This window comes from Danio rerio, chromosome 16 (assembly GCF_049306965.1).
Source record: "Danio rerio strain Tuebingen ecotype United States chromosome 16, GRCz12tu, whole genome shotgun sequence".
In the NCBI taxonomy this organism is placed as follows: domain Eukaryota; kingdom Metazoa; phylum Chordata; class Actinopteri; order Cypriniformes; family Danionidae; genus Danio; species Danio rerio.
The window spans coordinates 42,501,848-42,564,330 of NC_133191.1; the positions used below are offsets into that span (position 1 = coordinate 42,501,848).

Here is a 62,483-nt window from a genome sequence, read left to right on the forward strand (position 1 = left end):
GCTATTCTGACAGAAACAACAAAACAAATAATATCATAAAGCCAAAATGAAACAAGATGCAACAGGTTAAAGCTTGACATGTTCAACAATGAAGAAGAAGAAGAGGTTTCAACTTCTGAACTGCAACAGGACAATTCTGGATGGATTGTGAAAACATTTGTATAGTTGTGGAGTAAAATAAGATTGATAAAAAAACTATTAACTAGCATGCATGTCAAAGTTCCGTTTCTTTGGAAAAAAATATTTTTGTAATGATTAGTAACGTTCAACCTAATTTGTTTGTTTAAATTCAGCCCATATAAATTCTTACCTCACTACCTTAAAAAATGTCTTAATTTTTTTTCAGTGTAGACTGTGATGTGTTTATGTAGTTTATACCCTTTTCAGGCAGTTCACCAGAGCTTAATAAATATCATTTGATCACTATCATCATAAAAGTCTACAGTAACTTGTACACTATAACAACTAACAGTGAAAATAACTAAATGAAATAAGCTAGTTTAACTTATAGTTTAAAAAAATTACTTTGACTTGAAAACTAGTTATGGTAACTCATAAACTGATTGTATTAAGCAAAACTTATCAATGAATAAATTATTTATATATTTTTTGTGTTAACTCTAATGCTAGAAGCAATACCAAACCGTTTAAGTAGCTGTATTTGTTTGGGCTTAACTGTTTGAGGCATCAGTGGCAATCGAGTAAAAAACAAGCCCTTCTTCAGTTGGGGAAGAAGAAATTTCAGGATTCCTCTGTCCTAAAACATTCACTGTGATCATTTGTCAGACAGTCTGTGCTGTCATGGCTGCGTTCGTGTTTGACAGTAAGCTTTGTGGTTCACATACAAGGCTTCACTTGTCAGTTTCCTCAGCTGCTGCCCTGAAAAATGCATGGACATTGGTTACACCTTTAGTTAGTGTGGCTTTCTTGTGCATTTCCATGTTGAGTCATTCTCAACTCCATAGCCAGTTGAACAATCCCTGCAATATACAGTACAAAAGGAATTCATCAGCGACTTTGTATAGGCTTAGTCCATCTGGTTTAGTTCCCTTTCTTTGTAGTTTGCAGCTTTTTCCATATTAGCAGTGGAGGACTTGGTGCACTTAAAATCACCATAAAACGGAAGTTAAGATTGTCCTTTTTCCTCTATCATGATGTACAATTGAACTTGAAACAGTCCAGAAATGATTTTTAAAAATCTAGGCCAGTGCATGATTTCATTTTTTTGGGAACTTGTTTGAAGATTGAAGTTGCTAACAAAGTAAGAGTCAAAGTGATTATTGGAGGCAGAGCAGAAAAGAGACAAGCCCTGATAGCCCCGACCCTAAAGGCATTCCATGTGACCAGAAGAAGAAAGTAATTTCAAGAGAGAAGGTTATATTTGATTAAGATTCTGAGAGTAAATACATTTTTACTAATTGATGACGTGCAAAGTTTCATCATTTCACATTGTTTCACATAAAAAAGTAAGAAAAGTATTTCAAGAGTTCCCACTTAGATATGCTTAGCACTTATAGCAGGTTTGGCATGCTGTCTCGGGAGAGAACCCTGAGCTCGGAGATATTTGAGCCCAGGGCTCCCGCCCGGTCTAGAAGCATATCAGGAGAACCGAGATCAGGTAGGTCTCGATCGCTCCCCCTTTAGAAGGGGAGAAAAAGGAGGAGATGGGGTGGAAGGGGGGATTCTTCCAAAATGAAGATAGTGCAATGGGGAGAAAGTGATCCATTTATACTAAGCTAGGATCATTCTGATTGGATTATTACTGATTACGGATGAGTGGCCAGCGGTGCACAATCATATCACGTGCTCCTCTCGAAATTAGTTTATGAAACTTCACTTATACTTCCTTGCATCTTTAAAGTAAACTGATGGCTCGTGTCATGATTAGCACTGCTGCTGCTGTTAGATCAGCACGTAGCAGTCAATAAAGAGGACAAGGCACAGGTCATGTACAGGACATATCAACTAGGCCCAATATACTGGATGTCCCAGACAATAGTTGACAACTCTATATAGATGAAACTGAATTATGTAGTCTACGGTGGAAGCTACAATCAGAAAAAACTTTGATCAGGAATTTTGCATTAATCAATAAATTAGTTATAATAAATAGTTATTTCACTCTTTTACTGTTTACTTGATGTCGTAAAGATGTTCACAAACGTGCACACATGGGCTCAACCTGTGCAGTGCACATGCCCTTTGTAGTCTTGGATAGAAAGTGCCCTTCCAAAATGATCTGAAGTGCCCCCTTCAAAACAGTTCTGTCCAAACAGCTTGCAAAAGTACATTTTCCTCATAGGTACCCTTTAACAACACTAACAACATTCAAAAAAGTTTGTTTGCTGTTTGTTCGAATAATGTAATTAAAATGAGTTGAAACAACAATTCTTGACTGTTTTATGTGCAATCAAACTGTTTTATGTGCAATCAACTTAAATTTGGGGCGAGGCAGTGGCGCAGTAGTGCTGTCGCCTCACAACAAGAAGGTCGCTGGGTCGCTGGTTCAAACCTCGGCTCAGTTGGCGTTTCTGTGTGGAGTTTGCATGTTCTCCCTGCCATCGCGTGGGTTTCCTCTGGGTGCTCCAGTTTCCCCCACAGTCCAAAGACATGTGGTACAGGTGAATTGGGTAGGCTAAATTGGTCGTAGTGTATGAGTGTGTGTGTGTGTGTGGATGTTTCCCAGAGATGGGTTGTGGCTGGAAGGGCATCCGCTGCGTAAAAACTTGCTGGATAAGTTGGCGGTTCATTCAGCTGTGGCGACCCCGGATTAATAAAGGGACTAAGCCGACAAGAAAATGAATGAACTTAAATTTGCAAAAACTAATAATTAAACTGAAATCCTTCAAGCTGTCCCAACACAAATCAATTGTGAGGGAACCCAGCATTTTTTTTTTTTTTTGTGAAAGTTGTGCAACTTGATATCAGTTAATGCAGGAGTTTCCAAACTTTTCAGCCCGGGAAACCCAAAATATCAATGCCAGTGACTTGCAACCCCATTTTTCTTTGAGGTGATTATAAATACATAAACCTTGCACACAACAGAGTACACATACCAATAGGTCCAAGTCTATTCACCATCCTCCATGCTCAGTTGGGGCCTGTATCCCGCAAAGTATGAGTAAAATGTAGCCCTCTCAAAAGTACTCAGGAGTAGTGAGTCGAGAGTATTACGCTGTAAAAAGCTGATGGAATAACATGTCATTTGTGGATGTGTGTGTAAACATAACATTCTGTAGTGCATTTAGTCATTGCCCAGCAGCATAAGTCATTAATATTAGGCTAGATTTAGTTTATGATGTCAGGTGACCAAAATTCAATGTCTAGCCAGTGTCTAAGGACAACGTTATTCTTTCATTCATTCATTTTCTTGTCGGCTTAGTCCCTTTATTAATGAAACTCCAACTTATCCAGCACCGTTTTATGCGGATGCCCTTCCAGCCGCAACCCATCTCTGGGAAAGGATAACGTTATTTTGATGTCCAATAGCATGTCAAATGACGTTGATATTTGGTTGATTTTGGTTGTGTTGGAAATTGACCAAAATCCAATGTCAAGTCAACTTAATAAAGCAATGTGCTATTGACATCAAATACTGACATTTGTTCGTCAGGTACGGCAACCAACATCTGATAGACGTTATAGGTATATAATGCTATAGCTATATAGACGTTATATACAACGTCAAGCTGCACCATCATTAGGCGTTGATATTTGGTTGATTTTAGGTTTGAGGTTTCTGACATCAGCTCGATTTTCATTTCCAAACAAATGTCCCCACAGCGTCAGGGTACAACGTCAATCTGGCGTCATGTTGATGTCTTGAAGTTGTGCCTGCTCGGTGTTTAAGGGCATTTTGTTCATCATACAGTAAACATCCATCTTCTTCTCATCAGTGACATGCATCTAAAAAGTCTCAGGGTCAATGCGTGTAAAGATTTTGGGCATCTTCTTCGACACTGTTAATTCTTCCAAATATTTTGCTGCAATTATAAATCGCCCAAGTCTTGAGGTAGTTCATTATGATGCGATTTACTTTCTATGTGCAGTTTGATTGGACAGGAATCCCAGGACAGATTTTCCTAATCCCCATGGATGAGAAATAATGAAGTAGTGACTGCAGGCTGAAGGAAAGTAATGGTATAAAAGAACAGATACTGCACTAAAAATGTACTCAAGGGCAAGTAAAAGTACACATTTATATAAAACTACTTAGTAGATTACAATTCCTGAGAAAAATCTACTCAGTTACAGTGATTTTAGTATTTGTTTAGTTAGTTATTAGTTGTAATTTGTTACTTTACACCACTGGTGCCAAATAGCTTAGATGTGGTATATATGTGTGTGTACAGGAATGCTCGTAAATGACAAAGAGACCAGCACCGACCCCTGAGGCACTGCAAATCAGACCGGCTCTAGTCCTGTACACTAGTCCATTCTTTTAAATGAAAGACCTCTCCATGTACAATCATTATCGGTTCTGCTGCATTCCAGCACTGGAAAACTGAGCAGTTAAGCTGAATCAGATTCCCTGAGAGCTGGTGAAGGGCTGGTTTTAATGGGGCCCCAGACAGTCAAATGTGGGGTCAGCAGTTGCTGTGACCCCTCGGCTCTCGGAGCAAACCACACTGAGAGTCAGGAAGATGAAGCTTTTATGATGTGTTCAGAGTTCAACTGGTCTCTATAGAGGCTCCACTATGGCCCTCCCGTTTCCCACAAACCTTCCCAAAAGCCTCATCAAGGCATAATGGATGGGGGTTGTGCTCAACATGAACCCCTGGGGGAAAACAAACAGAGATGGCAACGATGACGCACTTTTATGAGAACACAGCCATTCACAGTTATAGACCCGCTCAAGTCTTGATGGAGTTTTGATGTTGAGTTGCTGAGGCGTACAGGTTCGGAAAGATGTAAGAATGAACTTTTGCTTTAAATGTGTGTTTTTCTGGCCAACACTAAGAATAAAAAAAATCTATAAAAATGTCATTGTAATTTTTTCTAATTTGAGATGTTTTCCACATAATTGTGAGAGCTTACAGATAAATCTAAATTTGAGATGCAAATTCCAATTCAGGAATTCTGAAATCGTACCCCTATATATATTTCTGGAGAGCGGCAAATACATCCCAGCAGCTACATTTTTTGCCTTTTTTTTTTTGTCGAATCCACCAGAGGCTGCTGTGTATGCTTTTTCAAATCTCAAGTTTCTCTCGCAAGTACCATTCGCACGTGCTGTTCTCACGTAAATCCACCAGGCTGCTGTTCCCTTAACCCAACCGACAGTGTTTTGAAAAGCAATCCAGAAAAAGAAAAACTCCTTGATTTTTACCACGTTTTCAGATTTTACCACATTCTCACCCTGTTATTTACTTGTTTATTTTATTTTTTTGGTTTCTGTTTTTGTCTTTCCCGCTTTCTGGAACCATTCTTCACCAGACTCGATCTCCGTCGTAATGGTCAACTCCTCAACTTCAAATTTCAAGGCAACAAACTTCAGAAAAATTTTTGAGTTTACACAACTTAAATCAAGTCAAGTGCAGCAGTTGGGTTGAAAGTTGAGTCAACTCAAAAATTGTCCTGAAGTTTGTTGCCATCAAATTACATTTTTTTTTACAGTGTTGCAGATATGTACCCAGGTCTACATTTCTGTGGAAAGTGAAATACGTAATTGGAGGTACATGTGTACCTCACTCCGCTGTGTACACTTTTTGATGATCTCAAATTTTTCTTGAGCGTTCTCTTCTCATGTAAATGCACCAGAGGGCGCTGTTACGATCGACCGGGAAGATGCAGGCAAAATGTGTCACAGAAGCCGCTGAGTGATTTATTTTACACAAAGTGAAGACAAAAATCCAGCAAAAAAGGTGAAAGTGACAAAATAACAATAAAGAAAAATAAACTACACAATATTTACAAAGTATTTTACAGGATTGTTCAGCTAAATCAAAGTTATGACCTAAACAAAATCTGTTAACCAATCTCTCAGACAACACCACCGTCTCCTACAACTGCCCATACAGAGTGAATGTTTGGGGCTATTTTATAGTATTTTATAGTATATTTTATTTATTTCATAGTATAGTATTCTCCTGTATAATTGGTTGTAAGAGTAGAGATGAAGGTAAGACTTGTTATTTTTAATCTTTGAGTAATTGTTAAATGTAGAAAACTTTTAATGTCAACTGTTAGAATTTTTTGTATTGATGTACACCTGATTAGTGATGGTGGTTGATGCACTTTATCTCTGTGGAGTGAGGTCGGAAATGGGAAGAATGTTTATTGTCATTGCTGTGAAGATTATAAGTTATTGTGTGATTAATTGATAATGAAATGAGAGTGATGGTTTAACTAATTGCACATTGTGATTGACTATGGAATAAAAGGGTGGAGTTGGAGAATGTGTCACACACTGAGGAAGGCTTTGTGCCGAAACGTCTGTTCGTCTGTTATTACCCGTAAAATGTAAGAAAAAGTAGGAATAAAAACAGTATGAAGCAATTGAGTGCGAATCATTACCTTCTTTTGAATAATAGTATTGGCCCCGCCCATGGGTTCAACCATTTTACGGGTTGTAGGTTAACATGTAGACAAAAAAAATACATAAAAAGACATTAAACAAAAGTATAAATTAATGCAAGTAAATGAATATACATACAAAACCCAAAATACAACACAACAAATAACCAATGCAAATTAAAACAACAAAACTGTGATATACGGCAAGCCACTGGGCAAACTGGTAACACTGGAAAAGCCGTTCGCATTGAGGTAATGTAGGTTTCAGTAGCGTGAAAAGGAACAGAAGCTGTCAGAAACCGCCCCCATAGCGTTCGTCTAACAGACAAAATGGAGCTAAACGTACCTCTGGGTATATTTAATGGTCTCCAGAAATGGAGACAGGAGTAGGTATCCATAATGAGCCTGTGTTGCAACATTTAAGTCTAAAAGAACATAAATATGTTAGATTTTGGGCTTTTATATATTTTTTTGTCTAATGTAAAGATTCCTGAAAGACCACAGTTAGAGACAAGTCTTCGCATTGATCCTGTGGGCCAGCCTGTACACCAGCAAGTGACCTTCTCACACCTGCAGTTTCTCTGTGATGGACATCCAGCGTTCTTCTAGACTGCAACTCTGCACAGGAAGTTTGGCCAGAAGAGAAATCTTTGTGCCCAACTGAGCCTGGTTTCTCTCAAGGTTTTTTTTTTTTCTTCACTTTTGTCAATTGGTGAAGTTTGTTCCTCCCACTGCCTTGCTTGGTTTTTGGACTTGTAGAGCTACGCATCGATGGATTTGCTCTTCAGTGTTTGGACTCTCACCAGTGAAATTTAACCACACTGAACTGAATTGAAGTTCAACTTTGAAAACTCGACTGACACTGTTTCAATTTACTAGAACTTCTATGTAAGAAGTCTATGCTTTGACACAATCTACATTGCAAAAGCACTATAGAAATAAAGATGAATTAAATTGAAAAACATCCCATGTTTCTTTTGTCGCACTCTGTCAATGTGTGTCTTTAGATTTCAGTTACAATACATATTTTAATCTGTTTTCTCTAAATGAGTTTTCTTGATGAGCCATACATTTTCACTTTAGTGGCTCTTTGTTTTCACAGTCTTTGTATTTCACAACACTTCTTTCACTGAATTCACAGTTTTATTCTTATCCACATTCTGAAGGCTTTTAGAGAGGAATTTGTTCATAATTTGCATTATAAAATTTAATTTTACAAGTGTTTTTTTCTGAATTATGGAGAAATTTAACATAATTAAATATAATAATATCATATCATAAGTAAATATAAATAATAAATATAACATTTTAGAAAACTTGTAATACAAAAAATTTTTTATGATTATTAATGTATTCAATCAGTTAGGAAAATACAGTTATAATGATTAAGTTATGATAGGTTAATTACTTACACTGTAAACCCTAATGTTGTCTTAATCAAGTAAAATTGACTGAACATTACTTAAAATTTAGCATTTTGGTCCTCTCATCTAAAAATTTGAGTTACTTTAACTTATATACAATGAAAATGCATAAACTTAAGATTTCAAGTATTGTAAGCTCAAAATAATTATTAATCCTTTGAAAACAATTGTCATTTTAGTGTAATCTAGACTGTAAAATTCTATTATGTGCAAGGTATTCTTTTAAATCAGAAAACAAGGCTTCATGTATAATTATTTACCATAATGGAAATAAATGGCTACTTATTTTTCTTTAAAACATTTTTTTCAAACTATATAAATATACACACTGAACTGAACAATTTCAGTAAAATCTACCAAACCAGCAAGTTAAATAAACTTAAATATGCAAGTTTTGGGAGACTCCGTTACTCAAATAAATTGAGGCAACATGTTTACTCAATTTCGTTCAGTCAACTTATTAGGATTTTTAGTGTAATAGGTAACTCGTTTTTGTTTAGTTTTTATTTTATTCATTCCCAGATGAAACCCATGCCAACACAGGAAAAACATGCAAACTCCACACAGAAATGCCAACTGGCCTGGGACTCAAACCAGCAACTTTCTTGCTATAAGGCGACTGTGCTAACCACTGAATCACTGTGTTGCCCTGTTTAATTTGCTGGCAGCTAGCTCTCTGCAACTCTCACATGGTCGCCCACTGAGGCTAAGCAGGGCTGTGCCTGGTCAGTACCTGGATGGGAGACCACATGGGAAAGCAAGGTTAATGCTGGAAGTGGTGTTAGTGAGGCCAGCAGGGCTTAATCTGCTGTCTGGGTGGGTCTTAACACCCCAGTATAGTGAAGGAGACTCTATTGCTTAGTGAGCGTCATCTTTCCGATGGGATCTGGTTGTTAAAAGTCCCAGAATGTCCTTTAAAAAAGAGTAGGGGTTTAACTCTGGCATATCCTGGCCAAATATGCCCACTGGCCTCTGTCCATCATGGCCTCCTAATCATCCCCACATCATAATTTGCTTCATCACTCTGTCTCCTCTCCACCAATCAGCTAGTGCGTGGTCTGGCGCAATATGGTGATGCTGCACACTGGTGTTGGATGAGGAGATTCCCCTAATGTGTAAAGTGCTTTGAGTGTCTAGAAAAGAGTTATATAAATATAAGGAATTATTAATATTAATATTTCATTTGTATTATTTATTATTTTTAATTTAAAAGAGAAGGTGGCTCTTCATTTAACACTGCTTCCTTTTACATGAGACTGGTGGAGACACATTGCCCACACAATGCTTACATAGATTGAGTTCAGTTCTTGACAAGCATGCATTACAGTACTGAACATGATGAAATAATGTGTTTTGTCCATCATAAATAATGTGCTAATACTACAAGCTGTATACACTGGCACTCATGAGTTTGATTGGCCCAGTAATAGGTTTTTAATTGGATTTGATTTGTATTCTCTCTTGTACGGCATGAGAGTATTGTGAATTGAAGTTTTTGATTAATCACTTTTTTCTGACTAATCGTGTTTACATGAACACATCTTGGTCTTGTCGAGGTGCAAAAGTGGATTTGTGTGCCACTATCTGCCACGCTACACACGTTATTACCACTCACTTATTATCAGTGATGAGCACACAAAGAAATGAATACAAGAAAATGACTCAGCTGTTTGGAAGGCAATTTCACACAAATGATGCCCGCGAGGAAACTTGCTCAGGGACAGAGGCTCAATTGAGGAGGCACATTTGTTGTTTGCAAGCAAGGACGTTATCAGGAATTTTTTCAGACAATTATTTCCAAATTGGCATTCTCATCTATTGTGTGCGTGTGTGTGCGTGCGTGCATGTGTGTGTGTGTGTGTGTGTATGTGTTTAATGCATTTCAAATAAGAAAACTGTCATTTCAGTGGATATCTTTTTTTCATAGATGTTTATACAGCTGCATTAAGAACTCTCTCTCTCTCTCTCTCTGTATGTGTGTTTATACTGTATATAAAGTTAAAGTCAAAATTATTCACCCTCCTGTATTTATATTTATTCATTTTTTTTTTATATTTCCCAAATGATGTTTAACAGAGCAAGGAATTTTTCACATTATTTCCGATAATATTTTTTCTTCTGGAGAAAGTTATTTCTTTTATTTCGGCTAGAATAAAAGCATTTTTTTAGAATAACCAAATTAAGGTCAATATGATTAGCATGCTTAAGCAATATTTTTATTTGATTGTCTATAGAACAAACATCATTATACACTCACTGGTCACTTTATTATGTAAACCTGTTCAACTGCTTGTTAACACTAATTTCTAATCAGCCAATCACATGGCAGCAACTCAATGCATTTAAGCATACATGGTCAAGACGATCTGAAGAATCATCTTGAGAAAGGTGATTTAAGTGACTTTGAACCTGGCATGGTTGTTGGTGCCAGACAGGCTGGTCTGAGTATTTCAGAAACTACTGATGTACTGGGATTTTCACGCACAACCATCTCTAGTGTTTTCAGAGAATGGTCTGAAAAAGAGAAAATATCCAGTGAGCGGCAGTTCTGTGGGCGCAAATGCTTTGTTGATACCAGAGGTCAGAGGAGAATGGCCAGACTGGTTTAAGCTGATAGAAAGGCAACAGTAACTCAAATAACCTCTCATTACAACCGAGGTATGCAGAAGAGCATCTCTGAAAGCACAACACATCAAACCTTGAGGCGGATGGGCCACGCAAAGGTGCCACTCATTTCAGCTAAGAACAGGAAACTGAGGCTACCATTCTTACAGGCTCACCAAAATTGGACAACAGAAGATTGGAAAAATGTTGCCTGGTCTAATGAGTCTCGATTTCTGCAGATGGTAGGGTCAGAATTTAGTATCAACAACATAAAAGCACAAATCCATCCTGCCTTGTATCCACGGTTCAGGCTGGCGGTGGTGTGATGGTGTGGGGGATATTTTCTTGGCACATTTTGGGCCTTTTAGTGCCAATTGAGCATCGTGTCAAGCCCACAGCATACCTGAGAAATGTTGTTGACAATGTCCATCCCTTTATGACCACAGTGTACCATGTCATAAAGCGCAATCTCTAAGGAATATTTCCAGTAACTTGTTGAATCTATGCCACGAAGGATAAGGCAGCTCTAAAAGCAAAACTCGAGAGTCCAACTCAGTACTAGTAATGCCTAGTTCAGACTGCATGATTTTAGCCCCGATTTTGCCTCGCCGACAGGTTTTGAGAAATCGCCGACAAATGCCTGGAATCACAGGCAAATCGGTGCTCGTGCACGTGAGTAACAATCACACAGTATGAACTTTCAAAGACGCGATCTGAGAGAATCGCCGATGAGTCGCCGATGCCTGTGAGATATTTGGCGTGCTAAATATCTGGAGCTGTCTGCGATTCAAATCATGCCGTGTGAATTGAGTTTTGACTGAAAATAACATCAGCGATGGCCTACAGCCAATGAGAGAGCAGCTTTCACTTGTGTGTGTGCGTGTGTGTATACCTGCTGCAGGCCAGCGGGAGGCTGGGGAAGAAGTTAAAAGCGCTCTTTTTCGGTTTATTTGGACCCACGAAATGGAGGAAAAACTAGTGGAGGTTTGACAGGACTCAGGAGCAACCGTGTCTGTTTGACGTTTCATACAGAAAGTAATTAGTTTATTATCAATGTTGAGGAGAAATGGCTATAATTCCATTTAAACCCAGGTGAGAAAACATGTACATGTTCTACCTCATTAAAGGTTTCTTTCTCATTATGTAGTTAATAACAAAAGATATACTACGTGTTTTTGGCTGTGAGACGTAGTTTGGACGAAATTGTCGGCGATTCTTCCTATAGTAAAGTCATGCAATGTGAATGTCCCTGTCGCCGATCCGTCTTGCAGTGCAAACAAAGCAGCGACAAAACGCTAGCCCAAATAGTCAAGCAGTGTGAAAACATCTGTGACACGACTACTTTGAAAATCATGCAGTCTGAACTCGGCATAAGGTGTGTACAATGACTTGTGTAACTCGCCTGGTTAAGCCTTTAAATGTCACTCTAAACTGAATTATAGTGTAGCAGAGGCCAGTGAGTGAAGTGCTGTGCAGGTAAACTTCCTCTGACCTCTGAAAAAAAGGTTCTCTAGATCTTTAGCCTCCTTGGTAAAGCAACCAGCTCCCATGTGGAAGGTCACCGGTTCCATCCCAGCTCGGTGTGGGTTGGGTGGTGTAGGACTGGCGGGGTAACACTAGTATCTTGAAAAATATACAGTATAATATTATGTACTACCATCATGGCAAAGATAAAACAAATCAGTTATTAGAAATTAGTTATTATAAAATTATTTTATATTATTATATAATTTAATTATATAAGTTGGCTGGTCATTATGCTGTGGCGACCCCAGATTAATAAAGGGGCTGAGCTGAAAAGAAAATGAATGAATGTTTAACAAATGGAGAATAAAATATACAGGGGACTAATAATTCAGGAGTCCCAATAATTCTGACCATATATGGAGAAATTATATTATTTCTTATCAAATTCATATTTATACAGCATCAAAATAATGAAGTTACTTGAACATCTTTGATTGTGACTTTGTAACTATGTTTATAATTGTGGGGGAAAAGTCAATGAAGGTAAAAATAGAAGTTGGATGATTTTATATTGATTTTAGTGTCCCTGTTACATAATTGTGATGTGGATGTACTTTAGCTTACAACTGCAGAGTGATCATGTGATCCAGGGTCTGCTTCGGTTCGTTCCATATTTTCCTTTAGTTTTCAGCTGACCTGCAGGATGCAGACCAGTAGAGTTATTTAGGTAGGAACAAATTAATAGCGTCCCAAAAAGTGAAAAAAATTACACGTTTAACGCCATCTAGTGGTTAAAGGATAAAACATCAGTTATAAAATATACACTTTTAAAGAAGAGGAATGTTGCTGGATTATTTATTTAACCCAGTGCTTACATTAAAAAAATATTTGGTACTTTGTTAAGTTATTTTTAACTTTTATTGAGTTGTTTGTTAATAACCCAACTGGGTTAAATGTGTGGTGCTTTTGGGTTATTTTTAACATGTATTGGGTTATTTGTTTAAAAACTTAACCAGTTGGGTTAAAGAAATTGAATTTCAACAGTTTAGTACTAGTAATAGTAGCAATAGTAATACCAGAATGGAAAACAATTACATTTAATCAAAATAACTCAAATGGGTTAAAATTACCCATAGTTGGGAAGATGCTAAACAACCTAAAGTTGGGTTAATGTTGGAGTATTTTTAACCCAAGTACTTGAGTAATCTGAGCTAAAATGAATGACTACCGAGAATGGAGTTTCTCATAATAAGTATGACCCGATAGTGAATAGCAAACAAACAAGCCACTTGAATCTTGCTTTTTCGCCAAAACTGCGCACTTTTAATGTGTTACGTACAGATTATAAGAATGTGACCAAGTTCTTTCAAAAACACAGGCACATGACGGTGCTCCGTTATTCTTTTCCAAGAATAAAAAATCCTCTTAGTGCTGTAAAATATGAATCTCTTGAAGCAAATCCCGTAAACCGCTGTGACAACCTCTGGCATGACTTCCTGTATGTGTCCTCTGTCGCCGGATAGAGATTTTTAAGTCACAGGTATCACCACTAGAGGGAGCACTTGAAAATTGTAAGAGCCCCGCCTCAGTTCAACGTGTCGTTTAGTCCGACCAGACGAACACTTTCCTCCCACAACCTTCTAGCCACCAAGTCGTCTTTTCCTTCTGGAGCAGGGTCTTTTTCAGCACAGTCACTGCACAATAGATACAGAAATCGTGAAAAATCTTATTTGATGTGGAACTAATTCATTTTTTATTTTAGTTTTGCACACATTCCTTTCGTTTATATAAAGAGTTTGTGACCTATATGGCACTCAGCCACCAGAGGGCGATCAAAATATTTTGGCTTCACTTTTATTTGTATGGCCAGTAGCTCTGCCTCCATGCAAAAATGTGTGGAAAAACTTGATAATATATTTTTCATTCAATAAGTGAAAGAGAACAAAACCATCTCATCCTAAAAACTGGAATCAAATATCAAAAAGAACTACAGCCTAATGTTTGTTGATAAACTTTGATGTTGGCTTGAGAAAGGTAAGGTAACAAGGTGGTGGTTGGTGAGGAGAGGGGTGTCGAAGGTTTTTGATCCAATGTTAAGTCAATGAGATTTAAAGTCTCAGAAGTGTCTTCACTATTGTAAGTCAATGGGCAAATTTGGAGCACTCTTGCACCCCAGAGGTAAAACTTACACCCCAGTCTAATATGTAGATTTACAGAGCTTGGCAGCCTCTTCAACTGTGGAAATTCAACATGTTTCTGAGAATTTCTCTTTCAAAGTTATGATGCGTCAAATTTGGTACAATGTTAAGTCCAAGAGATTTTTTCAAGTTTCAGTTTCTTGAAAACCAAAAGCCAGATTAGTTCAAAATGACATAGCAACTCGAGTCAGACTAGTTTAAAGGTCTGGCCAAAGTTTGATGGTCATAGCATTAAAGCCCTAGGAAGAGGAGTTGGTCATTTTTTTCTCAGAAAAGGGGATAACAGTAAGTTTACAGTATGTTGGCTTTCTCAAGCCAATATTAAAATGGAAACTACTGCAGTAGTGGAAGTCACTGGGCCTTTTTTCTTATATAATAAATTACTTGAGCCTCATAAGAAGACAAAAAAACAAACAATGAACATGCAGTGCTAGACACTTTTGGCAGGTAATAACACTAAACCACTTTGATGACAGACTTTAAAGAGGCATTTAAGAATGACCAAAACAACATTTCAGATGTTTTACAATGTTGCCAATCCCATTGAAAGCATTTTTATTCGCATTTTCAAAGTTTATCCATGTTGTGGCCTTTCCATTAAGCACATTTTTTATGCAATATTCCAAAATGCACATAAAAATAGTTGGATGGACACATTGCTAGTGTTTTAGCAATATATTAACCAATTTGTATTGCTATTACCTGAAGTAGCTACCAGATTTGCTCTCTAAGCCCTCAGTAACAGCACAGTAGATCGTGGTTTGTGCTCCCTGCCAGGGAGTCTTCATCAGCAACATGGAGGGCAGATATAGTATAGTTTTCAGCATTGGAAACCAAGACAGAATATGGCGACTCAGGTCCGTTCGAATCACTCCTGGATGCAGGCAGTACGAAGAGACTCCTGTGCCTATATAAGCATCCAGTGGGACAGGATTTAAAATAACACAAACATTCTATTTTAGTTTGTTTTTAAAATCTCACTATTCACGCATTCAAATACAGGAGTTGTATTTGAATGGCTGAAATAACTGTCCTGCATCTTTGAAGGGCACTTATACCTAGACATAATTGGTAAAAAACAAACAAAAACCTGGTAATGCTTTAAGGCAGGGGTGTCAAACTCAATTCCTGGAGGGCCGAAGCCCTGCACAGTTTAGTTCCAACCCTGCTCCAACACACTTACTTGTAGGTTTCAAACAAGCCTGAAGGACTCAATCAGTTAGATCAGGTGTGTTTAATTAGGGTTGGGACTAAACTGTGCAGAGCTGCGGCCCTTTTGGAACTGAGTTTGACACCTGTGCTTTAAGGTGTCCTTAGTACATAGTAATACACAATAGTAATTAAAAATAAGCATGCATAATACATGCACCTAAACCTCAACCTGACCTTAACCATATAGTAAGTACATTTATTTAATCATCACTCGGTACTGAAATGAATAATTACACTGTTACAAGGACACCTTAAATCATAGTCTCAAACTGGCTTCCTAGAGGACCGCAGCTCAAGTTTTGCTCCAACCCTAATCAAAAAAAGCTGATTAAATCATTCAAGGTGATCAAGACTACTAGACACTAATAGATCAGCTGTGTTTCTGTGCAGAGCTATGGCCCTTCAGGAACTGAGTTTGAGACCTATGCCTTAAATCATACGTATCAGCACTAGGAGGAGCCCTTGAGATCAGGGAACACAGAGTCCTGAATACAAAAAGTTTATCTGAATAAGACCTGTTAACTATCTGGATTAAACATGGTCATAGTGTAATAAGAAATGTTGTAATATAACACTGTATTCTAAAATACTATCTACTTCGTAAAGCATAAACAAAGAATATTTGTTAATTGATTTGCATATTTACACAGCAATCTTGTATACTATACCAAGAGCTGTATTATATCCTACCTTTCATCCTTCGTGCAAGTTCTCTGGAGAAAAGCACGTTGGCCAGTTTACTCTGCTTGTAGCTCACCAAAGGACTGTAAGGCCTTTTGTCAAAGAACAGGTCATCAAATTCAATCTTTCCTGTGGGAAAACAGTGACTAAAATGAATATAGTAAGGTTTTTCAAACCAGAAAGTTCCTCGAGAACTAATTACTGTATCTTCCTGACCAATTTGCTGGTTGCATTCACACCATCACATTAGGAACTCTAAAAGGATATAAGCTAGATGACGGCAACATCGAATGCTGCATTCATCAAAAGGAGTGTTGTGTGTTTCATGACAATGAGAGATTCATCATTTCCATGCCTTGTAAACCTGTATTTGCTTTGGTGATTTTATTTTGTATAAAATAATTACTTTTATTCAGTAAGAATGCCATACGGTTACTGTAACTCTCTATTTATTATAGAGTCCTGAAAGAAATGTATCATGATGTTTAACATTGAAAATTATCAGAAAATGAGTAGCAAATCAGGATGTAAGAATGTTTTAAAGGTTAATGTGATTGTTTATGTGAAGTATTGATGATTTTTTAGATTTATTTTTGGCATTTTTGCCTTTATTTGACATGACAGTAGCTTGATAGGAAATGAATTGAAAAGAGAGAGGAGGGTAGGATCAGGAAATGTCCACGAACCGGGATTCGAACTTGGGATGCCTGGCGCACTGCCGCTCCATATGTTGATGTTAAAAATGCAAATTTACAGGAATAAATTACACTTAAATTACATTTTAATCACTGCTATTTTATATTATGATAAATATGATAATATTCATTCATTTTCTTTTCGACTTAGTCCCTTTATTAATCTGGGTTCGCCACAGCGGATTGAACTTATCCAGCATATGTTTTACGCAGCGGATGCCCTTCCAGCTACAACCCATCACTGGGAAACACCCATACACTCTTATTCACACACATACACTATGGACAATTTAGCTTATCCAATTCACCTATAGCATGTCATTGGACTTGTGGAGGAGGTCGCATCACACGGAGGAAACCCACATGAACACGAGGAGAACATGTAAACTCCACACAGAAATGCCCACTGACCCAGCCGAGGCTCGAACCAGCGACCTTCTTGCTGTGAGGCGACAGCGCTACCTACTGCGCCACCATGCTGTCCTATGGTAATATTAGTTTTTTTCATCAAATAAATGCAGCTGACCCCAAAGTTTTGAAATCCTAGCAATATAATCTAGTCTGAAAACATATATAGGTTGGATTTGCTAATGTTTGAAAGTCCAGTGCAATAAAATAAATTGTCACTTCCACCTAAATCAGGGGTGTCCAAACTCGGTCCTGAAGGGCAAGTGTCCTGCAGAGTTTAGCTCCTTTAACACAACTGCCTAGAGGTTTTTAGTATACCTAGAAAGAGCTTGATTTGCTGGTTCAGTGTGTTTTATTGGTGATGGAAATAAAATATGCAGGACACTGGCCCTCTAGGGCTGAGTTTGGGCACCCTTGGCCTAAATGGATTAAGTGTTATTTCATGTCACCATGTACTTATGCTCAAATTCTGACCAATCAAATGCTCTCTAGTACATGACTTGCCCCGCCCCCTTCAAGACGCTTCTCATTTGCTTTTCTTTTGATGTGCTTGAGCTCAACCACTCTCACTGGCAGAGCTGTGATTAAACAAAACGCTATTGGTTTTGTTTTTTTAAAGGGAAGGATCTATACTATGTCCCACTCTCTCTTCGTTTTTCAGTTCAGATTACGTCAAACATCGAATAAAAAATTTACATTTCAAAGCATTTACATGACCTTTAACGAAAAGAAAATTACCACCAACATGTGCAATACTGGATACGTTGACCACACGGCTGGGTGAGGATCTCTTCAGCATTTCTAGCAGTAGATTTGTCAAAAGAAAATGTCCCAAGTGATTGACTGCCAACTGTGTCTCAAATCTATCTTCAGTGACACACTTTGGACACATCATCACACCTGTCAGAAAAACAAAGATGAATCTCTCTGTTTCTCTTGCTTTTATAAATCAGTCTATGATGAAGTCTTACCTGCATTGTTTATGAGTATGTCCAGTCGTTCTTCTGTGGCTATAAACTCTTTTGCAAATTCACGGACAGAATAAAGAGAAGCCAGATTTAAGTGTCTGATGACTACATTGCCATTTCCAGTACAGCGACGAATATACTCAGCAGCGTCTTCAGCTCGAATCAGGTCCCGACAGGCCATCACCACTCGAGCCCCTAAATGCACACAAAGTCAGTGTGAACTGGAAGTTTGCTGAGGACTTGTTGATATACCCATTAAAAAGGAATATTGAGTAGGGGGCGGGGCTTTCTTTTGCACATCATTCTCTCATAGCAAACTTAACGGTAAGAGGACCGTGGTTAAGGTCATTGATATGCAGTTGCTATGGAAGCCCAAATGTTAATGTCACCGGAAGGACTGCTACTTGAAATGCTGTAGCAGTTGGTCAGACTTTGATTGTAGATTACCAAAACAAACATTTTCTTTCATTGGATCAACTTGTGCAGATTAATTATTTACTTTACGAATAACAATGTGAGCTAGCAAAATAAACATTGTAAAATTTGACTTCACAGGAACTTAAAAGGTCCACAATGATACCTTAGAACAGGGGTCTCAAACTCAATTTACCTGGGGGCCGCAGGAGGCAAAGTCTGGGTGAGGCTGGGCCGCATAAGGGATTTCACACAAAAAAAAGTCCTCAAATGTCATTATTAACAGTTTTAATTATTTCTTCTGAACATGAAGTGTCCTGAACATTAATAGAACATTGAGTGAAGGTTATGAACATGCTCGTCATCAATCTTTCTCTTCACTGCAGGCTTTGATGAAGTCATGATGGGGGTATGACCAAATCTAATTCTGTAATAAAATCTAATTCTTCTTTGTCTGTTCTAATTCAAATTGATTCCAGGTGTGGCCCACACACAAATTCTCCTGCCGACTGCCGGCCTCTCTTCAATTCAATCTTTTTCTGACCGCTGTGCCAGGGGTCAAGTCCTAGGGAAAAAAGTGGGGGAACTCACTCAAAACTTCCATTCCCTCACCTAAAAAAAAGGCGTATATATGTATAAATAAAACACCCCCACCCCACTCCAGTCACATCAGTCTGTACCAGTCTGTATCTACCTATAATATTTATAAGATGCAGGCTGTAGCTAGGTAGGTGGCAGGCTGCAGATAGGTAGCTAAGTGGCAGGCAGGGGTGGGAACAGCTTACCTTGGTTCTGGCCGGCGCGTCTAACAAAGGGGCGGGGTGCGTGGTGACGTCACCGGCATCCCCGCCCCTTTGTTTACACTGCGGGCGGGGAATACCAGTGACCGCTGTGTACGGATAGAATCAGCGGAGCGGGGAGAGAGAGCGAGAGTGGTCGGTGCGGGCCACAAAATATTGCACTGAGGGCCGCAAATGGCCCGCGGGCCGCGAGTTTGAGACCCCTGCCTTAGAACTTTTAAGGCACTTTTTAGATATTAATTTGTACCTTGAATGTACAAATGTGGACCTGTTTGGTCCCAAAGTGTACCTTTTAAAAAGGTAGCATCTCAGTGACAGCTTTTGTACTTTTATCTCTGATAGTATTGATAAGGGGTGCCTAAACTCGGTCCTGGAGGGCCAGTGTCCTGCAAAGTTTAATTCCAACTCCAATCAGACAGATTTGGGCAAGCTAATTAAGATCTAAAGCTGCGGTCACACTAGAGTTTGAGCTTGCGAAATTCTGTAGTACGGCGCTACAAAAAGGGGCGGAATTAACCAAGATGATCGATTGGTCTCACGCAGTCAAGTGATGCGATTTCGCTGGTCAGAGTTCACAAAGCTTAAACTTTACAATGCAGCGAACTACGAAACTTGACGCACAACTTAACATTTCCAGTCTGACGCATTAGCGTGCAAATGAATGGAAGTCTATGGGGAGAAAAGTGCAGTGTGACCACAGCTCAACAAGGCTTTCTAGAAACACTCTTGCAGGTGTTGGGGCGATTTGGAGCTAAACTAAACTCAGCAGGACACTAGACTGAGTTTGGACACCCCTGGTAAAGATCTTACAGTGTCATACCTCTATAAGCCATGTCTTTTGCTGTTTCCCTGCCAATCCCAGTGTTGGCACCAGTGATCACAACTGTCTTTCCATCCAGACGAGCATGACTTTTGCAGACCCCACCAGCTATCCATTTCCGCAGCAGCACAAAGCCTGTATGGAAGATAAAACCAAAGCTACATAAACAAAGATTCAAAATGGTTACTCTGAATGTTGAAAACCTGTTGTTATCTTTGTGTTTGTGTAGATGATTGTTATTTGTTTAGGGGTTGATCGCTTATGCTGACCAAGGGTGCATAATAATAGAAAATAACAAAACACATTATAACATAAAAACTTATAATTGTGAAATAATGGTAAAAATTCAAATAACATTTTATCAAATTTTTAATTGCAATGGAAAATCTTTACTGTCACTTGTCTTTTAGAAATCATAATAACCTGAATAACAAAAATAAATAGATTATATCAAATTAATAATAAATAGATTGATAATAAACTGTTATTTAGTTTCTGTATAGTTTCAGCAGGCCTTATGAAGGCAAATTTTAAATTGAAAGTTTACCCAACTTGTTCACCTCTATGTGTGTGTGTGTGTGTGTGTATGTGTGTGTGTGTGCATGTGTGTGTGTGTGTGTGTGTGTGTGTGCGTGCGTGTGCGTATAAAAACATGGTTTTACAGCTATACTTGCATTAAAAATGTGTTACAAACTTACAGAAAAACATGATTAACTCCAATTTACTAAAATAAAGTATTATTAAATAATAATTATAATATTTATATTTGTATAAATGTAAAACTATAGTTGGTTTGCATAAAATGAACACTGATTTAAATATAAAATAATGAAATATTCATTAATTGTTGTAGTGCATGCATTTAATGCCATTAAAGATTTAATTAATTAATTAACATTTCAGGGCCTTAAATTGTGATGCAGTAGAAGTTTTGGGACCAGACCCATTTTTTATATTAAAATAAGATTATAATAAAACTTCTGAAAGTACTAAAAAACGTTACTCACTGATCACCAGCAGCGCGAGGACAGCGCCATAGTTCACTCCGTCAGATGATGTGCCCGGATCCTTCATCTCGCATGCAGAAGTAAACAACATGAAGAAAACACGCTCACGTTGTGTCCTCTCTGTGCACAATGCTATATATAGGGCTTGACTTAAGCAACTTAAACAGAAGCTTACCTGCTCTGCGCTTCGACTGGTTATGAAACGTTTATTATGAAACGTTTATCTCGGCACAATTAAGAAATGATTAGTTGTCAGATTGTAGCTTAAATTTAGTAGGATATTCAGGGCATATTCTACTTATATAAATGGTAAAACTTCTATTGTGCTGTGGATATTTTGAATTAAAGAATGCAGCTTTAATTTACATTCGATGTCTTTATGATAACTTTCAGACTTTCTGATTCATAATGTACAATTAACTAAAGCAATCGGTTTAAACCAGTCGTTACTTCGACTATATATATATATATATATATATATATATATATATATATATATATATATATATATATATATATATATATATATATATATATATATATATAGTCGAACAAACGATTGTGTGTGTATGGACTGAACTTTTGAATGTTTTTGATTCACTAAAAGAACCGAGTCATAAGAGTCGTTTGATTTTGAATCGGACCAGTGGTCCTGCCTGATTCGTGCTGTGTTCTCGGTTGTTCTGAAAAGTGCGGTGAACTCTGCAGTGTGCTGTTCTGTCCACATTGGCGGATGAACCCGCGTTCAGAGCCATAATGAAACCGGATGTCGTGATCGGTTCCAGAATTTTTTTAAACTGAACGTTTTCTAAAAAATTACACTTATTTCATTTATCAGTGCATTGTGCATACCAGGGCTAAAATATGAATATTTAAGCAAATAATTTTATATAATAGATATTTTGTGTGAGCAATTTTTCAAAATCATAAATTGATTTAAGAAAAGACAGTTTGTGATGGTTTTGACAGGTCCTCCTCAAAATACTAACAGTGTGTTGAATAATTAAATCATTTCTTTATTAAACCAGCAGTTGGCTAGACCGTATAAAATGTTGTCGTTTGTCGAGAAGGACGCCATTTTCTTGTTCCAGTAACCACTCCTCCTTATTTCAGAGATTACAGCCAATCAGCGTTGCGAATTCAAAACAGGAAGTGGCGTTTTGAGCGTATCAACCAATCGCAGCAGGAGAAAAAACAGAACCTCTGCCCATTTAGCGCATTTATTCGTCTCGTCTGTGACGTACCGGCAGGCTTTGTGTTCTTTCAATATATCACGTTGAATATATTTCTATATAGACTATAATCTGGTAAGTATTTTTTTTACAAATACGCGCTTTAATTCACGCGTTAGATGGCCGTCTTTCGTTATGTGCGCGGAGGACAGTATGCGGAGTGCGCACTCAGTAGGCGACGCGCGAGGGGTTGCTGCATTATTTGTGACTGAGTTTTTGTGATAGACACAGCGCTGAGTCCTGTTCCGACCCAGTTTGTATTTCAGCCCTATTTTCTGTTATTGTACACACATCCAAGGCTCATGCTTTTGCTTCTATCAGTCAGATCATCTGGTCTCAGCCAGTGCATATCGGTGACCAGGAACTACTTTTCTCTTCGCCCCTGTCGGTTAGATGAAATCACACTTTTTTGGGAGATTTTTAGGAAGTGATGCGGCAGCGCTCTGAATATCCGATGTTAACCCCATTAATGCAGGATTTTTTTTTGTTTGTTTTAAATGTATATAAATACAAAATGTACTACTATTCATGTTTTATTCATATACTTATTTGTATAATTTACAGGATGAAGGGATTTTGTAAACGCCAGTCTTGACGTTAAAACTGGTCGGACCCGATTCCTGTCAGAAGGTGAGGGTCTTCAGTTCAAAAATATTTTTCACTTGTCTAATTTAAAATGAAACATGTTTTTGATTTATGAATACATAATGCACCAATTGTCATTTGTACCCTCACAGTTTGTAGATTTTAAACACGTTTACTTTCTTTCAGAAACATGGATTCGGATTTGTTTATGGAGTGTGAGGAGGAGGAGCTGGAGCCATGGCAACAGCAGTCTATGGATGAACCAGCCGGAAATGCTGAAAGCAGTACTCCCTCCGGTGTGTATTTTTGTAATATTTTTAATTATAGAGAAATTTAACATAGTTTTTAATTATCTTCTTAACTTTTGTTAATTATAGATATTCCAGAAATATATATATTTTACTTTAATAATAATTTTAACATCATTATAACATCTGAAACTTGTCGTCCTCCAATGTTAAGTCACTTCCACTCCAGCCCCGGTGGTTGATGTTCCAGCTCCGCCTAAGACCATGGTGATCCCAAGCCTAACGTCTGTAGTAAATGCGGCGAACACGGTTCCGCTGATCACAAATACAAGTGAGTCTCCTTTTCTTTAATAATTATTTACTCATTCACATGATGCTCCAGAACACAAATTAAGTTAGGAAGAATCACCTGTTTGTTTAATTTAAGAGAAGCAAACTGGGGATAGAGTTCAGACACTTCAAAATAACAACAAAAAAGACTTGTTTTAAAGAAATGCAAATGACAAAAAAACACAATTCTTTTAATTATGAGTTAAATGAAGAATAAAATTGTTTTTTATGATTTGTGTGCTATATACTCACCTGCCACTTTATTAGGTACACCTTACTAGTACCGAGTTGGACTCCCTTTTGCCCTCAGAACTGCCTTAATCCTTCATGGCATAGATTCATCAAGGTACTGGAAATATTCCTCAGAGATTTTGGTCCATATTGACATGATAACATCACACAGTTGCTGCAGATTTGTCGGCTGCACATTCATGATGCGAATCTCCTGTTCCACCACATCCCAAAGGTGCTCTATTGGATTGAAATCTGGTGACTGTGGAGGCCATTTAAGTACAATGAACTCATTGTTCAAGGATTCAGTTTGAGATGATTCGCGCTTTATGACGTGGCACATTATCCTGCTGGAAGTAGCCACCAGAAGATGGTTGTGTGTGAAAATCCTGGTAGATCAGCAGTTTCTAAAATACTCAGACCAGCCCGTCTGGCACAAACAACCATGACACGTTCAAAGTCACTAAATTCACCTTTTTATTCCCCATTCTGATGCTCGGTTTGAAGTGTAGCAGATCGTCTTGACCATGTCTACATGCCTAAATGCAATGAGTTTCTGCCATGTGATTGGCTGATTAGAAATTTGTGTTATCGAGCAGTTGGACAGATGTACGTAATAAAGTGGCCAGCGAGTGTTTATTGCAATTGTTTTAAAATCATTAAAATCATCAAAATTCGAACTTTTGCAAACCGTTTTCTAATGTTTTCTCATATTTTCTCAAAATTTGTAGCGAATAGAAACTTTTCAGTACATTGTTGTTGTGTAAATATCCTTAGAAGGGGAGCGCAAAAGTCATATCAACTACTAAAGTAGTAGATGGATGCAGTCTTGTTGACATTCAGCCTGCATTACTCTTGGTGATCAGTCATTTATTTTTTCAGTAACTCAACGTGCGGTTGTGCCGACTGAGATCCCTAAAGCAGTGCAAGGGCAGCCGGTCATCTTGGCACCAGGAGGAGGTGGACTGGGCACTGTGGCTCTGTCACAGGTTCTCCTGCCTGGAACATCTATTGCCAATGTTACCAACAGTCAGCCGATCTACTTTACCACACAGGTGCTGCCATTTCACCATATAGATTCCAGCACATCACTCAACAAAAGCACATTGTCTCAACAAGTGTTCATCTATGTGCGTCCTTTCATCTGATACAGGGTCTTCCTGTCCAGAATATCCAGCCTGGCCAGGGTCCAATGAGTTTAGTGCTGAATGTCCAACAAGGCCAAACTGTTCGACCGATTACTCTACTCCAGGGTATGTCAGTGTGCTCTTGTTATGGTCTTACGCTATAGTTCTGTGCATTAATTAACAGTGTTTTCTTTATGTCTTTTTTAAGCACCTGGCACACAAATTTTCAAACCAGCCATCGGAGCAACCCAAATAATTACCCAGCCTGCTCAAATAAGGGCTGGAGCTCCGGTTGTAAACAGAGCCCAAACGCCTAGTACTTTCAGCACAGTGCAGATCCCTGCTACTCTCACTTTTCGAACCACAAACGCGGTCACCCCAACAGCTGCCAGTTCTCTACCCATCGTATCTTCTACAACCATTACTCAGCCTACCAGGACCACTACTAAAATAGGTAAGAATAAGAATTTAATTGAACTTTTTAAAGTTAGATTTTTAATGCCTGATTCAAACTATATTGTTTTCTATCTATGTAATAATTCCTGTTATTAATTAGTTATTTATTTTTATTTTCATTCAGAAGACAGAACTAGTGACTGGCTTCAAAAAACAAGAGCCAGAGAAGGCTAATAAAACAACATGTTAACTATTTTAACTAGTCAGTTTAACTAGTTTATTATTCTTGTCAGAAAAAAACTTTTCAAAGAATTTAATCAAACTCAATTGAAATCGAATTGTCTCTTTCATTTTGTCATGTTTATGGAAGCTGTGTGTGAAAGAGCTTCTTTGTTTCTATTGGTCAGCATCACAGATGTGACAGAAACGGTTATGAAGGATCTTAAAAAAAAACTTATCAGTCTTTTTGTCACTATGTTGTAAAGCATCTCAGATGTTGTCCAAAAGGTTGCACATGATGAAATTCGGCGAAATTCAGATTGAGGGCAGGAAGTGGTTCTTCTACATAGGAATCGCTATCAAAACATCACAATATTTCTGTTTTATGTTGTTTATAAAGGTTTAAATCAGCAAAATAAAAAAATGCAGAGCAGCTTTTATAGACTTCTAAAAGTTTTTACTCATAAAGGGGGCAAAGTTCAAGAAACTGGCTGAAAAAGGCGGCATGTTTTTAATACATCTGTGTGTACAAACTTTTTTTTGAATGCGATAATTCGTTTGACAGCACCAATGAAGATTATATACAGGCCCAACTATATGTATAAATATATTTGACAAAATCCAGGAGAATATAAACAACGTACCCTGCCTTGTAATCGCTGCAATAAAATCTCTGTCTTGATTTGAATTGTCTTTACTGGCGTTTTGGTGGAATATACAAGTGTAATGTCAACATCGAGATGCGCAGCAGCTGTGAAGTTCATTCCCTCTTACAAAAGTAAATAAATAATAATGCAGACTATGCATCCACGCTATTGTATGCTTTCACCCTTTATTTAATGATGTCTGGAAGATATCCGCATCGGGAAAAACGTTATAGTAATTTATAATAAACATGTTTTTGAGCCACTTTGTGAAGTGTATAATGTGTACAACTCTGCAATTGAATGTTACAGAATACTGTAGTGTAGTAAACTAATAAACTGTAATAAATAACATTAGTGTAAACTGTAGTGCATGCTGATGGTTTATTATAGTGAAGAAAAATGAAGCCTGTTGAATAATTAGTTTATTACTACAGTTGTGTTGTACCACAGCAACAATATAATCACTACGACAGTTCAAGTCTAGTAATTATCTATAGGATGCTTCCTAACACTTTTGTATTTACTAAAGTATTTTTCATGTAAAGTAACTACCTCAATGACAGGCAAATATATTTTAGTTCAGTAGATAACTCAGCCTTCTTCATGATATTAAGATCATGCCCAACAAATGTGATTATTTTCTATTTATGTCTCTTTTAAAACTCGCAAAACTATGGACTTTCCTACCTGTCTCCCATTCAGTTTTTTACTTCCTGCCCTTCATCTGAATTTTGCGCGTCACCAGAACCACGTGATTGAAAACAACCTATATGATGCGCTGTTTTGGCACCCGATGTCATTTATGAATCACCATCATCAGATTGATTGTGCTAAAAACATGGTAAAGGACATTTATTGTGTAGTCTGAACTAGGGTTGCACGGTTTACCGGTGCTATGGTAGTATCGTGATATTACGGCTCCAAAATACTGGCAGTGCCACTGTAGTTTGTAAACGGTAGTATCGTCATTAACGGTCCATCAGCAATACATAATGTTGCATGTGGAAAAGTCACTAAAATGCTTACAAGTTTGTGAAACAATAGACCATTTTATTTGAATAGTCTGTGGAGCCCTTTAAGGTTGCAAACTGTGTAGAATTCAAGCATTTTATGGTAGCCTATTACATGTTTTCAGATCAAATCTGAATCAGTTCATTTCTGTTCCTGTCAATATGATTTTGTAGCTACAACAACTGCGACAATATCCTAAAAAGAGCAACTCGCAAAGTAAAAATTTGAATGACTAAACTAGATCTACTACTAAATTTTGACCACTTCATAAAACCTAGTTTGGTTGGAATAATGCTAATTTTATTATTAATGCAAATTTGATTTGGTATAATTTGTATCTTTACTTTAATGTACTTACTTTAATTTTATTTTAGTGTATTTTTTGTTAGTCAGTTATCTACAAAATAAACAGAAAGAACAAATACATTTAAGTTGAAGTGACATGCAAGTACTTTTTTCCAATAATAAAGGAATCATAATTCAATTCAAGTAGGCCTATTACAACATAAAATATAGTATTTCTGAAAATTGTTTTTATGTCATGAATTTGAGTTATGAATTACAGTATCGCAATACTACTTGGTATCACGATACTTCAGCTTGTATAGTATCGTAACATGAATTAATGGTATTGCGACAACCCTAGTCTGAACCAGATATAAGAGACATATCCGGTAAATTAAATTAAATCATTTGAAATAAAGTTTTGTAAATGCCTGGCATTCTTCTACAAGATACAAATAAAGAAATCAAGTATTTAATAATTGTTTGCTACTATGTGTATTTTTCACAGTTGCTTGGTCAATCAGCATTCAGAATTACAATTATCTGTTTTAAAATTGAATTTATTTATATTTACAGTGACAATAAAGCAAGGAAATGGACCCCTAGACATGCAAAACCTAATGAATCTTGTGAAGTCTGTGAACCTTCCTGGTGGGGCTCAGGCGCAGACATTTGTAGTCATGAGCAATCAAAATACCAAAAATGGTCCTGTTGTTTCTTCTGCTGTTCCTATCATCTCACAAAATGTCATCCAAAGTAAGTTTGTTGTTCTGACTATTACATTGATTTCCTATTAGAGTAAAGCCATGCTGATAAATTCCAAATTATGTTTTTGCAGCGATCCCACTTCCAAATGCAACCTCATCAACAACCACCACTCATTTGTGTCCTCGTTGTGGAGCTCAGTTCAGAATGATTGAGGCTCTACGCGGTCATATGTGTGTAAGTACATACTTTGTGAGGAGACTGTAAATGTGTTTGGTCACCTAAAAAACGAATCCCTTTCTCTCTTAGTTTTGCTGCCCTGATCTGGTCCACATGACTGAAACAAGCAGTACCCCAACAGCTGTGAAACCCCCAGCAACACCACCTAAGAGTGCCTCTGTTGTGCCTAGTGCCAAGGTGGATAGCCCACCTAGCAAAACAGGAGATAGCCATCCCAGACTCGTCATGCTGGTTGATGATTTCTACTACGGCACATTTGAGGGAAATCGAGTCTATGTACCAATGGACAACTCAAAAGAACCATTATCATTCAGATGCCTGACCTGTAGCAAGAAACTAAAGAATAATATTAGGTACGATTATGGACTGATTTTAGAAGTCTTATTGTAAATATCTAGTTGAAAATGATAGGTTTTATTTTAAGTAATTTCCTAGTCTTTGTTTATTCTGTCTTTGATATGTTGGAACTGTGCCATTAGTGATCACTTGTTTTCTTTGAAGACTTATGAACCATATGAGGTACCATGTTGAACTGGATCAACAAAATGGGGAAATGGACAACCACACATCCTGTCAGCATTGTTTCCGTCGCTTTCCTACACCGTTTCGTCTGCAGTGCCACCTTGAGAGTGTCCATACCTCCATTGAATCATCTAGTAAGAACTATTTCTATTTTATTAATCTTTTTGTTTAAGGGTGCCACATACAGCATTTGTTTAATAAGTTAAATTGTTCTCTGATATATACATAGTAGGTTTATGGCTTTGGTATTTAAAAAAAAATCTCCAGAAACAGTTTTATAAGCACTTTTATTACTCCATAAAGTACCAACAGAATCAAAAGATCCATGATTTGACCATATATGGCTCGTGTGATGAATATTAATTACAGACACACAAAGAGCATTATCAAAGACAAATGTAAACCCTATCAGAGTAGCGTTAACCTATTTTGCTGACCAAATCTGTTGTGGATAAAGGCTAAATTCTAATTAAAGTTGACAAAAGAGAGGGGTGGAGATGTATGGTGTTGTACTTTGAAGCTATAGTCAAAGAAAACACAGCCAGGAATGATCAACCTCTGCATGAACAGATGACAGTTGAGCTGAATGTTTGTTGAAATATACACATCAAATTTCACAATAAACATGATAAATGAACAAAAGATGTAACTAAACACACCTCATGCCTCTTCAGAGTGAACATGACTAAATGTTTAATCTGTGAATCTTGCATTTTGCTTCCTGAGCCGATATTGAAACATGCTGCAGTAACGCACAGTAAACAATTCATACATGGTAAATATATGCTTAAATATAACTAGGGGAGGAAAATTATCACTGTTGTCTCTCCAGAAAACATTGTTGCAAACGCTTTAAGAGGCTTGCAAATATTAATGATCTCAGAGCTTTTTTTTAATGATCTCAGAGCTTGATGGCATGGCTGCTTGTCAGATCCGGATGAACGACCTAAATTAGATATACATGCAAATGCGGAGGGCATGGTCAGTGAGTCTCGTCACAATTTTGTGTTCTGATTGGCCCGTTGTCCACCTAGGTTTTCCACTTGTGGAATTTACATGAAAATGAGGAAACGGTGGTGTCTGTGGCTCACAGTATTCTTATTTCCATATGTTGCTCTTTTATTATTCCTCTATGCTTTGATATATCCAGATTTTCTCTATAGGCAACCTTTAAGGCATAAACTACAGTTCTAAAATTAAGGGTCTGTACAGTAAAAAATTAAAGAATATTTAACAAAACTACATTTGTTTGATGAATAATATAATAAAAAGCTGCAATATTGTAAAATTTGCTGTTTTAAAGCTGCATGAGTAACTTTATTTTCTGTTTAATAAGCAAATGCATCTTTCAGATTTGTTTTTGTCATATTTTGATATACATCTATAGATAAACCATTTCAGATCAGGGAAGTTAAAATGTATTCTGCTAAGATTTTTGTTATTTTTCTATTCTGCAATTTTTTTATTAGATAGATTGATAGATTGATTGATTGATTGATTGATTGATTGATTGATTGATTGATTACAAAAAACAAAGTGCTTGCTAGACTGGTTATGCTAGTTAAAATCTATTTAGGCCCAGTTCTTCAACAGACACACACTCTTGTCGTGCATACTAATTTATTTGACTAAATTCAAATAAGGAGGGGTCAATGAGGCAATGTTCAGTCCCAACAAATGTTTAGTAAAGTTCTTCATTCATCATTGTTCTGCAATGCTGCAAAGATAGTAAATGATAAAAGTTTGTATTTTGGTTTGCCACAGTGTCTATAAACTGCAGGACTCTCAATTTGTCAGCAGTTTAAGTAACTGTTGTGCTTTTGTGTTCAGCCAAGTGTAAGATATGTGAGTGGTCCTTTGAGAATGAGCCAGTGTTCCTGCAGCACATGAAGAACTCCCACAAACCCGGAGAGATGCCTTATGTATGCCAGGTAAACTAAACAAATTTGACTGACAAATGGATGAATCACAAGGAGAGTGGGAATATAGCATATAATGCCCTTGAAATTTTCAGGTGTGTGAATACCGTTCCTCCTTCTACTCTGATGTGTTTAACCACTTTCGTACCTGGCATGAGGATACCCGCCACCTTCTGTGCCAGTATTGCCTGAAGGTTTTCAAGCATTCCACCAGTTACCAGCAACATTATGTTCGTCATCAGGTAAGGATAGGAAGCATAAAATTTTAATTAAAAATAAAACTAATTAATGCATATAGACATTCAAGACTTTCACCAGGTTTTAATTTCATCATGGTTAAAAAAAACCCAAAAAAAACTTGTTTTACAGTTCTTAATGGTCCTCATCATTTGTGTAACATTTGTAATTTTTTATAGCATTGGAATCTTTGATTGTGTTTTAATATAGCACATTATCCTAAACAGTGATCACTCTTGTATGTATAAATCATAGAATTGGATAAAACCATCATCATCATGGAAGTTCCTTGATTATTACAGCAGAATGAAAGTATAGTTTTTAGCCACACCAAGTTAGATAATAGCAACTTTTCATTTTCTGTTGGTCTTTGTACATAAAGCAACTCCAGAATAGTCAGGTGGTTTTTGCAAGATCGAATACGCTTGCGGCCTGAAGTTAACGCAAATTATTTCTATTATTTATTACATTTCCCATTTATTGTATTTTATTAACATCTACTCCCACCCCAACCCTAAACCCAACCGTCACAGTACTGTAAAAATATTAATTATTGTTATACAGTGTCATAAAAAAATGCTACTATACTAATGTGCATATTCCACTTCCTGTCGGCTGCATATCCAATCTAGAGTTTACCTAGTCAGGCCAGATGCTAATGGTATCTGATTCAATGATCTATGCTAAGCTAGCTAAAAATGCTCCCACAAGACCTGGAGACTGGCTGAATAGATTCAAAATTCCAAAAGTTATATTTCCAAAAAAAAGTGGAGTGTTCCTTTAAGTCTTAATAGTCAATTGGGTTACTCTAAACCTTTTTTCTAAGACTTGAGATAAGATGGAGATGGGGCGATGTGGATGTTATTAGATAATAAAAAATGACTACAACAGCATACAATAATCATCGACAAAAAGATTAATAACTAATCATTCATTCATTTTCCTTTGGCTCAGTCTCTATTTCAGAGGCCACCTCAGCAGAATGAACCACTAACTCTTCTAGCATATATTTTATGCAGCGGATGCCCTTCCAGCCAGAACAATCAGTACTGGGAAACACCCATATACTTTCATTCACACACACTCTACACTTCAATTCACCTATAGCATGTCTTTGGACTTTGGGGGAAACCAGAGCACCCGGAGGAAACTTACACTAACATGGGGAGAACATGCAAACTCCACACAAAAATGCCAACTGGTCCAGCCGAGACTTAAACCAGCAACTTTCTTGCTGTGAGCTGATTAACTACTGAGCCACTGTGCCGCAATCTTCATTAGATGAGAGGATCAGAGGATGCACATTCATAGTTTTCAGTCATGTTAATGATGCAGCGGACATGTCAAGTTTCTGCTTGTTTCAAGCCATAGGCAACAATGTCTTTCTTCGTTTTTACTTTTGTTGAAGAAATTACCACTGCTTTCACCTCCTCTAGAACATTTGGAACATTTATCTTGCTTTAGTATTCTGTGAAAACATTAAATGTGTATTTATTTATTAATTTATTTATTAATCCATCATTTCTTAACTTAACAGACAAACTTAATTTCTACAATTATGTGGTAATTCTATTTTTCCTCAGAAATCAACAGTTTACCATTGTAACAAATGCCGTCTTCAGTTCCTTTTCACAAAGGACAAAGTTGAGCATAAAATAAATCACCACAGGACTTTCCGAAAGCCCCGTGAATTGGATGGACTGCAGCCTGGAACAAAAGTAAAATCTTTGTTTGTTTGTTTATGTGAGACTGAGAGTAAATTTGCAACAAGTGCAAAAATATAGTATTAATTGATTTATTTATTTTTATTCTTCATATTCAGGTGACCATTAGGGCATATGTTGGGAAAAAAACACCAGGTCAGTCAGCTTCAAAAGCATCCACTAATATTCAGAAGAATAGTATTAGCAGTTCACAATCGACAACTCTAAGTGGCGACCAGCAATCAGAACAACAGCAATCTGGGAAGAAACAGGTCAGCAAGATGTTTCAGTTCCTGTCCAAGTTCCAGGAGCAGAGGTAAGCTCATGTTATGAGATAACAGATAAACTGATCCATTTCCACTGGAAATTACAACTCTGAAGTGTTTACTTCTGGTTCTCTTCTTTCCAGGGCTCAACTGGGCAGACATAAGTGTGTGGAGTGCACTTTTGACATTCCAGACTTTGTGAATCACTACCCCACTTATGTTCACTGTTCACTCTGCTTCTATAGCACGTGCTGTTCTCGTGCTTATGCAAATCACATGATCAAGTAAGTTGAGTCAAACATATATTTTCACATAAATTTTATATATATATATATATATATATATATATATATATATATATATATATATATATATATATATATATATATATATATATATAAAATTTATGTGAAATTATATGGCAAAGTGATGTAAAGCTTTAAGCATCAAAATTGGTACTTTGTATCGGTTGATCACCATGACAAGAAATCAGTACTTGGTGTTGCCTGTAAAAATCCTGATCGGAGCGGCTCAAATATATATATATATATATATATATATATATATATATATATATATATATATATATATATATACAGAAGAATATATATGTACAGAAGAAAACAGTTTCATTGGAAATTGCAGCTTGAAGTTTAGTCACATATTGCAATTTATTTTTTTAATTTCAGCAATCATGTTCCTGGAAGGGCTCCAAAACCTTCTAAAAAGGGGCCTCCAAGGTAATGTAATATTTGGATTTTGAGTTCTGTTTTGCTCAGTCTGAAACTGTACCTTATGGGTATTTTGGTGTTCTTTTTGTAGCGTTGTGAAGCTGACTTGTGCAGGTTGTGAATACTCCACTCCTCACGGAAATTTGATGGCCAAACATCTCATCAAGTTCCCTGATCACTCCTACTGTTTATTCATGCGCAAAGGTGGGTGTTCTCTAGCTCAGTAGAACATTACAGCATACTTGTATTTTTACTGCATTTCTCTTACTGCATGGGCCTCTTAACCTGCATGCTCGTTTTTCTTTCTCTGCTTTCGTACTTCTGTAGTTAGAGGGTATCCAACTCTGTTGTAGGTGTCTTTAATTGCATGTTTATACTAATACAGCATTGACACAAAAGTAAAAATACAGTGAACTAAATTACTGGCATCATGGCATATTCATCAAATTTAACCTTTTCACTTACAAATTATCACTTATCATTGTGTCTTAACTTCTTACATGTGCAAAGGGCTCGGTACACAAACCCTGCTCATCACTGCATATGTATTTTCACAGATTGAATGTTATTTATCCTGTTGATAGACACCTACAATAAAGAAGGATTCTTTAGTCAACACATTTTCCGTGCATTCTTAGCTAAATCATACAATAGACATACGTCAATGGCACTTGCAAAGTGGCCCGTCTTGAGTGATATCCCACAATATGTGATGCTCAGCAATCACAGGTGTGGGGTATGAGCTCAAACTGTCCATTGTCAAAATGGACAAACATGGCCCCTTTGCACTTGGTGTGAATTCACAGGATTTACTGACAAGCCTTTGCGAGAGCACTCTGGATGTGTAATTGAGTATTACATACAAAAATCTACCGCACACCGCCTGAACTGGAGAATGTCAGAAGAAGTACAAAATAAAAATCCTAAAATGGATTAATTTAGAAACATGACAAATGAATAACGTCAAGGAGTAACCATCGGGGAGTTATCTGCTGCTTCTGAGCTGCTTATTATTTTCTTTTTCAAAAGCTAACTGACCTATCAGAACTACATATACATTGAGCATGTTATAAAATGGATTATTGGTGATGGTAAAGACTCCAAGGAGAAGACTAACTCTGTGTTCCTATAATCCCTCCCCTCCCCTACAGAGTGTTTGGAGACAGATATTGAGTTCTGCCATGTTGAGGAGGAGGTGGAGGGTCCACAAGGGGATGAAGCTAGTGATGTTGGGACACAGCCTGACTGGTTGTCCCTGAAACAGTGGAATGTGCCCAAAGAGGAAGGAACAGTGCCAGAGTTCATGGAACGTTGTGGCCCACGGCATATAATGACCAGGAATCATGATGTCCTCGACTACTTCCAGGTTCTGTTTCCTGATGCCCTCTTTGAGCTGATTGTTTGTGAGACCAACGCCTATGCCACTTATTGCTGCTCTTCAGGGCAGGGGGACACATCTTGGCACCCTGTGTCTGTACAGGAAATCAAAGGCTTTTTTGGTCTCTCTATCCTCATGGGGCTTCAAAACCTGGTGGAACCGGACTCGTACTGGACCTGGGAACAACACCAAGGCCGCTATGGCTCTAGAACATGGGAGCTGGTTTACAGGACCATGTCAGTGAATCGTTTTAAGCAGATCAGCACTTACATCCGAATGAGCAGCATGCTTGTGGAGAATGACAGCCAGAGTGCTGACAAGTTGTCATTTTTTCAGCCGATGCTGAGCATCCTGGAGAAAAGCATGCAAGAGGCCTACAGTCCAAACAAGTGCTTGACAATTGATCAAGCTTTCCTACCGAGCCATGATAAGGGAACGGCTCAGGAGAAGAGTAAAAATTCTCAGCCAAGGATATGGCTACTGTGTGACTCAAAGTCAGGCTTTTGCCATAAATTGCTGGTCTCAACACGACAGGAGAAGCACAAAGACTTGGGAAAATCAGTTGTGCCACATCTCACAGAGGGTCTTGAGGGTAAACATCACAACATCTTCTTGTCCAGCTCACTTGCCTCTGTGCAACTCATGAAGGATCTCTTTGATAGTGGTATATACTGCTCCAGCTCTGTCCTGCCACAAAGTGCAGTTTTGCCCAAGGAGTTTTGGGATGAACCTCCACTGGAAAATCCAGGCAATTTTAAACAGTATGAGTTCCCCCCACTTCTTGCCACTAGATGGAAAGATACCAAAGAATTGGTATGCCTCTCCACAAATGCCAACGCAGGCCATGAAGATGTGGTGTGGAGGAGGTCTCCCACTAAAATGGGTGAGCTTTATACTATTGAAAGGCCACAGGCCTTCAAGCTGCTCCAAGACAACATGAGAGGAGTCGATATCTGTAATCAGCTGCTGACGTGCAACCAACTTGGTGGGCTAGATCTTGACACCAACTGGCGGCGTCTCTTCTGGTTCTTTGTCAACTTGAGCATCATCAACTCTTTTATTGTCTTACGAGAGACCCGCAAAGACAACCCACCAGTGTGGCTCCCAGGGGGTCACTTTTCCCAGGCCGTTTTCCGTAAACGTCTGGGCTACCAGCTTGCCAAGTGTGCTGAAAGACACACTCTCCAGAACCAAATCCACAATAGCATGATTGAGCAACAGACTGTGAAAAAAGAAAGTCAAGAGGTGCAAGAAGAGGTCAGACATCGATTAGGCAAAATTACCAGAAGGGCGAGGAGATGTAAAGTTTGCAACTTGAAAAACATGCGTCATGAGAGCATGTATGGCTGCACCGCCTGCCATGCGAATCTGTGCAAGCGTTCTCGCTGCTTCTGGGAGTTCCATGGTTTCCCAACTAATTATCAAGGTTATAAAACTCAAATACTGATATTAAATATTTATAAATGTTTTATGAATGCTTGTTCTAGTTAATTTTATACATAATAAATACTTTTACAGTTTCAACAGCTTTTTAAATGGCATGTATTAAAGTGGCAATTAAATATTTATATTTAATTATATTTTTATATTTATATCTTAAAGTATTATAATTGATGTTAATTTTTTTTGTTCAGGTAGTGCAAAAGTTGGATTCGTTGACTCTAAGAGGTATGTATCTTTAAAAAATTTAATTAGTCCTAGTTATACTTAAGTCAAGTAATTGCAACCTGTGATGTATTCTTCCCCACATTTAACATGTTATCCAGATTTTAGAAAGTGTCACATTATTTCTCTTCCAGGGACGGCACAGAGCCAGGACTTAAACATAAAACAGAAATGTTGGAAAGAGGCCAGGCCAAATCCTCAGTGGACATCAGTAATGTTTCACAGGGTGCCACTGCTGGCCAGGACGAAGACGTGGACCAAGAAATGGCTCCTCTGGAAGACGAAGACACAGAAACAGACACTGATACGGTTGAAAGCAGCGAGGAAGTCCCACTTCGAACAGTGGCTAGTGAGAAAGAAAAGCGATCACTAACCAAACCAACACAGCCTGTGAGAAACAGAGAGGAGTCTTTGACTATTCACCAGCGGCGAATACTTCTTCTTGCACTATGTGCCGGGATCCAAAAAGCAGCAAAAGAGATGGACACCAAACCGCAGCTCATCAAGACCTGGATTCAAGACAAGGAGGATCAGTTAAATGAATGCTGCAGCAGTATCTGTGGAGAGGCTGTTGATCGTCTAGTACAGTGGGTTCTGACACAACGAGAACAGCAGCGTCCTATCAATGAGGCGAGATTGTTTGAAAAAGCTTCAGAGCTCCAAAGCCAGACCAATGAAACAAGTTCATTCCGTATTTCATACGAGTGGGCTGTGAACTTCATGATGCAGCACAAACTGGGCTTGGATACCTGTTTCACAGTACAAAGGGAACTCCCTAGTGCCATGGAAGAGAACTGTCGTTGCTTCAAAGAATTGGTGCATGGTCAAGTTAAGACCAACAACGTTCCACAGTGTGTCATTGGGGTTATGGACCAGCTTTCCGTGTTTGTGGACATCAATATGTTGAATGAGAAAAACAAGGTAAGACGAGACACAGCTATTCAGTTTACCGGGTCTGGGAAGCCTTTCGTAAAGATTTACCTTGCAATGCTTGCAAATGGTACGATGCTTCCTGCAGCACTCTTCACCAGTCACACTACGAGCACACTGAGCAGCACACCAGACACAGTCTTGATTATGGCCAAAGAGGAAGGTTACAAGGCAACAGAAGAGCTAGAAATTTGGGCCACCAAAGTGTGGAAGCAGCATCTCGACTCGCAGAATGAGAAGGAAGCGCTGCTGGTTTTGGATAGCCATCATTGCCTGACGTCTGAGTCCATTATTTCTACAGTCAGTAGCACCAAAACCTTCCTTCCAACCATTCCGGCAGGTTGTACATGCCGACATCAACCTTTAGAGATGTGCGTACGCCCTGTGCTCCAAAGGTTGTTTTTATCTCGTTGGGCACAACAGCCTAAAGAATCAGTTCAGCCTGAAGACCTGATGCAGCTTCTAGTATCCTGGTTAGACAAGGCCATGTCATGCTTCTCAAGTAGGCCTGAATTTATTCAACATTCATTCTGCTTGGCTCATCTGCTTCCGGATCAGGAGACACATACAGATTTGCCTGGTACTTCTGTGGAGTTGCTAAATATACTTTCAGAAGCAACACTGGGACCAGAAGTAGTAGATCTGGAGTCAGCAGATGAAGAAGAGCCAATGGACACACATTCTGTAGACAACGTAACTGAGAAAATAGATCTTACAGAGGAGCAAGAGGATACGGAAAATGAACTAAACGATGACAAAGCGAAAAACACAGAACAGCAAAAGGAAACAAATGATGAATGTTTGGAAATCGCAAGCGAGTCCACCGATTTCTCACATTCGTCGCCTGAGCATGAGACCCCTTCACACAACTCTGAACCAGATCATTTGTCGGAATCTGGTCTGGATGCTAACACTGATCAAACGGATTCAGCAAACAGGTGATATTTGATCTACTAACAGACGCTGGTAGATTTAACAGAAGGACAGGCCTTGCTGAATGTGACTGGTTATTTAATTTACAGCCTATTATTTGGTGGTGTGAAAATGGGGAGGAAAAAAAAAGTTTTTTAATCTTAAAAACTGTATAGATTTATAGGATAGACGTTGCATGATTGGGTTTTGCTAAGTTTTTCTACCTACTTTTATTTCTGTTGTTTATTCACTAGCATACAGTAATACAAAAGCTCCCTTTTTTTGTCTGTTGACAGACAATATTTACTTATATTCCCCATCCTCTGAAAGTTCATCACAGGTTTTTGCCTGTTTATGTTTTAGTTATTTCGAAGATGTAATGGGAGAAATTTGTTTGATAAGCCAGCTGCGACCTGTATTGAGTGATTTGACTCAAGCGTGTGGGTATTGGGTGGATGAAAGTATTGTTTGTTTATTTTTTGTTGTTGTTGTCCTGCCCCTCTCTTACAGTTTATGTGTGTCCAACGCAGGATGAGTATCAAAAATCATGCGATTTAAAATCTGATAACATTTGAATTGAAGAACGATACAAATGCTGTTTTGAATAATGCTATTTAAAATTATTTATTCAATGATTGACCGTAAATTATAGCCTATTATTCCATAGCTTTACAGATTCTGTTTGACATCCAACCTTATTGCATTTTATGACACATGCTACAGTTCAGCCTGTAAGATTGGTTGACAGACTATCTTGCAGCACTTCCATTTTGGTTATTTATGTAGTTATCATATACGTTTACCATTGAGAGAGCATTGATATTGAATGGAGTGTGATCAGTGAGTATACATTCAGTACTGATTTCAGCATCTGAATTTACTGTAGCGACCACATGATGGTGTAACTACACTCCAGGTGTCATCTATTGACATTCAATTCAAAGAGGTATTGATGCACTTTATTAGTGCTCTTCTATGTTTGTAAAGGTGTGTACTTTGATTTCATCTCTGTTTGCTGCAGCAATTTTGTGTATAATTTACATGTTGTGGGACTTCTTGTACAGTCTGATTGCGAAGGTAAGTGGACGTTTATAGAAATGAGGGTCTTTTGAATGTGCTGTTTTGTTTAAACTGCAAAGAGGACTAATGAATAATTGATCATTGAAAAAAGGCGTTGCATATGTGACTTCCCATTTATTATTATTATTTTTTTAATTTCTTGTGAATAAAATTTAATAAACAGTGTGTGCATAAAGCCTTTTTTCTCACACGTTTATGTTTTATGCAGATTTGGTACATCATTTTCAGTCAGAGACTTTTTTGTGTCGTAATGAACAAATCAACACATTATGTTAATTTGTAGTGATGAGATTAGGAGTTTTATGAATCAAAAGGCATATTTACACTCTGTAAAGATAAAATAGCTAGACTTGTTCCTGCTTTGACCCACTAGTATCAAAGTTTACCAGTTTGCCACTTTTGGATTTAATGATGCTTGTTCTGAGACCCGTATACCCCATTCTGGAGCACTTATGTGCTAGTTAGGCAAAGCGTTTTAAATGCATCAATAAATGTTGACAATTAATACATTGATTATTAATTTAATGGAGTAAATGCATACAGACTCTTAATTTCAGCCAGCCAGCTTCAGTTGAACTGTTTTTCCAGTATAAAATTGCCACGTTTAAAGTCTGATTTCTTAAAAAATTGGTGATCTTCATCTCCTAATAGACATACGTCATAAAGTGAGTTTCAAAGCAAGAAGCACTTAATTAAATTTCATCTCCCCCACCATCTCTTTAAAATATGACAACTTAGTTTACCCCAGAATTTTCAATGGAGTTTTTGTAGTCTGCTGATACAGCGCTAGCGCTTACATGTTTTTTCACCTTGTTTTACGCTTGGACAACTAAATGAATGCTGAAGTCTATTTAACTGAATGTATTGTAATAACATTACAACATTGATGCGGTAAAAGGAACTGTATGAAATTGAAAATAGTCAAATTAAGCTTTCACTTGAAGCCTCCCCGCTGAAAACAAAAACGGCTTAAACCAGCCTAGGCTGGTTTTAGAAAGGTTTTGGCCATTTCCAGGCTGGTCTTAGCTGGTCAGGCTGAGAGATGACCACCTAAAACTAGCTTGACCAGCCAAGAGCAGGTTGGAAATGGCCAAAACACCTCTAAAACCAGGCTGGTCTACCAACTAAAGCAGCCAACCAGCTTAGGTTGGTTTAAGCTATTTGTTTTTTTGTTTTTTTCAAAAGGGTTATCATTGGCTAAGGAACACTAGCTGTGCATATAGCCCATTTTGGTGATTCGGAAATAAATAAAATGTGTGCAAATGTTTGTGCTTTTTTTTAAAGTGAGTCCAAACCAAACAAGCAGACTTGACAAAAATACCACCAGTGTATGCATGTGTGGGACTTGTGCACAAAGAGTAGCCCTTAGCAAATCATTGTTTCAGATGTTACAAAAGTTCTGTTATTTATGAGTTACTATTTTGTTTCTTTTGTATCTTTAAGTTCATCTAAAAATGAAACTCTGTGAACATGGACTAAATGCATACTGTTAGTTTTTGGTCTCAAAGAAAGTCGAGTGTTTTTTTTTTTTGTAACTTAAACTAAACTGATGGACATTTACTAAAATGAAGGAACTGGATTAGTTCTGAACAGCACACATTCTGCAGATTAGGAATTCATGCGTTAATGCAACTAATCTCTAACAAACATCAATAGATGTGTGATTGTTTTTGTTCGTTGACACGGTTTGTCAGCAGCGAGTTGCTTTTCAGTCACCACTCACCAGGCCAGTTCAACTCAGAGTTCAGATCCCCCAGAAGGGGCCGTCTTTCCTGTTTGCAGACGCATTTTTTTGCACAGACCGAGGTGGTAATCGACATTTGATCTTCGTATCCTTTATATCCGGGTGTGTTTTTTAGGGATTATCTCAGTCCCGCGTGGTTTAGCCGCGGAAAGAGTTGATTTAACAACAACAAAATCTGCATTATCTTCGCCGCGTTATTTAGTTTTCGCCAGTGGAAGCAGCAGCAGCAGAAATATGGGTAAGTGTCACTTCAGAACTGATTAATGCACCTTTGACCATTGCAGCCAAACTTTATTTTCAACATTCGACTTTATTCGTATGTTAGTATGCAATAGTTCCTGTTTGGAAGAGAGAATTGCTTTATTTACACACTACAGGCCTACCTGTCAAAATTATTCAGTAGAGTTCGTGCAAATGTTGTAGCTTTGAATCTATAAGACGTGTCTTCTCATGGGAAGTTTTCCTATTACTTAAGTATAAAAAAGATATTATATATTCAATAATTTGATGTTATTAAAATTCAATATTCATAAATGCATTATTTAAATTCCCCCAAGACTAGTGGTATTTAAAGAAGAATTTGTGATATATTTAAAGACATTAAAAGAGATGAAAAGCTAAAAAGTCAGATATTTATATTCATCATAATGATTTTAATTGCATATTTTGAGAACTTTAACTCCCCTGCTACTTAAGATTCTTTAGCATTTATTTTTTGTTTATTTATGGTATCTTTTTATTTACATTTTATGTAATATTAACGAGGATGGGAAGATTGTGAATGTATGCAGTTTGATTGTTATCTCAGTCTTTTGTGTAATTCTAAAATGTATTAATGCCTTTCTGTTACTGTTCAAGCATTGTTAATAAAAAAAAAAAAATGTTGTAGCTTTGGAGTGCACAGTATTAATAGTTTAACATTTTTACACTGAGTAGACTTTATAAAATGGCCTACAATATTAAAACAGACCTTTGTGAATGTTTGTGTGGCATTAGGCAGTAACTTTTATAATCGACTTTAATTTCCATTACTGTACAATGAGTAATACAACTTTTTTTGTGTGTGTGAGAGAGATTATATCTTTCTTTCTTTCTTTCTTTCTCTTTTTTTATTTTCTTTCTTTCTTTCTTTCTTTTTTGCTTGGTCATTGCAGGGATTGCCCCTTATGTAACCCATAAATATTTTTCTTACAAGCAGGGGAAGGATGTGCAACAATTCTTGGCAAGACACTGAGTCTTCTAGATTGTAACATTACCCATCTGTTGAAGTTGGCTTGTGTGTGTGTTTCTTTCAAGCTTTTATAGAGTAGAAAAAAATGTAGTTCACTTGAAAATAAATCATGCCTTTTAATAACAAACACAAATTGAAGACTCACAATCATGTGATGCACGATAAAAAAACCTTCAGTTAGACTTTATTATAGTTTAAATACTTTAACAAGATTTGTGTTCGAATTGATCTCAGAAACACCTGCTTCAGTTTTTGATTGTCTTACATTATGATATCTGAGATTTACCATTTTGTGTGCTTGCAGCTTCAACCTGTTCAGGATGTGGTCCGGGATATAAAACCCCTCTGGATGCAATGAAAGGCAAGTAGATTTTCTTTAAAAATGCATAAGATAATGTGTATATCATGCATGTAAATATGACACAGTATTGCACAGTCATTACAAAACAGCAGTGACCTTTACCCAGGAAATTGAGCTTTATTATCACTGTAAGATCTGATGCAAGCTCCTCCTTACCACTAGAGGTCATCCTCACATTCAGATTGACATATTTCTGCTGTTTTTTTCTTTTTTTTTTCCTTTCGTCATGCAGAAACAGTACTTTTTTATTGTAGTATTTAGAAACATAGTACAAGAGAATACATCTCACAACAGTTATGAACATAATAAAAATAAATAAAATAAAATGAAATAAATGCTTTCATCCAGAAACAGTAATGTTTTATATCTGGTCTTTTGATATTACTAAATCTTATGTTGGCAAAACCAGTTTTACTATAAATACCAAGAGTAATAATAAGGCTATTCATACCATTCTCCAAAGGGAGATTATTACTGTACCTTATATTCAGTGTTTATTAAAGAGTCAACTGATTAGCTGGAAAAAATAGTGTGGCTGTTACGCTATGCTGTTACCACAGAAACATGTTAGAAATAAAATTAAGGAATTATCCAATAAACTTCTCCACATATTTTATCCAGCAAAACATTTATAGTTTTATTAGTTTATAAAAATGCAAAAATGGAATTGAGGTGAATTGTATTTTTGTGATGAATATGAGGAGACTGATTTACACTTATTTTAGCATTGTGCATACTCAGTCACTTATGAAGTGAGGTGCAAAATTTATTAATAACAATTTTGGGCTTTACTGTGTATCCTAGTCAAGAGGAAAATAGTTTTTATGGAAGCTACATCACGTTCCCTGAGTTTGCTTCTTGATTTGTCTGTTTCAGATTGTAACATCAATCAAGAATAAATCACTGTAATAAAATGTTTACTTTTAAAACTAATATTTTGCCATAGTCATACTATAAAATGGTATCCTTTTCATTTGGTTATTTTAGGCTCATTTATTATTATAAAAGCTTTTCAACTGAAGAATTGTAAATGATCTGCTTTTACAACTTTATTTTCTTCCTGACATTTAGAATGTTATTTTAATTTAACTTTATATAATGACTAACCTGTTCTTAACCATTCATTCATTCATTTTCCTTCAACTTAGTCCCTTTATTCATCAGGGTTCACCACAGCAGAACTTATCCAGCCTATGTTTTACACAGTGGATGCCTATGTTTTACCAGCTGCAACCCAGTACTTGGAAACATATATATACACTTATTCACACACATACACTACAGCCAGTTTAATTTGGGGCTTTGGACTGTGGGGGAAACTGGAGCACCTGGAGGAAACCCACACGAACATGGGGAGAGCATGCAAAATCCACACAGAAAAAAACAACTGACACAGCCGGGACTCGAGCTAGCGACCTTCTTGCTATGAGGCGACGGTGCTATCCACTGAGCCACTGTGTCGCCCAAAGATTTATTGAAACTACATTTTTAAATGCATATAAAAACATCAGTAATTTAATAACAGAAAATGAATTAACCACTATTATTTTGTATTTGAGACTGTGTCTTATTGGTAGAGCCATTGTATCGCAAACATGGGATAGCAGGATTGTTATTAAGTTCACTTCAGTCAGTGTTTATGCATTTGTTCTTTATTCATTTATTTTCCTTCTACTTAGTCTCTTTTATATCACCACAGTGGAATGAACCCCTAGCTATTCCAGCATATGTTTTATGCAGCGGATGCCCTTCCAGCCGCAACCCTATACTGGGAAACACCCATACACTCTCACATTCACTCTCTCACTCACACACACACACACACATACTTATACGGCTAATTTAGTTCATACAGTTCACTAATACTGCATGTCTTTGGACTGTGATGGAAAACCGGGAGTGAAATCAGGTGAAAAAAAATGGGACTCGAACCAGCATCCTTCTTGCTGTGAGGCGACCCATTTGTGGTTCATACTTTGAAATCTATCAGTTCTAAGAAACAAAGATCAGTATATATTTATGAAAACCTAAACTGTGCTTCAAAACCACCTGCATTCAATTGCTGAATGCCTCCTCGATTATAAGTCGCTTTGGAGAAAAGTCTCTGCTAAATTTCTAAACGTAACAAACATAATTTCATCCTGCAGGACCTCGAGAAGAGATCGTCTACCTGCCATGCATTTACCGCAACACAGACATCCAGAAACCTGACTACCTTGCAACTGTTGATATCAACCCACAATCCCCCAACTTTTGCAAGGTAAAGTGAAACCTAATTAATAAACGTATACAGTTGAAGTCAGAATTATTAGCCCCCCTGAATTACAGCCTCCTTGTTTATTTTTCCCCGATTTCTTTCAACGGAAAGGATTTTTCAACACATTTCTAAACATAATAGTTTTAATAACTCGTTTCTAATAACTGATTTCTTTTGTCTTTGCTATGATGACAGCACAAAAAATGGTAAAACTTTATTTTGATGGTCCAATTGAGTATTAGTAGACTGCCTGCTTAATATCTGTTGATACTGCTGCTAAAAAGAAATTTAACTGACTATGAGAAACTTAGCAAGTACATGTCAACTTACACTAACCCTAGCCCCAACCTAAAAGTGTATTTATGATCTAATGAGAATTAGTTGGCATGTAGATGCAATGTAACTTAAATTCAACAAACGGACCATCAAAATAAAGTGACCCATAAAATTTTACTAGATATTTTTCAAGACACTAGTATTTAGCTTAAAGTGACATTTAAAGGCTTAATTAGGTTAATTAGGCAAGTTGGGGTGATTAGGCATCATGTATAACAACGGTTTGTTTTCGGAAAAAATCAGAAAAAAAGTATTGCTTAATGAATCTAATAATATTGACATTTTAAGGTCAATATTATTAGATTCATTAAGCAATACTTTTTTTTAAAATGATTAAAAACTGATTTTATTCAAGTTGAAATAAAACAAATAAGACTTTCCACAGAAGAAAAAATATTATAGTAAATACTGTGAAATATTCCTTGCTCTGTTAAACATCATTTTGGAAATCACAAAGGAGAAATCACAGAAGGGCGAATCATTTTGTCTTCAACTGTACATTTTGACCTGTTTCACTGGAGTGTGACGACAACAACATGTCCTGTTGTAGGTGATTCACAGGCTGCCCATGCCCAATCTGAAGGATGAGTTGCACCACTCCGGCTGGAACGCCTGCAGCAGCTGTTTTGACGATCCCTCCAAAAGGCGCAATCGACTCATTCTGCCGTCCCTCATCTCCTCCAGAATCTACGTCGTTGATGTAGGAACGGATCCTCGGGCCCCACGACTTCACAAGGTCCATTTGAGCATATACTGTGATGTTCAGTGCTCAGCATAATGAGTACCCCATTTGGAAATTAATATTTGTATCCATTTCTCAGTTTATATGGCCAATATATTTAGGTGCATTTAAACAAATCTGTTTTAATAAATAGTTGTACCAGTTAAAATAAGAGTTTGGTCACAACAAATTTAAATTCAAATGAGTTATTGAGAACAAAATACAAACTACAAAATGTCAACAAAATTATATTTACATCATATAATATTATTATTATTATTGTTATGGTTTTCTTGATTTATTTTTTCTTTGAATTTATTTTAATTTATATTCTTGGACTTTGATCTTGTTTTTTTTTTGTCAGAGTGGTTTTAGTTTTAGTTTTGATACAGACTAATCTTATGTATTCGCACAAATCTATTATTGTAAAGCATCCTATTGAGAATATCAAATAACAATAATGATCTGTGAGGGGGTACTTATTTATGCTGAGCCCTGTATATATAATAAGGTATGTTAATATAGGCATACCATTATGGATATGGGCAGATGAACATGAGAAATGGTCAAACTTAAAAGGAGATCTCACTGAAAGCTTTTTTTATTCTGTTCATACTCTTTTAATTGTATCTTTTATTGCACGCTAAAGTAGCTCACACTTCAGGGTTAGTAAACCTGGACTGGCAAACTCACACCATGGTGAAGACATGACCCACTTGGCTGTATGTCTAAAAATATTTGCTTCACATCATTCTGATCCAAATACATATATTTTTTCAAGAAATATTTGCACTTAAATACACATTTTAACAAATAATTAAGCTTTATAAACAGCATATGTTTGCCCCTCGAACTTCAGTTTAAGCCAGTTTTGCAGTTTACAGAAAACCTGAGTGTATATTTAGTTTGATTTTTCTTCTAAAAGCCCAGATCTATGCACATTAAATTGTAATGTGCTCTGTTTAAAAAATACAGTCTTTGAAAAATTTATTTAAATAAGAGAAATCATACATGTTTACAGCAGTATATATAATTAAATATAGGATTTACATGCATACATATTAAATAAAACCAATTTTGTTTAATGCTGTATAAAATAATATTTTAACAGTTTAAATATTTTGTCTTTAATGCATTATATTATATTATATTATATTATATTATATTATATTATATTATATTATATTATATTATATTATATTATATTATTTTTTATTACATTATATGATATTATATGACATTATATTATTTTATATTATATTATATTATATTATATTATATTATATTATATTATATTATATTATATTATATTATATTATATTATTTTTTATTACATTATATGATATTATATGACATTATATTATTTTATATTATATTATATTATATTATATTATATTATATTCCATTATATTATATTCCATTATATTATATTCCATTATATTATATTATTTTAATTTATTTTATTTTATATGACATTATATTATATTATTTTATATGACATTGTATTATATTATTTTATATTACATTATATTATATTATTTTATATTATTTTGTTTTATATTATATTATATTATATCATATTATATTATATTATATTATATTATATTATATTATATTATATTATATTATATTGTTGTGAAACAATAGACCTTTTTTTTTAGAATGCAAAATTATCCATTATGCTTTGCGTGTATGTGTAAGGAGGATGCTAAGAATTTCTGGCAGCTTGATGCTTATAAACAGTCACATTTGGACAGCTTTGAAACAATAATTTTAATCTATTTCACTTGCTTTTACCGTCTTTGAACTAATACTGCTCTTGATCAGCGCCACCTACTGGACTGATTATTTTAAAAAGTCATCTAAAAGGAATGCAAAACAACATTTTGCGAGTCATTCACCATTATCATCAGACGGCATCTTGTGCCGTTTAAATGGAGCCTCGTCATCGCTGAAGTGAACTTTTTCTCTTTTTTTTCAAATAAATAACCAGCCCAAACAAATGTAATACGCCAAAATGTTTGACACACACACTTACTGTCCCACTAACACAGTGCTGGAAAGACTGGCACAAAGTGAAAATAAAGTGGCATTTAAAAAAAAAACATATGGTAAATACTACGTAATACAAACAAATTAAATAAAACATAAACAGCTCCCCATTAGAATCAACATGCAAATTAGCCAGCAAAGTATCAGTAATGTACTTTTATTGTTGGGAAATTGAATGGCTTCATTACATACCTGTTAAGTTTCATACCAGTAGTATGGTTTGCTCTATAATGCAATGATCTATTGCATGTGTGTGTACATTGAAGAGTTGCTGAGCACAGTATAACAGCTGACAGGTCGGGAACACTAACATGGTATTTCACCATCTGATCTGACGGCAGACACTTAACTAGGAGAGCGTTTTCTCTTGCGCTTGAACCACATCAGACAAAAGTATAATGGCTTTAAAACACACCTTTCAAAATCAAAGTTGTGGATCACAAAAACACTCCCTAAGCTATTCAAAACGGAATTGACAGCCATTTTCTGATCAAGATTAGCCATTTGTAAAGGCTGTAAACAGAAATTCATCCTATTGGAAGACGCTGGTCGCTTTGGCGGCCCCCATGCAGCAATGGAAAAAAAGGTTTATAAGTAATTCAAATATTTGACATGTAATCAAAGTTATTGGCATTTCCTTAAATTTCCCTTATCTGAAACTTGCATTGCACAATAGTTATATCAGATACTTTTGATTTGATTTGAAGTAACCTCCTAATAATCAATAATTGTTTTCGTGTCTTATTAAACAAACAAATAAATGATCTTCTATCCTTTGTTGATCCCCAGACTCAAGTTAAGAGAAAATTTATACTGCGGAACAGAAATCTTGAGTGCATTGTTTGACTGTAAATGAAGCCCAGAGCTTGACATCATGTCCTGTTATCCCAGTGATTGGGCTCCAAATGAATTCTGTTTATCAGTGATGTATTGCTTAACATTAAGTGTGTTATTTTTTCTGTTATATACAAATGTTTAGTTCCTGCCAAATTTGTGAATTGTTACCATCTCTCTCCTCCTCCTCCAGACAGTGGAGCCCACAGATCTGTTCTGGAAATGCGGTCTGGCAAACCCTCACACTTCTCATTGCTTGGGCAGTGGCCAAATCATGATCAGCACCATGGGCGATCCCTCTGGCAATGGGAAGGGTAAGAATATTGCGTTCATCACACTGAGGCCTTGTTTACACCTGGTATTAAAATGCATCTTTGTCAATATAATCACATGTGGATGATGCCAAATACGAAGTAATTGAGGTCAAAAATGTTTGATCTTGTCTACATTTGAGCACTTAAAGCTCATGTGAAGTGCTTTAAAATGCGCATATTTTATTCAGTGTAATCTCAACTGAATAATTACGAAAGGGTGGGGCATAAAGTAGCTCCTCCCCTTTAAATAAACAGCCAATGGCGTTTTGTTTACATACAGAGTGGTTGAGCTTAAGCGCATCAAATGAAAACCAAATGAAAAGCATCTTGAAGGGGGCGGGGCATGTCAGATACTAGAGAGCATTTAATTGGTCATGATTTGATGAGAAACTGAAGTATGAGGTGATCCATTTAGCTTTTGATGTTTCTATCAGTTTTATATTTTCTAAACATGAATTTTGTTGCTGTTTTGGAGCACACTAGCTAATAGATAACCTTAAAACTAACAGACTAAAATAACAAAAAAATTCGCGGGACCTTTAAATTGGCAGTTTAAAAATTCAGATAATCAGATTGATTTTCATTACATTGATAGCGTTTGAACTGCTACAAATGACCATCTAATTTCCATCTACTGACCTCATTCTTAAGGCTGATTTATACTTCTGCGTCAAACGTCGGCGTATGCTACGGCGTTGACGCATAGCCCTTCGCCGTGGCCATCGCCGTCACTGACGTGCACCTCTCAAAAAATGTAACTACATGTCGCAACGACGCGTAGCGTAAGCTCTGTGATTGGTCGGCTTGGTAGCGCTGACGAGTCTGGGCGGGACCGAGAGCCGCGCGAATTGCGCGAGCGATTGTTTACAAGTGTGGAGTTCCGTGAAGGAGCTCCGGATGGAAGTTTTGTTTTGTGTTTACCTCATAGTTAAAGTTGTTGCACGTCCGCCGGTTCCTGCCTCAAAATGAGCGAGTTTGAGCCACTTGTACATCCCGGAAGTGTTCAGGAAATGCAAAAAAGCAGAGAAGAAACTCGACACAGAGGAACATTTACACCTCACTGCCCACTAGCGTTTCGGAAGTGTTAATGCAGACTGACAGAGACAGCGCGCAGAAGTATAAATGCACAGCCACGCGCGTTGCCTGCGCCGTGGGTTACGCCGGTCACCTGACGCAGAAGTATAAATCAGGCTTTAGACAGGTTGAGTTGGAGTATGCTGACCAGAAGGCATATAATAATTCTAGATTTGGATTGATAGTTAAAAAAAGTGAACAACAATTGATTTTTTTTCCAATTTCAATCCTCATCATTCATCATTTTCTGTTGTCTTTTTTATGCTTATACAATATAAAAAATAACTATTCAGTGGCTTTGAAAAAAAAACAGTGATATAAATAAATAACTACAATACCTAAATATAATCTCTACAAATCATAAAAGAGGTGTGGAAAGTTTTTAAATAACTGGCTAAAATTAAAATACAGCTAGAAATTTAACAAACTGTAGTCCTCTGCTTTCCACTCAAGTGGGCGGAGTAATACACAAGGGTGACGAGGCTGTACTAGTGCTGATATTACTTTAATATCTCACGGCTATCAGCCAATCAGATTCGAGAACCAGACAGAATCTTGTATAAACTGCAATACAGCATGTCTCCCTCTTCTACTTGTGGTCCAGTTGACCAAAATGTTTCTTAATAGGTGTAAACATGGCCTGTGTGCTTACTAAAAATGCTAATTAGGCTAATTTGGCATTTTATTGTAAGGCGGTTTTGTGTTGCTGGATGGCGAGACGTTTGAAGTTATTGGTAACTGGGAGCAGCCAGGAGACGCGGCGCCGTTTGGTTATGACTTTTGGTACCAGCCTCGCCACAACGTCATGATCAGCACTGAATGGGGAGCGCCTAAAGCACTGGGAAATGGCTTCAACCCTGCTGACGTCAAAGCTGGTATGTGCGCATTCAAGAGTGTTCTGTGAAGAGATGGCAGTGGTGATAATGGGTGTTTGTAGGTCACTATGGTCAGCGGCTCCACGTCTGGGACTGGACCACACACAAGCGCATTCAGACTCTGGATTTGGGGGAAGAGGGCGCTATTCCTCTAGAGGTCCGCTTTCTGCATGACCCGGCCGCGGCTGAGGGGTTTGTGGGCTGTGCACTTCAGAGCACCGTCTTCCGCTTCTATAAGACTCCGGCAAGTGTATAAAAAAGCCTTACAACTGTTTTAGTTTGCTTGTGTGTGTATGTTTATGTGTGTGTGGGTGTATACAGTGGCGGAAATAAGTATTGAACACGTCACATTTTTTCCTGGGAATAATAATTCTAAAGGAGCTGTTGACATGAAATTGAACCAGATTTTGTTGAAAACTCTACAAAAATAAAAAAATATGAATGAGTTTGTATTTTCTATTGGATTCAAGTCAGGTGATTGGCTGGGCCATTCTACAGCTCGATTTTCTTTTTCTAAAACCATTTGAGAGATTTTTTGGCTGCGTTTTGGGTCATTGTCCTGCTTAATTGTCCACCACGTTTTCATTTTCATCATCCTAATAATGTAGATGTTGGACTAAAGCAGCTGATATTAATTTCACTGATGAAGGGCAGAGGGTTGCTGAAGAACTACCGAGAGATTTCAGCTGCTGTCTGGGCTATCACTGCCTGTCTAAACCTCCCTTTCTTCATGTATTCATTAATTTTTCTCTGCGTCGTTTTAATTAAATACACATACCTTAATTTGTAAATTAATTAGTTTTGTTTTCTTTGCATTGTATGGATTTCTTCTGTTGTTACCAACATCCAGTGAAAATTTTAAGTAAACTGCAACTTTAGAAATATGTATATTAGGGTTGGGCAATGTCGACCAATTTGGCATTGCACGATGTCTAATGTAAAACATTGCGATGGTCGATGGCATCATAGTTGCAGACGGCGGTGAATAAATTGTTTATGAATAATTAATTAATTCATAACAAATTAATTATTTGTAGCTTACCGATTCAACAACATGACTTGCATAGTCTTTGTTTTCCCCACAACCAAATCATTAATAAGTAATGAGAAGTTACACACAAATTACCACCTGTCAATCCCTTTTGGAAAGGAATAGGCAGAGTGATCTGTGTCAATATAATGGCATCAACAAACTTGGTTGGTAAAAAAAAGTGCCCAACCAACAGTATATGAGGTTTTCAACAAAATTACTAAGTACAAGCATGAAAGTGAAAGATTGAAGAAGTGTACTGACGCTGTGACACGTTACCTGATAGATTCAAAAGACCGAAGTGTGGTTAGATGGAGACAAGATTAATTAAACGTCATGTTTCACAACTATAGTGAGAAGCGATCCAGCAGTACATCCTTAATAAACTGCCTGACGTGCACTGCTCTCTAGGTTAGCCACTAGAGCTCAGACTCTGCAGCGCGTGACAGAGTTTGTGTGTGGGGTCACGTGATGTGTGTTTTCAGCAGTATAGTGTGGATGGAGAGATCTGTTCAGAAATGCTAGATGAAACGCCAGTGTGGATGTGGATTGTTTTCCTTTTAAATTGCCATTTTAAAACTAAGGCGCATTAGCGTAAATGGGGCCGTGTGTATTTTTCGCAAGCGGGTTGCCGCTGTGAAGGGGGCAGGTCGGAGGATCGCTATGCCGGCTTAGCATTGTGATGTCTATCTGCCATCGGCGATGGACGATGACATCACCTATCAAACCAACCCTAATGTATATACATGTATACACTACCATACAAAAGTCTTGTCACCTATCCAGGTTTCTTTAGAAACAACAATGGCAAAAGACGGAACTCACCGTTGCTTACTGAGTGTAACCACAGATACAGGGACACTGGAGCCGTGAAGATCAGTTGGTCTGTTTATAAGCTGACATACGAGCAATCCTGATGAATCGACTGATCTTCACTGCTTTAAAATGCTCTAGTGTCCCTGTATCTGTGGTTGCACTCACTAAACAGTAGGGATGTAACGGTATTGTAAATACCGTCATACCGCAATATTAATTTTTTTCGATATTACCGAAGTCGCATGACTCGGTAAAACTATAGGTCTTCTGAGAAAATTTGCTCAGGCGAATGAAGCGAACGGGAGGTACCGGAAACTACAATTCCCATCAGCCCAGGCTTGGCCATAATCCCTTGCGGTCTGTTGTCACTACAGATCCAGTAATGCGGAAATGGAGTGTGCTGCTAGAAGCGGGGATCAAAAAGAGCTGGAAAACCCTAAAGCGGGTGTTGTCGCCGCGCGCGTACTGAATAGTGGTGTTGTCGCGCGAGTTCTTATCAGCTGTGTTGTCGCGCGCGTACTGAATAGCCGTGTTGTCGCGCGAGTTCTTATCAGCTGTGTTGTCGCGCGCATACTGAATAGCCGTGTTGTCGCGCGAGTTCTTATCAGCTGTGTTGTCGCGCGCATACTGAATAGCCGTGTTGTCGCGCGAGTTCTTATCAGCTGTGTTGTCGCGCGAGTTCTTATCAGCTGTGTTGTCGCGCGCGTATTGTAAAGCGGGGACGGAGGGTATGTCGCGTCGCGGGGGCACTTTTGATCATTTTGGAAGGGAACTTTCTATCCAAATCTAAAAAGGGCATGTGCACTGCACAGGTTAAGCACTGTGTGTGCACGTGCCTGCAAGTTGGGGAATACGACTAATATCATGGGGACTGCAGAAACACAGCACACTGTTCAGATTGATGCAGACATGAGACCTCTATCTCACTCATGGCTTGTCCTCTCAAGTGGGGGAAAGACAATGCACAACGTTACCCACTGCTGTCAACATGGGCCAAGTCATATCTCTCTTGTCCCAGAAACCTCAGTCCCAAATGAGAGGGTTTTTTTCTGTTGCAGGGGACATTGTAAATACCCAGAGATACCAGCTTTTACCAGATTATATTTATATGATAATTTTCCTTTAAATCCATCTCTATCTAAGTGAGTGAGTGATTAAATGTTGAATGTGATGAGTTTTCAACAATACTAAATTGAAACTTTATCTTTTTTACATGGTTTAATATTTTTTTGTTATTAAAATTGAAGTTCCTGTTTCAAAGCTTACAGATAGATGACTAATTTGTATGTCATTGACACTTTTGGCACTTTTTTGGAGTATTTTCATAAGTTTTGTTTTTTCCTGTAAATGATTCAATAAATACCGTACCGTGACATTCATACCGAGGTATTACCGTACTGTGAAATTCTGATACCGTTACATCCCTACTAAACAGCAGTGAGTTCGGTGAACTGATGACCTTTACGGCCAATCACAGTCATTTCTGTTGAGTGTGCAATAGCACAATGACAAATCAGCACTGTTTAAGAATGCACTCAGCAGCGTTCAGTTGTTAGTGGGAAATGGAGGTTCAGTATCGTGACAACATTAAAATGTTAGTAATATTAGTATATATATCTCTACAAGTCTACATTTTTAAAGTGCCCCTATTATGGATTTTTGAAAATTACCTTTCATGCCTAGTTGTAATGGCTCTAAAATGAAAGTGGATCATGTATAATGTTGTTGACTCTCAAAAAGAAAGAGTCGACTCGGAGTCGTTAATGTGAATCGCCATTCAAATGAATCTGTAGTTGTTTATTCAGTTGTCTCATCTTGTTGCATATGCAGATCTGGGAAAACCTGACCCTGCATGTATATCAGCCTGTTGTTGAGGACTCCAAAAACCAAAATATAATCTTTTATAATCCATAATAGGGGCACTTTAAAGAATGAACTATTTAGCTTTATATTTTGTTTTGCAGAAGGGGGACTGGGCTGCGGAGAAAGTCATCAAAGTTCCTAGTAAAAAAGTGGAAGGTTGGGCTCTTCCTGACATGCCAGGTTAGTGCGTTTTAATGTTTTTTTTAATTAATAGAAACTTGAGTAACAAACAACAGTCCTTAGAAGGATATTGGAGAAAAGGTGCAACTGAACAAAGTCTTTAAAAATGTTCTGTAATGTTAAAATTATGACACTCTCATTTATTTATTTATTTTTCTTTTTTTCCATAGGTCTCATTACGGACATCCTAATCTCGTTGGATGATCGCTTCCTCTACTTTAGTAACTGGCTTCATGGAGACATTCGACAGTATGACATCACTGACAGGAAGAATCCACGAATGGTTGGTCAGGTAAGACAACATGGTTTAACAGGTTCGAAAAACATTTATTTAAATTGATTAAGGGCGAAGCAATGGCGCAGTAGTACAATACTAAGTAAAGATCATGTTCCTTGAAAATATTTAGCAAATTTCTTACTGTAAAGATATCAAAACCCAATTTTTGATTTGTAATGTCTATTGCTAAAAAACATAATTTAGACCACTTTAAAGTCTTTTTTTCAGATTCCAGATTTTTTTAATTGTTTTACCATCACCAAATATGTCCTATCTTAACAAACCATACATCAATGGAAAGCTGAGATACATAGAAATTTGACACTTATGAAAAATACATTTAAAGTCACAGTTCATTCCAAAATGTCACAAATCTGTTTGCATTTCATTTTCCTGTTGAAGATACAAAAGACAATATTAAAAAAAAATGTAAAATGCTGGAAAGCAGCAACCATTGACATCCATAGTATTTTTTTTTCCTATTATAGATGTCAATGGTTACCGGTTTCCAACATTCTTCAAAATATCTTTTTTTTGGGGGGTTCAACAGAAAACATAACTCAGCTGTATTTATTCCCTGTGAACTAATCTTGTAAGATATCTTGTAATATAAACTTGTATTCTATATGACCCCAACAATTTATAGAATAATTATAATTATAAATACTTATAATAATAATTATTATAAATAAATACACTTTACCCATACAAACTGTTTATCTTATTTATTTGTTTAATTTTCAGCTATACGCTAAAGATGTATTTTGGGAGATGTGAAGTACTTTTGCACCTACTTTACCACAAAAAATCCTCAATTACACCTTTCCCCTGTATGTGAAATATTACATTTTTAAGAAAAAGTCATTTTAATGAGTATCTGAATTCAATTTAAGTTATTTCTGAACATTGATCTAGGTGTTAGGTGTAGAATTCTGCCATCTGCTGGTTGGTGATGAAACTAAAAGGACTACAGTTTACAAAAGAAAATGTTTTATCCAACAAAGGGCCGCAAAGAGCCTTTTAAATGTCTTATAGTTGTTGATGCTTTTTAGAATCATCTGTCTTCACAAATTAATATTATTCCCACAGAAATTTGACAGAAAGGGGCGACTGTTTACGTGTGTGTATGTACGTGTTTTTGTGACATATCAGGACACAAATCTGTATAATGACATGGGTATGACACAGCTATTACAAAAAGGAGGTGAAATATGAGGACATTGGTGACGTCCTCATTTCTCAAAATGCTTATAAATCCTACAGAATAAGTTTAATCAGAGAGTAAAGCTGCACACAGTCTCCAGTGATGGTTGGGTTTAGGGGTGGGGTAGGGTGAGGGCAATATAATATATGGTTTGGACAGTATAAAATGAATGGAAACCTATGTTATGTCCCCACTTTTCACAAAAACAAACGTGTGTGTGTATGCGTGTGCGTGCGTGCGTGCGTGCGTGCGTGCATGCGCGTGTGTGTGTGCGTGCGTGCGCGCGCGTGCGTGTGTGTGTGCGCGTGTGTGTGCGCGTGTGTGTGCGCGTGTGTGTGTGCGTGTGTGTGTGCGTGTGCGTGTGTATGTTTGTGACTGTTTTGGGTATTTTTGTGTAATTTCAATAAAATGAGACCAACTATTCTTTATACCTTCACTTTTTTTAAGTTAAGTTTCAGATAAGGGTTAAAGGTTTGTAAATAATTGTTATAGTTGTTATTTATTTTTCGCTGAACTATCCCCTTAAGGTCTTCCTTGGGGGCAGCGTCTTGAAAGATGGACCGGTGAAAGTGTTGGAGGACAAAGAACTGGACAGCCAACCAACACCACGTATACTGAAGGTACCATTTAAACTCGTTAACTGAGCTCTGTGTACGCATTTGTGTTAGTGGTTTATGCAGGAGAAAACAGCCTGAAGCTAATTGCCAGATGACCCAGCTTATCGTCCTCCAAATCTCTAGGTCAAACAGACCTAAACAGAGCAATTAGAGAACATCATTTGCTTGGAGGTTTAAACGGTATCTTTGTGATCAGGGAAAGCGGGTGCAGGGAGGCCCTCAGATGCTCCAGCTCAGCTTGGATGGAAAGCGGCTGTACGTCACCACTTCTTTATACAGCGCTTGGGACAAGCAGTTCTACCCCGACCTCATCAAGTGAGACTTTATAAGCAAAGTGATTTTATTTGGTGGGAATTAGAGATGTCTTGTAAGCCATTCAGAAATTGTTAAAAAGTCGTGTTCACATTCTGGCTCCATTTAGACAAAAAGAATCTTAGTTTTATAAAACTGTCATAGCTTATCTGATTACTATTTGATTACGTAGCTTATCTGATTACTATTTTCAAAATCACTTACTATAATTACTTATTGATAAGTAATGTGAAAATATTTAAAATTGTAATTTACTAAATAGTAGTAATGTATAATAGTACAATTAAAATGTACTGAAATATAACCATGTATACCATGTTACTAGCTAGCTCTCTGCAACTCTCACATGGTCGCCCACTGAAGCTAAGCAGCGCTGCGCCTGGTCAGTACCTGCAGTACGGAAGTGCTGTTAGTGAGGTCAGCAGAGGGTGCTCAAACTGTGGTCTGTGTGGGTCCTAACGCCCCAGTATAGTGAAGGGGACTCTATACTGCTCAGTGAGCGCCGTGTTTTGGATGAGACTTTAAACTGAGATCCTGTGGTCATAAAGAATCCCAGAATGTTCTTAGAAAAGAGTAGAAGTTTAACCCCGGCATCCTGGCCAAATTTGCCCACTTGCCTCTGTCCATCATGGCCTCCTAACCATCCCCATATCATAATTGGCTTCATCACTCTGTCTCCTCTCCACCAATCAGCTGGTGTGTGGTCTGGCGCCATATGGCTGCCGCGTGTATATAAATGTAAGGAATTATTATGATTAATTATTACTTCTGCGGTTCACTTATTTTTTTACTACATTTTTTTTTTTTTTTGAAAATTTAAAATTACATATGAACCACATCCAACAATTATGATGATTTTTTTTTAATTCAGCATTGATGATGAATCTCATCTGAATGTACCATTGTATGAATTTTATACAGATAGAGTAATGTAATCCAATAAATACCAGTATTAACCTTAACTATAAAGATTTAAAATTACAATTAATTCATTTTTTTAATATTTGATCAAATGATTTTGGTCCTAAATATGTCAGGCATTATTAAAAATACCTACCAGTTACCAAATAATAACGTTCTTATTAACAGTTACTGCTGCAATTTGCAATTACTCCTTTTCGTCAAACTCAGTATTACATGCTGCAATTTAAAAATATAATCTCCAAAAATGTGTGATCAGAGAAATGAAAATGTGTTTTATAAAAGCTTTTTTGACATTGTTTAATCCTAATAGGTTTTTTAACAAAAAAGTATGGTAAGACTTTATTTTGACGGCCCCTATTGCACATTTTGTTGACTAAACGTTTTATTGTAACTACATGCTAATTACTTCTAATTTGAGTATTAGTAGACTGATATATCTGCTGAATATCTGCTGATACTGCTCCTTCAACAGACATCTAATTGACTATAAGAAACTTTGCAAGTGCATGTCAACTTACACTAACCCTAACCCCAACCTAAAAGTGTACTTATAATCTATTGATGAATTAGTTAGCGTGCAGATGCAATGTAACTTAAATTCAACAAAATGTGTTAAAGGGACCACAGCAAAAGTATTTGCATCAGTATATGTATTATTTTCACATCTCACATCTACAATTCCAATATCAAATCAATCTATGCACAAGTAAACATTATTTTCTATCCACCCTTCGACCCTACTTCACCCTTTGTGGACAATGCAATGCATTGAGGTAGATCATTCAACATAGGAAAGAAAAACAAACAAACAAATAAATAATTAAATAACTATAATAAAAATTAACACAGAGGGTAAAGTTACCCATTCACATCTTCAATTTCAGTCAAAGTACTATCCAAATTATTCCTATATGCAAACCTTTTTAAACATTTATTTTGAAACGTTAAAAGTATCTAATGTTACTTCACCTAATAGTACTCCATACATCTAGTTTGAAAACATGGAACATACTTTTTTTTTAAATAAGTGTACAAACTCACAGATCACCCAAAACTGAAGTATACTCACCCTTCACTTGTTACAGACCGGTTTATGTTTCTTTCTTCTGTTGAACAAATAAGAAAGTATTTTAAAGAATGTTAGAAATCAGCAGCACTTTGACCTCCAGTAGCCTTTATTTTTATTCAACTGAAGTCAATGTTTACCAGTTTGCATCATTCTCCATCATTCTCATTCACAAACAGAAAGAAAAAAAACTCTGTATTTGGTGAGGACATTGTCATCGTTTTTGGGTGATCTTTTTGAAACAAAGTTGTGATCCCTTTATGAAAACAATTCTAGTAAAAAAAAAATGAGTCCATTCTGACCCAAATGCTTTATGAAGGTTGAATAGTTTCAAAAATTTGTTTATAATGCTGCAATATCCTTCTTCATTCGCTGCAGGGAGGGTTCGGTCATGATGCAGATTGACGTGAACACGGATACAGGAGGCCTAAAACTCAACGAGAATTTCCTTGTGGATTTCGGAGCGGAGCCAGAAGGTCCTGCACTCGCCCATGAGCTCCGGTATCCTGGCGGAGACTGTACTTCTGATATCTGGCTATAAAGCTTGGAGCAAACCATGTCGTTCCAAGTTGAAGAGTTATTATTCCTCAGATACATCGTCATTATTATGATCACGTTTAGTTTTTGTGTGGAGCAAATCATATAACACAAACTAATTTCCATCATCTTTGTGTAACATCTATTACTATTATCAAAATGAATACCAAACTATTTGTAAAATAAATTTTTTGTATTCCAGTGAACTCTTTGGATTTGTCAGGTGTTTTTGAAAGGCTTTCAGAATCATTAGAATTGCAAAGTAGATTTTAAACATGTTATGCAAGTGCACAGAAAGAGGACAAACTTTCATCATTACCATAAGCATACATATTTTATTGTTTCAAACAATCTAATATAAAGCCATTATGATGTGTTTTGGGTTTCAAAAAGAGAACAGTGCTTAAAAATTAACTGAACATATGTTATTATTTTACATCCAGTTATTATTGAGGGGTATTTTTCTAATTAAGCTAATGAGCAAGACAGTAAAAGTAATACTTTTAGCATTAGGAATTAAACACTAGTTAAGTTTGGCACACATGTATTTTGTGGACTTGGAGAAGACATTTGATTGTGTCCCTCGTGGCATTCTGTGCAGGGTGCTGTGGGAGATGGGGTCAGAGGCGCTCTGTTAAGGGCTGTCTCGTCCCTGTATGAATAGAGTTTGGTTCGCATTGCCAGCAATAAGTCAGACTTGTTTCCAGTGCATGTTGGGCTCCGGGAGGGCTGCCCTTTGTCACCAATTCTGTTCATAATTTTTATGTACAGATTTTCGTAGCGCAGCCTTGTGCTGGAGGGGTTCCGGTTTGGGGACAACAGGATTTCATCTCTGTTATTTGCAGACAATGTTGTTCTGTTGGCTTTATCGAACATGGACTTTCAGCATGCACTGGGGCGGTTTGCTGCCGAGTGTGACGCGGCTGGGATGAGAATCAGCACCTCCAAGTCCGAGGGCATGGTGCTCCATCGGAAAAAGGTGGTTTGCCATCTCCAGGCTGGAGGAAAGTCTTTACCCTAGGTGGAGGAGTACAAGTATGGAAGGTGCAGCGGCAGCAGTAATGCATTTGATGAATCGGTACGTTGTGGTAAAGAAGCTGAGCCAAAAGACAAAGCTCTCGATTTACCGGTCAATCTACGTTCCTACTCTTACCTAAGGTCATGAGCTTTGAGTCATGACCAAAAGGACAAGATCTCGAGTACAAGTGGCCAAAATGAGTTTCTTTCGTCGGGTGGCAGGGTGCATGCTTATGGACAGGGTGAGGAGCTCAGAATAGAGCTGTTGCTCCTCCACATTGAGAGAAGTCAGCTGAGGTGGCTTGGGCATCTGTTTCGAATGCCTCCTGGACGCCTACCTACCCCCCGCTCTTCAGCTCTTCACTTTGTGATCACCCCCCCCCCCACCCTCTTCAATTTGCAATCATCCACCGCCCCTGTAAGGGTCTGTGCACGGGCCTGGTTCAAGGTATGTCCCACCGGGAGGAGGCCTCAGGGAAGACCCAGGACATGCTGTAGGGACTAAGTCTCTCGGCTGGCATCGGAACACCTCGGTATCCCCCCAGAGGAGCTGGAGAGAGGGAAATCTGGGGTTCTCTCCTAAGACTGCTGGCCCCAGAAAAACTGAATATATATAAATGAATGAATGAGTTTATTTTGGCTTATTGCTATTTTTGTTTACAAATATGAAAAGTTATCACTTCAAGTTTGCAGATAGGGAGAGAGGGGTCTGGAAGCAAACTTTGTGCAGTTGCAGGGTGAGCTGCATGCAATGCATTAATGCACACAACTAACTCACCCCAGACCCTACCCTTCACAGTGACTTCACTAGCTCCAATGAGTCCATTGTAGCTGACATACTATTGGAGAGGCATATCACTTGTTCAAATAAAGGAATATAAAAGAGGTAGTGTTTACCTCGTATTTTATAGTGTATCCATTACATTTCCCACATATTAGGTTAGGTTACTTTATTTACCCAAGGGTAGATTTGGTTTGCAGTCAAGAGTCCTTTCCTAACCGTGCCCCACACACAAACTCAGAGTAAC

General features: G+C 37.3%; 3 protein-coding genes across 13 annotated transcripts; 2 read left to right on the forward strand and 1 right to left on the reverse strand.

Moving 5' to 3' along the window:
* Positions 1-9,955: 9,955 nt before the first annotated feature.
* si:dkey-23o4.6 lies at positions 9,956-21,688 on the reverse strand. 6 transcript variants are annotated; one of them, XR_012392433.1, is made up of 8 exons: positions 21,215-21,407; positions 20,208-20,342; positions 18,177-18,368; positions 17,944-18,105; positions 16,112-16,231; positions 14,912-15,116; positions 12,636-12,707; positions 9,956-12,167 (listed from the first exon to the last, which is right to left on the reverse strand). XR_012392433.1 is itself a non-coding variant. In XM_017351426.4 (7 exons), exons 1-7 carry the CDS (start codon positions 21,303-21,305, stop codon positions 12,692-12,694), a joined length of 921 nt encoding a protein of 306 aa, XP_017206915.1. In that variant the 5' UTR covers positions 21,306-21,407; the 3' UTR covers positions 12,563-12,691. The 6 variants fall into 6 exon arrangements, 3 of the variants coding, with proteins under 3 accessions (XP_017206915.1, XP_690042.2, XP_073782578.1); XM_017351426.4 differs by lacking the exon at positions 9,956-12,167 and having other exon boundaries at positions 12,563-12,707; XR_012392434.1 differs by lacking the exon at positions 9,956-12,167 and having other exon boundaries at positions 12,598-12,707; positions 17,951-18,105; positions 21,215-21,379.
* Positions 21,689-22,427: 739 nt separating this feature from the next.
* Positions 22,428-39,988, forward strand: pogzb (pogo transposable element derived with ZNF domain b). Of its 4 annotated transcripts, none has more exons than XM_073925120.1 (21): positions 22,428-22,834; positions 23,011-23,076; positions 23,218-23,327; positions 23,494-23,610; positions 24,723-24,895; positions 24,994-25,093; positions 25,176-25,421; positions 28,102-28,281; positions 28,364-28,467; positions 28,540-28,823; positions 28,972-29,126; positions 30,823-30,923; positions 31,007-31,153; positions 32,732-32,866; positions 32,971-33,167; positions 33,261-33,401; positions 33,807-33,857; positions 33,940-34,052; positions 35,000-36,652; positions 36,861-36,894; positions 37,026-39,988. In XM_073925120.1, exons 3-21 carry the CDS (start codon positions 23,222-23,224, stop codon positions 38,761-38,763), a joined length of 5,775 nt encoding a protein of 1,924 aa, XP_073781221.1. In that variant the 5' UTR covers positions 22,428-22,834; positions 23,011-23,076; positions 23,218-23,221; the 3' UTR covers positions 38,764-39,988. The 4 variants fall into 4 exon arrangements, with proteins under 4 accessions (XP_073781221.1, XP_073781223.1, XP_073781222.1 ...); NM_001346224.1 differs by having other exon boundaries at positions 22,461-22,521; XM_073925122.1 differs by lacking the exon at positions 35,000-36,652.
* Positions 39,989-41,600: 1,612 nt separating this feature from the next.
* On the forward strand, positions 41,601-60,644 carry selenbp1 (selenium binding protein 1). Of its 3 annotated transcripts, none has more exons than XR_012391374.1 (12): positions 41,601-41,795; positions 43,093-43,149; positions 45,297-45,409; positions 46,293-46,478; positions 49,543-49,663; positions 51,430-51,612; positions 51,675-51,860; positions 55,426-55,501; positions 55,672-55,793; positions 57,510-57,602; positions 57,796-57,914; positions 60,280-60,644. XR_012391374.1 is itself a non-coding variant. In XM_005158207.3 (12 exons), exons 1-12 carry the CDS (start codon positions 41,792-41,794, stop codon positions 60,440-60,442), a joined length of 1,422 nt encoding a protein of 473 aa, XP_005158264.1. In that variant the 5' UTR covers positions 41,601-41,791; the 3' UTR covers positions 60,443-60,644.
* Positions 60,645-62,483: the final 1,839 nt, after the last annotated feature.

What these genes read in the sequence shown, in the direction of transcription:
- si:dkey-23o4.6 (XM_684950.10), bottom strand. Translation starts at nt 21,305, where the DNA reads ATGTTGTTTACTTCTGCATGCGAGATGAAGGATCCGGGCACATCATCT. An exon ending in AAAAGACATGGCTTATAGAG is followed by an intron (nt 18,369 to 20,207) that starts GTATGACACTGT and finishes GTGTGCATTTAG; the next exon opens with GGGCTCGAGTGGTGATGGCC. An exon ending in CATACTCATAAACAATGCAG is followed by an intron (nt 18,106 to 18,176) that starts GTAAGACTTCAT and finishes TTTTTCTGACAG; the next exon opens with GTGTGATGATGTGTCCAAAG.
- pogzb (XM_073925120.1), top strand. Translation starts at nt 23,222, where the DNA reads ATGGATTCGGATTTGTTTATGGAGTGTGAGGAGGAGGAGCTGGAGCCA. An exon ending in CAGGACCACTACTAAAATAG is followed by an intron (nt 25,422 to 28,101) that starts GTAAGAATAAGA and finishes TTATATTTACAG; the next exon opens with TGACAATAAAGCAAGGAAAT. An exon ending in CTGTTTATTCATGCGCAAAG is followed by an intron (nt 34,053 to 34,999) that starts GTGGGTGTTCTC and finishes CCTCCCCTACAG; the next exon opens with AGTGTTTGGAGACAGATATT.
- selenbp1 (XM_005158207.3), top strand. An exon ending in GGGCCCCACGACTTCACAAG is followed by an intron (nt 46,479 to 49,542) that starts GTCCATTTGAGC and finishes CTCCTCCTCCAG; the next exon opens with ACAGTGGAGCCCACAGATCT. An exon ending in CAACACCACGTATACTGAAG is followed by an intron (nt 57,603 to 57,795) that starts GTACCATTTAAA and finishes CTTTGTGATCAG; the next exon opens with GGAAAGCGGGTGCAGGGAGG.